General features: G+C 48.7%; 1 protein-coding gene across 1 annotated transcript; it reads left to right on the top strand.

Moving 5' to 3' along the window:
* Window positions 1–37,041: 37,041 nt before the first annotated feature.
* On the top strand, window positions 37,042–66,765 carry MXRA5 (matrix remodeling associated 5). Its single transcript, XM_042974871.1, has 7 exons — window positions 37,042–37,123; window positions 39,391–39,609; window positions 45,270–45,399; window positions 45,628–46,018; window positions 48,276–53,255; window positions 58,972–59,872; window positions 63,746–66,765. Exons 2-7 carry the CDS (start codon window positions 39,419–39,421, stop codon window positions 65,652–65,654), a joined length of 8,502 nt encoding a protein of 2,833 aa, XP_042830805.1. The 5' UTR covers window positions 37,042–37,123; window positions 39,391–39,418; the 3' UTR covers window positions 65,655–66,765.
* The last annotated feature ends 5,324 nt before the right edge of the window (window positions 66,766–72,089 follow it).

Raw genomic sequence — 72,089 nt, 5'->3', positions numbered from 1 at the left:
CGGGGAGTAAAATTGTAAGATATTTAATGTGAACAAAGAGGTGGTGTGATACACATACACACTGTGGGAACACAGAATAAATTTTTTTTTACTGACACGACTATAGTCACCAGAATTAAGTATGTGAAAAAGTTTTGGTTCTTTCAAAAACAATTCTTTTCATTGAAGGACTTCGTTTTTGGGTCAGCCTCACAAGGAATGAAATAAATAATGCTGAATTAATTTTTCTTTTCTTTCTAATTTTTTAAATGTCTATGTAATTTTGAGAGAGAGGGAGAGGGAGAGAGAGAGAGAGAGAGAGAGAGAGAGAGAGAGTAGGGGAGGGACAGAGAGAGGGACACAGAATCCAAAGCAGGGTCCAGGCTCTGAGCCATTAGCACAGAGCCTGATGCAGGGCTCAAAGCTGAAGTCAGACGCTTAACCAACTGAATTAATTTTCTTACAGCAAATGAGGTCATATGTCTATGGCTCGGTCCCATCTTTTAAAGTGATTTGAATTGGGGACCAGTGTCAAATTGCACTTTTTTAGTAAATGTTTATCCCTGAATCAGATCTGAAAAATCTGTTTATAAATGTACCCATTTCAAGATGAATACACAAACATCAACTCCTTTTCCATCTCTTGTCAAGTCATTTCCATTACAAGTATATTTTAAAAGTGTTGATCAGAATACAGTCTGGATTCTTTCGGGTACTGTTGTTTTTGGAATTATGAAATTTTTTTCAAGAGCAAGGCATTTATCACCTGTTAACAAAAAGCACTTCAGTTTTGATCAAAAGCATTCACTCAAAGGTTATTGGAAACTTATATATATATATATATATATATATATATATATATATAAAATTATATCTTATATATATAATTATATCTTATATATATAATTATATCTTATATATATAATTATATCATATATATATGTATGTATGTATATATATAATTATATCTTACTAGGGTCATCTTTTGTCCAGTTTTGTTTTTCTTCAAGTATTAACATTCACAGGTGGTTTTTCTTCTCCATGTCTCCAGAGAGCAGACATTCCTGGCACTGATTGGAGAAAGTCTACAAGATTCCCGGTGCAGTGGTTGGGACCTCCACAGCCAGTGACCCATGATGCCCTGTGCTCACCCTTCCCCACACCCTATAAGGTATCACCTGCCCAGAACCTCTGAGGCTTAACGTCACCTCTTTCAAATAGCTTACAAAAGTATGCCATTCACAATCCCTCTGTTTTTAGAATTCCTTCCAGGAATCCCAGGTAGGGCTGAGCTGACATAGCAAAGCAAGTCAAGTTGAAAATGGATCTACTTTGACATTGTTATCTGCCCTTATCCTACTTGGAACTCTTGTGGATGCAGCTAGAAACCTCAGGACATCATCCTTGCCGACTCCACATGGCGACCTCCAAACAACCTTTCCTTGGCAATGAGCTTTATCAACCATTTGCTATGGACAAAATGTAATCACTGTTGAAAAATCCCAAGCAGTACTCATAAAAGTCAAAGAGATTCTCACACACGGATTCTAGGTTCTTATGGTCACCCAACTTATCCAGAAGACCTGTAACAGGTCAGATAGATGAGACACAATACATGTATTATCTCAAGTAATCCTAAGAATGATGGATCGTGCTGGCTACCACTGACAGACTCCCACTAGATTCCCTAAAAGCAGAGCCTGAGGCAAGGGTTATGTACTAATCCTTTGGAGTTGCATGTTTCGTTACATGGCTGGACTCAGGTATTCCTATTTATGAGATCTCTCCCTCCCTCTGTTAAGCTCTGAACATACGGAACAGGGTCCTTCTAACTCCCTTCATCTCTGCATCCCCTTTTCCCTTCAGGACCCCATAGCACCTACTTCTCATCCCCTAAAGCCACCCACAGTTAAACTGGTCTTCACTTTGTCCGTGGCATACTATGAGGTGCCTGTTTCCCATCCTGTGAGTTTATCAATTGCCTGTGGTCTTTAAGGCAACCAGAAATATTCTTTTTGGATCCAAGGTGTCTTGAGTTGAGAACACTCTAAGCTTAGACTCTAATATTACTCTTTTTCCTGTGTTCTCAGTTTGACTTTACTCAATTTGGGCAGGTAAAGAAAACTCACTCATATGGAAAGAAAATGACCCAAGCACCTGCCTTTCTCCCCAAGGGGCTGCTGATGTGAGCAGCTGCTTTGTTCTACATTCACGTGAAAACACAAGAACCCCTTGGGTTGAATTCTTTTCCTTCCCCTCAAAATACATAACACTCTTTCATCTCCCACCCCGTCCTGGAGGGAGACTGTGGCGGCCTCTTTATGCGCACATGCGTCCCCTTTGCAGAATTTTGGAGAGACAATAGCCCTTCTGGTCAATACATTCCCTACAGGTGGTCACTATGCATGCTGGAAGCCCATCTCCCATCCTGGAGACCTCAGCCAATGCCCAGCCACCTCGATAATTCAGGAGAATGCATGGTGTCCAGAAACTACAGGGCCCCCTCCCATCGGCAGCACAGGGGGGTGGAAACAATTCCGTGGCCCGGCTTTCACCTTTGAAGCGCGGGAGCTCCTGAATGAACGTTTAGACCACGCGGTGCCTCAGAACAACATGAACCCTGTTTCAACCTGGACACTCTGGGTTTCATCCTTCCTCTCCCTGGACAGAGTCTGGAGTTACTTTGCGGTTTTCAGAACCACAGGATAGTGTGTTTATAATATAATATCCCATTACACAAATTGCATCACCGACGAGCACTGACATTCTGGTGGAAATCTACAACTGAAACGATGCTGCTGGTGGTTGTTGCCTCCAGACTAGGTCTAGTCATGAAATCCAATGTCGGTGCCAAGGTAGGAGAAAAAAGGCATTCGAATCATCGTGTTACATTGCTCCTGGCTTCTGCTAAAAGTAGATTTTCTTCAACGTTCTACTCACTTTACCCTTCACCTTTTAATGCCTTATTCAAAACCCGAATTTAGAATATAAGCATAAATTAAATATATAAGTATATCCATATATTAAACTACAGGTGACAATGTGCAAATAATACATATATGTAACTTACACATTCAATACGTGTATGTATAAATATAAATACAAGCATACCTTGGGGTGCCTGGCGGGCTCAGTAGGTAGAGCATGGAACTCTTGGTTTTGGGGTCCTGAGTTCGAGCCCCACTTTAGGGGTGGAGTTTACCTTTAAAAATCATGAAAAATATAAGCATACTTTAAGGTATAAATCTATTTGATGGGTCATTGATGTTACGGATTCAGATACATATATAGATACAGTACATTATCTATTGAACCCCTTTTGTGTATGAATATATTTCTCTCGTCATCCAGGGAAATTCCTGTTACATTTAAAGTTTTTCATGAGTGGGGCACCTGGGTAGCTCACTTGGTTGAGCTTCTGACTCTTGATTTGTGTTCAGGTCACGGTCTCACGATTTGTGAGATTCTCTCTTCCTCTCCTTAAGATTCTTTCTATCTCTCTCTCTCTGTCTCAAACTAAAAAAAAAAAATAAATAGATGATTTTTAAAAAATAAATAAAGTTTAGGGGCGCCTGGGTGGCTCAGTTGGTTGAGCATCTGACTTCAGCTCTGGTCATGATCTCACAGTTCATGGGTTCGAGCCCCACGTCAGGCTCTGTGCTGACAGCTCGGAGCCTGGATCCTGCTTCAGATTCTGTGTCTCCCTCTCTCTCTGTCTCTGTGTCTCTCTCTCTAAAATAAATAAACATCAAAAAAGTTAAAAAAAAACAAACAAATAAACAAATAAAGTTTATCATGAGCTATCTGTGAGTCTCTCCTTATGCAACAAGGTGTTACTCTCCAATAAGAGTCTGTGTAAGATCCCCACTGAGTATCTTTAAATGGGGGCATCCCAAGCTTGTGTTTGTGGTAAACACACCAAGAGAAAGGAGACTCTTAGACATTCTCTTTCTACTTTGGGAGGAGTTTAAACAATCATATGCTTAGATAGTATGTAAAACCGCCTTTCTTCTGTTTTCAGTACAAAGATGGAAAACACTATTGGTGGTTGGAAAAACAGGAATTATAGGTCATTAAGAGTCGGCCAGGTGTTGTGTCCTAAAAGAAAGAAAACTAACTGAAAATATGGTGGGGCAGGTACTTCATCCTTCGCTTGGTTCGTTGCTATGCTCGTGGCTTCCTAAACTCGTGGAGCTGAACTTGCCAGCCTGTCACCTTGCAATGCCATCCGGTATTTTTTTTTTTATACAGAATACAGTGTGTTGAGAAGCACAATACAAACACATACCAGGAAAGATGCAAACAGGAAAATATGGGTCACCACACTGTCACCTAATGATCACGTACGCAAAGGTGTGTTTTCATTGGTCACACAACAGAGCAAGTTTTGGCTCTCGATTCCAGCCACGTATTTCCACCATCTATAAAATCCATGACATTCCATGCATAGGTATTCTTTTCCCTCCAAGAAATGACTGATTTCATTACGATAATCCATATATACATTTGTTCTCATTTTTCTTTGTTCTCATTCTCATACTTTTGCATAGGCAATGGGTTCTTCTTCCTCTTCCTACCTGAAGACATTATTTAACATAACCATTTTTTTTCTTTGAATGAGGAGTGGATTGTCTAGAGAACATTTTATTCATTTACATTATCTGGAAAGTCTTTCCGTTGAAATTACAAAGTAGGATTTGGTTCTAAACCTGGTAGTTTTGCATGTGGTATGGCAACCTCTGCCTTTTAAAGATTGAGAGGAAAAACAAATGAAAACAGATACTATCTACTTTGGTACAGTTAAAAAATCCCCCAAAACCTCTCAACTTTATTAGCTATGATTTTTTTTAGTTTTTTTTTCTAAGTTTATTCCTTTTTTTGAGAGAGGAAGAGAGACAGTGCCTGAATGAGGGGAGGAGCAGAGAGACGGGGAGACACAGAATCCAAAGCAGGCTCCAGGCTCCGAGCTGTCAGCATGGAGCCCGACACAGGGCTCGAACTCACTGACCACGAGATCATGACCTGAGCCAAGCTTGGATGCTTAACTGACTGAGCCACCCAGGCGCCCCAATTACCTACTATTCTTGTGACGATTCTATGGCAGAAATAACACAAGGAGAGTTGAAGGTAGGGAAGCTTGCTTAAATGTATGTCTGTCACCATTGAGTCTGGCCTCGGGATTAGAACACAGATAGCCACTGTTGCAGGAAAACGAACTCCTCCCTGTATCACATCATTAAATTCTATTGTATTTAATTTCAGAAGCTCCTGATCCTTTTTCTTTCCAACCAGAAGGGAGGTGACGTACAGATGGTAGGAAAATAGAGACGTGGAGCCAGACGTCTCGGTAGAGAAATCCTTAATCCCTCCGAGATTAAGTGTGTGGGAGCTCATGCGTGCATTTACCATCCATCAAGATGTCAGTACTTTAAAATGACCCTGCAAGTTCCCAGATCATCTGTAAATGGTATCAGAGGTGGAGAGCAAGAGCGTGAGTGGCATAATGATGTTGAGCTTGGTTTCCAACGGACCTCCTCACGAAAATGATCCTGTGGTAATTTTCAAGGGCTCTTGGCTTAGTTGTTGAAGAGAAGAGCCATTTCAAATATACAAAGTAGCCAAAAAGAACATAGGACGTACTTGGATGGTACATGTTCGTCTATGTCAAAATTTCAGCCACAGGGATGTTTGTGGGCTGGCTTTTCATAAAGGGGGATTGAGAGCAGAACTCTCACTGGCAGACAGCAAACACAGGAGTGGACAAAAGTCTCTGGAAAGAGAAGAGGAAGACAGGAATCACGTGTAGAAGACCTGACATCGCCTCTGTGTTAAACTATATCCTTCCTCAAACACTTGCTTCTCCCACGTCTATATGGCTTCCTGTTTGCTACACCTGAGACCAGCCGTGCTAAAACCTGACTTTGACTTCTGGTCCACAGCTTTTGAGGAACGATAAATTTCCTATGAGGGCAAGAAACGATTAACATGTTCTTCTGCTCATCTGTGAATGAAGGACCACATTTCTGGGCTCCCCGATAATAGATATTCAGAATTGTGCAGCCCTAACCTCTGAGCTGTTAAAACATATTTTATAACAGGCATTTTGGTGCAAGTTTATTTAGAACACATTGTGCCATAGAACGGGCATACGATACAGCAATTGCACGACTGGGTATTTATTCAAAAGAATCTGGAAGCAGAGACATACAGATATTTGCAGAAGGCTGCTAACAGCATGATTCACGATGGCCAAGAAATGGAAACAACGCAAGTATCCATGGATCGATGGATGGATAAAGAAAACGTGGCCCAGGCACACGGAGGAAGATGATGCTGTCTTGAAAAGGAAGGACGTTCTGCACCTGCTACAACTCGGGCGGACCTTGAGAGCGTGATGCTCACTGACATAAGCCAGTCACTAAAGGACACATCCTATGTGATTCCACGTCCCTAGAAGAGTCACCCCGGGGGACAGAAGGTACAAAAGTGGTTCCGGGGCTGGGACAGGGATGGGAGTTAGTGTTTAGTGGGGACAGAGTTTCAGTTTGGAAAGATAAAAAGTTCTGGACAGAGATGGCGGGGATAGTTGCCCAGGTAGTGTGGTTAATGCCACTGAGCTGTGTACCTCAAGTGGTTACAATGGTAAGTTTTGGGCTGTGTATTTGTCCCACAACAACAACAAAGCTGTTGCTTCATCCGGGTCCCTGTGGCTCTTTTTAAAAAAATTTTTAAAAAATGTTTATTTAGTTTTGAGAGAAAGAGAGTATGTGGGAGAACGAGCAGGGGAGGGACAGAGAAAGAGTAGGACACAGAATCATAAGCAGGCTCCAGGCTCTGAGCTGTCACCACAGAGCCCGACGTGGGGCTCGAACTCACAGACCGTGAGATCATGACCTGAGCTGAAGTCGGACGGTGAACCGACTGAGCCACCCAGGCGCCCCTTTGTTTTATGTTTATTTATTTATGTTTTTCATACATCAGTTATTTTATTTTATTTAAAAAAAATTTTTTTTAATGTTTTTATTTATTTTTGAGACAGAGAGAGACAGAGCATGAACAGGGGAGGGGCAGAGAGAGAGGGAGACACAGAATCGGAAGCAGGCTCCAGGCTCTGAGCCATCAGCCCAGAGCCCGACGCGGGGCTCGAACTCACGGACCGTGAGATCGTGACCTGAGCTGAAGTCGGACGCTTAACCGACTGAGCCACCCAGGCGCCCCTATTTTATTTTATTTTATTTTATTTTATTTTATTTTATTTTACTGTACTGTATTGTATTGTACTGTATTGTATTCTATTTATTTTTTAAATATAATTTATTGTCCAATTGGCTTCCTTAGGGCACACTGAGCCCTGGGTGTTGTCTGCGGTGCTCTTAAAGACATTTGTCGAAACTGAAGGAGAAATCCCGCCTCCATTCAGATGCGCCTCAAGCCAGGTCTCGGCAAGTCCCCGACAAGCAGCGTGTAACACGTGACCTTTGCCAGGACCTCTCCTCACTAGCACACACCCCTGCTGCCATGTCGCACAACTGCTTGGAAGCCCCATAGCTTGCAGCCTAGCCACGGGGGACTCGCTGTCCCTTTGCAATCTGTGTCTCTTGTCACCTCTCTAGTCCCCCACTGAAAAACATCCTTAAAGTTCCACAAAGCCAAAGGCACTTTTTGCTTCTTACCCAACACTCCTGAGCCGGCTCCGGGTCCCGTCCGCCCACAGGCAATGACAAAGTTGGCCATTTAAGAACACCTGAGACTAAACTATTTCTTTTTAAAAATCCCTTATCCCGGTTCTAACTGGGCAATCGGACTCGGAAATTTCGGGGTGGGGTGGTTACAGACAGAAAATAATATCCCCATTCTACCTAGGGGCACGAAGGCTTCACCGAACCCGTACCATGTTCTAAAAGCTGTATCAGACACTTTCCATTCATAGCAACCTCCCCCCACCCCCCAGGAAATAATTTTATTATCATCATCCCCATTTGGGGGGGGGGTGTATCTTTGTTACTTCAACACTAGCAGACTAATACACCATCCATCATCTGTGGTCCAGCTCAGAGGGCTTTGCTTTGCATTGAACAAGACAGAGGATGGTCTAAGAGAGTTTCAAACTCAGAGTGGACTCACATTGCTGTCGCCAGGGTGATGGCCGATCTCCAGAGACAGTGTGTGATTCGGGCGATGGCCCAGGCTGGTTGTGAGTGTGGCATCCATCCATGCGTGGGTGGCTGGAAGGTGGCTAGGAAAAAAAAGAACATGCGTCTTGTGGGGTCTACCTGGGGCAACTTGGGTGGACAGGGCTCCCTACTAAGTGCTCCGGAGTACTCCTGATGTTCTGCAAGGGCAGACTTTGTGTGCCCAGTGAGATTTAACTACCATAGACAAGAGGAAATAGTTACCACACTTACATTTTCAATAACACTTCATTCGGGCTATGTCACCTGAAGCCATTGGACTCCTCAAGACTTAGGTGATCCCATGATCGTATGGTCTCTGTACGAGTGACCCTGGGACTTGTACATTCCTGCCTTTTTCTCCTCCAGCCTTACAAACACCCTGAAAGAGAAAGTATTTCTCTGAGAATTGGATTTGCCAAAACGCATGTGCGTTCATTTATTCCAAACAGAGTCCAAATGCTGAATTTTCATCATTCCCTTCTACTTTTTTTTTTTTTTAGCTTTTGGCTTGAGTTTACCTCCACCCTCCCCCCGCACCTTTTAGTTCCGAAGGCACATCCAAAGAGTACATACAGAAAATAATTTAACGAGTTTTCTCTTCCTAAAGTATTTTCATAATCTCAGATGTCAGTGCCGTCGTCCTAAATTTATGTATTTTCACAAAGAAAAATATATCATCTTACAGGCACAAGAAGCTGGACTTACAGTCAAATGAAAAAAAAAAAAGAAAGTAGACTTGCTCCAAACACCAGAGGAATGAAGAAAACAGACTCTCTTCTCTCCGGTCAGTTAGAAATGCATTCAGTTATTTTTATGGCTTCTCTGAGCCAACTTAACAAATGACGGAATGCAGGTGATACTGAAGTCGGGTAATTGAGGTTCTAATACTTGGGCAGTCTCTGAGATTCACGTGTGTCTTTGATCCAGCGGGTCCCAAGTAATGATCCCGACGGAGCGCCTCTGCGGTCACGCCGAGACTGGTCACCCCCAGCTCCGTGTTGTCTGAGATAGTGTCGTCCAGAGGCAGATCTTCAAGCACCGGTCTCGGTCAGAAGTCTTCTGGGCTGGCAATGGGTCCCCACGGTGACCCTGCCCAAACCCAGTCTGGAAATTCTCCCGAGCTGGGTGTGGCTGGAGACAAACCGCACCCCGGTGACCATGTGTTGGCATTATGTGCCCCAGGACGCTTCTCATGCCACTTTCTACAATCATTATTTTCCATCTCCCCCCACCGTCCCCCACCCCGTTTCGCTAAAACGATGCTGCCTCCGTCTAAGCCAATGAGCTCACCTCAAACCTTATAGAAAGCGTATATTTTATCAGCTGCCCTCAACCGTACCTTCCCTCCATCAAATGTACCGTTCTACCTTCAAAACCCCCCACCTTGTCCCTATTGCCTCCAATTCAAGTGGAAGGGGTGTCTGAGATCATTAACATTTCCACCTCCATCGCCTGCCCCTGGAAACTTCCCCCCGCAGGACTGGCAAGCCCTGTCCGTGGCACATCTCCTCGGCTCCAGGGGCAGGCGATGTCCGTTGTCCTGTGCCTGTAGGCAACGTTCCACGTGCAGTGCCTACGGATACCTGGTCCGTCTCAGGGTTTGTTCAAAGCTCAGATTTGGGGTCAGGGAGGTGACGGGGACTGCCTTCTGGCTTCTCCACAACCCACAGGAGTGGGTTTGGGGCATGGGATGTCCAACGCTCCAGTCCAACGTCAGGACTGGTCCCTGACACTCTTCTACAAGCATGCTGATAGAGTCCCCAGTGGGACTCAAGCCCAGCTGTCCCTCTGTCACCTTGCGTGTCTTCCTGTCTCTCTCATCCATCTTCTTCGGACAGCCTCCAAAATAAACCACCTCCTCCAGGTCTCTGGCCGGGGCTCTGTTTTTCATGGCAGCAAGAGTTAACGGAAAGCACTTCTGTTTCCATCATCCAGAACAAAGACCTCATCATTTCTCTGACAGTGACAAGAGGCTCACCTCAAACAGAAAGCCCGGGGAAATTCTTCCTTGGGGCTTAGAACTAGGAGCTGGACACCATCCAATCTTCCTTCCCCCACCCCCCCAACCCGGTCAACCCCCGATTCCTGGTAACCACTTTTCTACCCACAGTTTCTAGGACTCTCATTTGTATTCAGATTCTATATGGAAGGGAGATCATACAGTACATGTCTGACTTCACAGACTCTGTCTGACTTAACACATTTTCCCCGATGATGAGGGATGTGGAGCGTCTTTTCGTGTGTCTGCTAGTCATCTGGATGGCTTCTTTGGAGACATGTCTGTTCTTGTCTTCTGCTCATTTTTAAACCGGATTGGTTGCTTTCTTTCTACTGAGCTGTGTGAGTTCATCGCATCTTTCTTGATGGTGTTAGTTCCGGAAACCAAAGGTGCAATCATTTGCAAACGGCCGCTTATTTGTGTCACAGATGGGACACAGCATGGATGAGATAAAGAGCATCCCAGACAGCAGCCCCCGTGGCTAACGGCTCCGGCCTGGGCTATGTTAGAGTTCCAACGGGGAATCACAACAGCTTTGGGGAAAGGGCCCTGATCTGAGTAGCTCACCTTGAATGAAAGGCTTAGCTGCTTCTTGAGAAACTGTTTAAAACTGGGAAGCCGCATAGCTGTTGTATCTTCATTAACATACTGAAAAAGAAAATTAGTTAGCGATGGCCTGTGCTCAAAACACACTTGGAGTTTTTGACTCGGATATTGACTCAATGGCGAATACTTGGCTTCCATTTCTGTTCGGAAGTGGATTGTCTTCTGAAATGTGGGTACGGCGAGAGGCCCACGTGCATAGTTCTGCCACAATAATTAGTTGAACAGCCAGAGAATTGGTTTCCCAGATTTCTTAACCTGCTAGACAGGAACTCCAGGAAGCAGGGAAAGTGCGTATGTGTTTTTCTTCTTATGGAATGTTTCTCCTTTAGCAAAGTATTAGCCAAGAGTGAAGGAAGCAAGAACTACAGTCTTCCCGGAAACAGGTGTATCTAATATTATAATGTTTTTTTCATCAACTGCCTCTCTCTCATGATTGTTCTTACTTTCCCTGGAATTTATGGAGGGCTGAAATGACTTTTACCTCCAGATCATAAAATATACGGTAAAAAGAGGAGCGGCTTAAGGATTTCCACACAAGCAGAGTTGGTGAAGAAAGCCTCTTTTGGCGAGTGGTAGTGGTTTGTTGAAGAAGTTAACCCAAGATATTCTTGGGGGCTGAGTGTCCCTTGATGGTGAGTCCAGGTGCAATACCCAAACCTAAAAAGAAAATCACTACCTTGAGAGGTTCTGTGTATCCCAACGGATATTCCCATCTCTGTGTGTACGTTATGGGCTAAATTGTGTCATTTCCCAAATTCTTATATTGAAACCCTCATCCCCAGGACCTAAAAATGAGGCTGTATTTGGAGCTGGGATCTTTAAAGAGGCGTTTAAGGTAAAATGAGGTCACCAGGGTGCAATCTAACCCAATATGACTGGTGTCTGTGTAAGAAGAGGGGTTGGGGACATAGACACGCACAGAGGGACGGCCACGTGAGGACACGGAGAACACGGGATCGACACGCTGATGAGAGAGGCCTCAGGAGAAAGCAGCGTCAGTCCCTGCCTGGATCTCAGACCCCCAGCCTCAACCCCTCCTTGATCTCAGCCTCCCAGCCTCCCACCCTGCCTGGATCTCAGCCTCCCAGCCTCAGCCCTGTCTGGACCTCAGACTCCCAGCCTCAGGCCTGCCTGGGGTCGCCGACTCCCAGCCTCCAGAACCCTGAGAGACAAATCTCTATTATTTAACCACCCAGTCGATGGACTTTTGTTATGGCCGCCTTAGCAAAATACTAGAGGGCTCCAAATGGCTGCTTGATATGAAACAATGATGTCAACAAGAATCAGGATATTGTTCTCTGTTTAGGCTTCCTGATAACACAGGCATATTCAGATTTAGGCCAAGCAAGTTGTCTTTAGCATTTCCACTCTACCCTCCCTGGGGAAACATGGTTTCAACCCAAACAATGAGGAGGGGGGAGGGGGAACATGAGTAAATGGAAAAGAGAAAACAGCTAATGCCATTACATTGCACTGGTAACATTGGCCTGCTTCCTTGTTTTCCCATCGCTACATCATGCACACAGAAGGCAGAAAAACGAAAAAATATTGCAAAATGAAATGCCGCTTACTTGCTGGACCTTTAACGAAATGACTCAGAGGTCACTTTTCAAGGAAAGACTTTGTACTACCCTCATTCACACTGTGGGACATTCCCTTTATGGGCGTTGGCAGCTCGAAAACCATTTTAACTCTCAGAATCTAGTCTGTCCTACCTGGGATAACTTTTCACTGAAAGAGAGAGACAGAGAGAGAGAGAGAGAAATGAATTGCATAGGTATTACATACTTCCATGAGGTTATTTAAAAACTCATGGAACTGGAGGGGCCCCTGAGGGGTTCAGTCAGTTAAGCATCCAACTTCGGCTCAGGTCATGGTCACCCAGTTCGTGGGTTCGAGCCCCGTGTCGGGCTCTGTGCTGACAGCTCGGAGCCTGGAGCCTGCTTCCAATTCTGTGTCTCCCTCTCCCTCTGTCCCTCCCTCGCTCACACACACTCTCTCTCTCTCTGCCTCTCTGAAAAATAAAATAAATATTCCAAAAAAAAGAGTATGCATTAGAAGTAGATCACCAGAGCACAGAATTACAGGCAGACTGGAAGACTGGTGATTTACGGACTCACAGCAGCTCAGAAGTAGAAATATACAAAGGCCACTGCACACACATGCACACAAACTGAAATTGACTTCACATCATGTTTGTCTTGGGCAAGAGCGGATTTATTAAATCTTAAATCTGAGAGCGGATTTATTGAGTCCATGGCCCAGGCAGCTAACCACTGGGAGATACTGTCTTAGACACCCGGGTTTCGGAGGCGTATGGCCGTGTCCACTGGCTATGGGAATGCGCCCGCTTTCCCTGTGCAATTCCTTGTAAAGCGAGAAAGGACTCATCATCAGTTTAGAAAAAATCCATGCTGTCCATCATATATAATAAAAACACTTGATACAGGGGCAAAAACACTTCTTCATTGACTTCAGGTTGATTCAGTGCAAACATCCTTGAAAACACTTAGATGTTTCAAAACGCCTTGATTTTACAGCCCAAATACCAACCTCTGTCATGGAGCTGAAGCGGTACTGGGGAGACGTTCCCATAAAGCGCCAACACACTGAGCTCAACAGGATACTTTGTCTTCAACTCCAAATCTTTTCAGCGCCCGGAGTTGACGGGAGGGTCCAATTTCGGATCTCCAGAAAAGCCAATTGACCGAGTGTCCCTCAAGCAATCGTTGAATGGCGACGTTTAGCAGGAGTTCTGCGCAGGGCAGAGATACAGATTTGGAAGCTGCCTCTCCGGCAAGAACCCAGAGTCCCGATGTTGACAACAAACCGGCCAGTGAAAGCCAGCGTTGTGTCTCTTCATGAGCACATGGACCTGAAGCAGGGTCGTGCATCTAACCAACATCGCCACCACGTCACGTGGAAGAAGGTTGCCTGGCACGAAAATCTCCCCAGGGAATATTTCTGCTTTGACACCAATGTTCACAGTGTGCCCAACACCATAAGAAGCAGAAAGTTGGCCACCGCTCATTACCCTGCACGAATTCGCACATTGTTTACCCTTATCAAAGCCACAGGTTCACTCACGTCCTTCATCAATTGATGTCGTGTACCAATGTCCCAGTTGGCCCAGGGGGGCTGTCGAGAAAAGTTCTCTGCTTTTCAACACTGAACATCGAAAACGAACCATCAGAACTCGTCTTGCCTTAAAAGCAAGCTCAGCGTTCCAACATGGTTGATTTTACCGGGTCAGCGTCAGCGGAAAAAAAAAAAAAAAAATCCGTCTTTGACAAAGATATAGTGGCTTGGCCCTGCTCCCTTCTCCCCGCAGGATGGGAAGGGGCGCTTCTGCAAGGATAGTCCTGCTGTCGGTGGACCTCTTTGTTTAAAAACAGTGCTCTCATGTGAAACAGGCTGCTTGTTTTTTATATATACTCCTTTTAACATGTTCTTGTGACATGAAACACACATCAAGCAAACACACGGACATATGCACACACACAGTGCAGACAACGGACGGACGTTGTACGCGCACACGCACACATAGGTGTGGTAAGTCTCTTGCCGGCTCTGTTTCTTTGTCTGGGACCAATTAGAGCCCTGATGTGGGTATAGCGGGAAACCTAGGTCACTCAGGTTTTGGGGGTAAAAATCTACAAAAGGGTGCAGCGTCCCGGAAAAGCCCTGCACCTTCTAATAAAATGAATTTTAGCCCGTTTGGATAAGCAGTGATTGGAAGGTCACAGATGAGATCCTGGGCAAGTGGGGCGTTTTTATCAGCTTCAGCCCCTTGGCGTCTGATCTGTAGGCTGCGAAGCCAGCCTTGGGCTCTCCACTGTCCCCCAGGGTCACCCCTTCACCTTCTTTGCTGCGTCTGCTTACTGGGATCAAGTGACGCTGTGCTCCTGATTGTCTGAGGAACGTAGCCCTGGAAGGACAGCCCAACTCAACACGTGCGGCATTTGCCAATTTCCCTGGCATTCGTGCTCTCAGCAAAGCCGATCGGAAGCCATCAGTGACTTAAACGCCTGCCTCGTGCACACACGACCTCCGCAGAACAGAGGGTCCCAAACTTGGGTGCACATCGGCATCACCCGGGGAGCCTGCAAAAGCTCTAATGTCCACTATGCATCCCTGGACAGTTAAACAGAACACCTAGCATATGTCCCGGGTGTCAGTATCTTTAAAGACATCTGGATGATTCCAATGCACGATCAAGTTGGCTCCAGGGGTGAAGCCATTAATCAATCATCCAGTTACCTCATTACAATATTTTTCTTTTTCTTTTTTTAAATTTTTTTAATGTTTATTTATCTTTGAGACAGAGAGAGACAGAGCATGAATGGGGGAGGGTCAGAGACAGAGGGAGACACAGAATCTGAACCAGGCTCCAGGCTCTGAGCCGTCAGCACAGAGCCCGACTCGGGGCTCGAATTCACGGACCGTGAGATCATGACCTGAGCCGAAGTCGCTTAACGCTTAACCGACTGAGCCACCCAGGCACCCAGGCACCCAGGCAATATTTTTCAAAAGATCTGCTCGTGGCCAACTCTGACATGTCTGAGTGTTCAGGGCTATGCTAGAGGTCTTCACCTTGAGGTCTTTGTAACATGTATTTGCCCGTGTCCCCGTGAGTGATCAAAATTAAATCTGGCATTTCACATCAATTCATATACTAGCTTCATGGAGATGTTTTTTTAAAAACCATTTTTTTAAACACAAAATTAATGTTTACCTTTGAGAGAGAGACGGGAGAGAGATGTGATGATGATTGTTCACGTGAGGTCATCGGTTGTACCTAACATTCCATCTGGCTGAGATGGTGATAGTGGGGAATCTGTGCCTGTGTGGGGGCTGGGGGTATACAAGCAATCTCTGTACTTTCCTCTCAATTTTGCTGTGAACCTAAAATTGCTCTTAAAACAAAAACACTTGAAAAAATCCAATTTGCCTCACGCAAGTTAAATATTTTTTTTCCCATTTGTAATTATCTTAAAAATAGTAATTGTAGGGGCACCTGGGTGACTCAGTCAGTTAAACATCCAACTTCAGCTCAGGTCATGATCTCATGGTCCGTGAGTTCGAGCCCCGCGTCGGGTTCCGGGCTGAGAGCTCGGTGCCAGGAGCTTGCTTCGGATTCTGTGTCTCCCTTTCTCTCTCTGCCCCTCCCCAGCATATTCTCTCTCTCTCTCTCTCTCAAAAACATAAATAAACGTTAAAAAATAAATAAATGTTTAAAAATTTTTAAATAGTAATTGTAGAAAGAATTGACCTTTTCCATTTCTTTCTTTCTTTTTTGTTTTTTTGAAGCTTGAAAGGTTTACATAAGCTGATAGACCCCAGGCACTGGGTTCTCGACTTGCCCTCTGCTCACTGGGTGAATTTTCTTCCCAGCCCTGCTCTGCAAAAGGCAGAAGAGCTGAAGGCGTCAGGGTGTGTCGTTAATGCGCACGAGGTAAAGCAAGGACTTGCAGGCTGGTTGACTTCAGTCCTGGAGATATTCTCTCTCATGAACCATCTTTGGACCTTGTTGGGCTTTGGGCACGATCCAGTGAGATGCCACTGGCAGAAGCCACTCCCTTTGTCATGTACTATGTCCTACAGGCAGTCTCAAAGACTGCCAGGCCAGCAGCTGGAAACATACGATGGATCTCACCCTTGAACAACCCGGGTTGGAACTTCGCAAGGCTCCTTATACAGGTTTTTTTTTTCCCCCAGTAAAAACAACACAGTCCTGTAAAGGGAGTTTCACTTCCTTATGACTGTCCTGGTCACATGTTTCCCCCTCTAGTTTACTTTATTGCGAGGATATGGTGTAGAGAACACGGAACACAAAATAAGTGTGAATCGACCGTTTATGTGTGGGTAAGGCTCCCAGTCGACAGCAAGCTATCGGTCGTGAAGGTTTGGGGAGAGTCGAAAGTTAAATACGGGTTTTCCACAATTCAGCAGTGGGCTCCCAACCGCCATGTTGTTCAACGATCACCTGTACCAGGAACACGTCAATCAGGGATATCGCCCGAAGTCAATGGTTGATGCAAGTCTTTGCCTTTTCAAATGAATGAGCGCATCTGATGTGGAGAAGGACATTTCACTCGTGTGTTTGGGAACCGCCTGGCTCCCTACCAGGCATCTTGGACCCGAGTCCCCGCAGCTTCACAAAACGGATCTCCACATGCTTCCCAGCCTGGGGTCATCACCCGAATCAAGCAGTTCTTAGGATTCACGTGATGTGAGGCAAGCAATGCCCCCTGGAGAGTCCTCACCCTCAGGAGTCTGAAGTTCAGAAGGGAGAGAAAGCCACGTAGTGGAACGACGTTAAACTCAACGTGTTGCCTTGAGCTAAATAAGGAACCTCTTTCAACATTTTCGTGAACTCTGCTGTGGGAGCTACCCAAGCACATTCTTTGCTTTCCATCAGGAAGAGCCAGAACAACCACTCCTGGGGGACAGAGTTTCCTGTTTAACGTTCCCGTCCAAGACAGGCTTTCTGGTAGCTTAATCTTTCACTAGCCCGGCAGTGCAGTCCCTGTATCCATCTGTTCATGGGCCGTTGCGTGCTCCCGGCCAGGCACAGGGCTAGGCGATGGGGATTAGGGAGAGAACACAACCAGACGAGTGTGGGTGTGGAGCTCACAGTCTAGCGGAGGCAGGTGGTCACAAAACAGTCAGGCCAGCAGATGAGTGATGGCAGGCTGTGGGAGGTGCCATGATGCAAGTGAGGATCCTTCTGGAGAAGGAGGGAGTGTGTTGGTCCCGGAGGTCGGAGATGGCTCTTCTGTGCTTCAGGCTCTTCTGGGAAGACTTGGGTAGAGCCACGCATCTCCAGCACGGCAAGTGTGGGAAAGCCACGGTGCCTGGAGGGCAATGCAAACGGGACATAAGTGAGAAATGGAACCAGGGACGCGAGGAGGGCCGGAGCTGAGAGTCTTGTGCACCAGGTCAAGGATATCGTGTGTTGTGAGAGCAACGGCCAGCAGCTACATGGCATAAAGAAGCAAGGCTGTCTCCAGGGCAAGGGGATTTCAGAAATGTCACTGTGGCGGCAGGATAAGCAATATGGATCGGACCTGGTCCACAAGGTGGCCGCTTATGGAGCAGAGAAAGCGTCCAGGTAAGAGTCAATGGTAGTTTCCACTATATTGACCGTGCTGGCCGTGCAGAGATAGGCACAAATGACAGTGACCCATGAAGGCTGAAGCTGAGTCAGAGAAGGTGGCATGGAAACCTCCAGGTGCCATCCACCCTGGACCCGCCTGGCTGGAGCACAAGTTTGCTTTTTGGTCTCGATGAGCTTACTAAAGTATGAGACAAGACACGCTGAGGACGTGCCAGGCAGTTTTGGAAACTGGAACTGAAATCATTCATAAGCAGAAGCAGCTCTCTCCCATTTAGCATCGCGGCCACTTGCCAAAACGCAGCCTTTGTTTTGTTTTGTTTTCTTTTGTTTTGTTTTGTTTTGTTTTCTTTGAACGTTCCAAAAGTCACCAAGTCTAGGAAAAGCAGAAGACCGCTCCTGAAAATACGTGTTCACGATTTCAGGAAAGAAGCAGGATCCGTTCCTGGAGAAGTCAGGAGGCGGGTCGCAGCCAGCCCCCTCCCACCCCACCCCACCCCCCCACCCCCGTCCTCAACATCTCATCAGTGGGAAGTGGCTGAGTTTTCCTGGATGGAAATGCATGTTCAGCAAATGTGATTTCCACGCCTAGCCTGCTGACCAGGCTGGAGGGCTTTGAAGGCCCTCTTGTCCAGATGCACGGGGCCCCCCTCCCGCGCTGTCAGTGTGTGGCCAGCAGCCAGTCCTGCTGGGCGGTGGGGGCAGGGGGACAGGAGACAGCCGGAATCGTCTGGGAAGGGGGGAGGCAAGAAACCACCAACCAGGAGATGACACACTTTTCTTCCCTCCCAGAAAGAAACCCAGGATGGGAGTTTACACCGTGGTCTCCTGGTCTCTCGGAGGCCACGGGAAAGGTTGCTGGGGAGAGCCAGGCTGCCCCCTGACCCCAGTTTCCTCCTCCCAGGCTCCCTCCCTGCCACCGTATTTCCCCAAAGACCCGCCTCTCCTCTCCTTCCATCCCCTACTCCCAGAGAATGACTTTCCCTTCAGCCGGCTGACAGTTCATTCTCTTTTCTCCCACCGTCTCTTCCAAGCACATGGCCACTACACCCAAGATGGCTCAATGCTGCAACCTTCGAGAAGGGACAGCTGAGCAGAGTGTTGATCCGAAGAAACCTTCTGGGTGACTTGATCGAGCCACAAAGGCACCCCCAACCTCCCCCGGGGCTTGAGGATACGGCTCAGAACACCAACGTCCATGTGAGTGTTTGTGTCTTATGGCTGCCGTAATGAAGCAACAAGCTTTTCATCTTCTACCAACCACAGAATCGGGGGCTGACACAAGAGACATTGATTTCCCACCGTCCTGGAGGCTGGCCATCCAAGATTCAGGCGGGGCCGAGGCTCAGCTCCTCCCGAGCCCTCTCTTCTTGGCGTGCAGAGGCCATCTGTCTAGCGCACCAGTCATACCTGCCCACCTTGTCCACATACTTGAACTGGATAGTGTCCATCTTTCCAGGCCTTTCCATGTCAGTGAGAACCAAGGCAGTTTATTTCAACGTATTTGTCTCATGCTCTATGCCTTACCTCAACTTTCAGCTTACGTTCATGATCTATTTTATTTTATTTTATTTTATTTTATTTTATTTTAATTCCACTGTATGTAACAAAAATAAACTCAGAACAGATGAAAGGCCTAAATGTGAGACCTGAAACCATAAAAATCCTACAAGAAAACACAGGCCATAATTTCTCTGACATGGACTGTAGCAACATTTTTCTAGATGTGTCTCCTGAGGCAAGGGAAACAAAAGCAAAAACAAAACAGAACAAAAAAACTATTGGGACTACGTCAAGATAAACAGCTTTTGCACAGCAAAGGAAAAGACAACCTACCCAATGGGACAAGATATTTGCAAATGACATATCTGATAAAGGATTAGTATCCAAAATATATAAAGAATGTATACAACTGAACACCAAAAAAAAAAACCCCCCAAATAATCCAATCAAAAATGGGCAGAAGACATGATCTTTAACTCATGTAAAGCTTTATTTTAAAACAATGGTTTATAGAGTTTTGAAACTCTGACATAGACAGTCCATGACAATGGGTTTCAATTTTGAGAGATTAATAGATTTTGTGTATCTCTTTTCCCATGAGCAATAAAAGCTGCCATTCATTACTAACTTGTAACAAATATTCATTGAATCAAATCTCAGTAACAGCAAATGTCCAGTCACTTAAAGGATTCCCAAGTAAATCACAAAGGTGATCAGGAAGTATCACACCCTCGAATAGGTTCATAGAAACTCATAAGTCACGAGCCCTTTTGATACACAAGAAACATAAACACAAGCAAGGTAGCATTTTTACAGCCTCCTGACAATGTGCAAAATCAATTGAGTTCAAGCCCTGCATGTGTTCACGTTTTTGTCACATTTGCACAACCACCAATACAGGGTGAAGTGTTTGTTAGGGCCAGAGTAATAAGCCAGGCAAATAAGGCAACACGCGCCCACACGCGCGCACACCCACACACACAGGACTCATTGTTGCAAGAGGCATGCCATTTTAGATTGCGAAGAAAACATCACGGTCAGCGGCTAATGTTGCCTGCTTCAAAAGAAGCCATTGTAAGTCGGATCGCGGTGACTACTGGAGGTGAGATATGGCGGGCGTAATCTGGCACCTTACATTTGCAGCTGGCATTCTTACAAAGCTTCCATGCTTGGGTCTAATCAGCAGATTATCTCCGTGTCTAGACAGTGAGTTAGGCCTGGCAAGAGGTTGGCTTTGCTCATGCAGATAGAGGGGGCTGGCAAAGTCTATCAAAGGTCTTTGAGTACAGAGCCCTTCCCACACATGAACTGGCTTTTTGAATTCCAATGGATGTGTTGGCTCTATCCAATGAAAAACCTCCCACACATTATTTACCTAAAAACGTTGCTTGTTGAGATCATTTTTGGCAAGAGCCATGGAGTATGATTAATCATTATTCCCCGGTCTTCATATTGGTGGTCATTTTTGTTTGCATGTGGTATTCTATCATTCCTTGGGGGACGTTTTCACATGCTAATGGTTTACCCTTTTCTGCACACAAATCTATCTAAAACTATCTCATGGCTTCAGCATCTTGTTCCTAGGTAGCATGTCTGGAATAGTAAGGCATAAAAGAAAGCTACTTGTCTGGTTGATGAAACAAAAAAAAAAAAAAATGAAGAGAAACATGGCCATGAACTGACTCCTCCATTGTAAAGAAGGAAAGTGCTATAAAACTATCACGATAATATTGGTTGAATGTTATCTGTGTGCTAAGTCCTGTGCTAATTGCTTCACAGACTTATCTTCCTGAAACTAGTGAGTCAGGGCTATTGGGATTATTCAAGTGAGAGCTGGAGTCTGAACTCAGGGTTTGGCTTTGGCCTCTGAGTTCTTAACCACTAGTCTATACAACAGAACATTTCTGGGCTGAGCATAATCATTATATGTGGGTTTTTTTTTTTTCTTTTCACATCAGGATCTTGGAGTTCTTTCAAAGTATAAATAAATGGGGAATTTTTTTTGTGAAACAGAAACTTTTTGCTAGAAAAAAAAAATTTTTTTTGCTTTTTCTATTTAATCTTTCTCCAAGCAGAAGATTATAACTGAGGGGAAAATGGTGAACCCGTTCAAGCAGGAATAGCTGATTATGCGTAAGAAGATACGAAACACCCTTGTGACTTTGTTCCAACACAAACTGGGAGCGGGGCCGTCGGAGAAACCAGTTCTCAGCCACCAGTTGGGCCCCTCGACTTGGAATCGATGACTTCTGTCGAGGTATTTTTCATTGGTGGTTTCTACAAGGTGCCAACGGCTTTTTCTCAATGTGAAGTTTCTCAACCAGAGACTCTGTGCATATCTGTTTCCCACGTGCTCCTGAAGGCCTCAGAGCTGTGAAAAAGAAAATCATTTGTTTCTGGAAGTGCAGAATTGGGGGCAGCCCTGTGACTTCCTCATTTTGTTCAGTTGCAAAGGGACAGTGCGGGTTGAAGCTCCCAGACTTCTGTTTTTCCCTCTTTACCCCTGGCCATTTTATGTTCCCATCACACCGCGTGGTGACAAATTTGTCGTCTCTTGCTGATGGCCTCGAGAGGAAGGAGTGATCGCAGTGTGTGGTGGTTACTGGTTGGGCTTCAGGTCGGGTTGGTTCTAGTGGTTCTTCAAGAAATTACTTTTATAAAAAGAAAAAGACACATATTTAGAACCAATAAGAGCGTCTTTCAGATAAAGTGGAGTGGGTGTGTCAGGAAAGGCAGACGGCTGGTAGGACATCTACCCAGCGAACAACGAGACTTTCTAAGGGTATTTCTTGAATAGGCTGGAGCCCAGTGGAGTCCTGGCTGAATGCCTCTATTTCAACCATCTGTCTGGGTCTCTTCTCTTCTTCCTCATGTTCCCTATTACCTCCTGCCTCGCCATGACATCGCCTCCTCCTGCGGGCTCAAAAAATGGTGTCTTCCCTTTGGACAGGCAAGGTCACCACCAACGGACCGATGGAAAGAATATATTTGTGACTGAATTTCTTGCATTTGGAACTCTTCAGCCATGAGCAGTTGATTTTTTTCTCCATCACGCAAAGTTCCTCAGATCACCGATACTGGCCAGAATCTGCACTGAAACGAGATCCCTGGGTGATGCATATGCACATTACAGCTTTATTTAAAAAGCCTGCTCTAGAAGGATTTCTCCCATCCTTTTTAAAAATTTTTTTTTAACATTTTTATTTATTTTTGAGACAGGGAGAGACAGAGCATGAACAGGGGAGGGTCAGAGAGAGGGAGACACAGAATCTGAAACAGGCTCCAGGCTCTGAGCCGTCAGCACAGAGCCCGACGCGGGGCTCGAACTCACGGACCGTGAGATCATGACCTGAGCCAAAGTCAGCCGCTTAACCGACTGAGCCACCCAGGCGCCCCTCTCACATCCTTATATTATGGTTCTTATCGTTGCAAAGCAACACACATGATACCCTATATACTGAAATTAGAAAGCACCCATTTTGTATTCAAAAGCTCTTACCAGGATTCCATGAAACACATTCACCCCAGATTACTCCATATACCCCGATACTACTTCTACACTTAAAATTTCTTTTTGGGTTTCTAGGGGCGCCCGGGTGGCTCGGTTGGCTGAGTGTCTGACCTTGACTCAGGTTGCGATCTCACAGTTCGTGAGTTCGAGCCCCGCGTCGGGCTCTGTGCTGACAGCTTCACATTCTGTGTCTCCCTCTCTCTCTGTCCCTCCTCAGCTTGTGCTCTCTCTTTCTCTTTCTCAAAAATAAGTAAACACTAAAAAAAAATTTTTTTAATTCTTTTTTTTTTTTTTTAAACAGATTTGCTCTCATAATCCATTAACTCAATGCGGGTTAAGTTATGAGCCAAAGAGGAACCCTAGCCCTCTTTCAAAGTAAACAGTATTCAGAAAGACTCCTACAGTGGCTCATCGTTCCCCCCCCTCAAAACCAAAGCTAAACCCCCAAAGGGCATGTGCTCCAACGCCAGGGCACCATGTGAAATCTTAGAAACAAATTATACGTTAACAATTTGCAACCACAAATTCCCAGATGACCAGTAACTGTAAGAGTTACTTACAAAGAAAAGAAAAAAGAAGAAACAAGAAACGAAAAAGAAAGGAGACATTCTTCCGGCGAAGGCTTTCTTTTCTCATGTGGAAACTGGCTTCTTTATTACGTTTCTCTTCCAAGAGGTGGATCAACTTCACGGCTGGCTACTCGCCACGTGCTTCATTCGCTTTGAAATGCCTCTGATCAACGTGTTTGTTTTTTTTTTAACGTTTATTTATTTTTGAGACAGAGAGAGACAGAGCATGAACGGGGGAGGGTCAGAGAGAGAGGGAGACATAGAATCTGAAACAGGCTCCAGGCTCTGAGCTGTCAGCGCAGAGCCCGATGCGGGGCTCGAACTCACGGACCGCGACATCATGACCTGAGCCGAAGTCGGAGGCTTAACCAACTGAGCCACCCAGGCGCCTCTAATCAACGTGTTCTTTGACCACTGCGTTCTCCTCCTTCTAATCTACCTGCTTAGCCACAGTTACCAGGTGCATGTGGGGGAAGCGGCTGCACTTTTCAAGGTCTTTGCCAAAATTATATAAGTAGATGCACTTGTCTTTCTTTATTAAGCTATTTTTTTTTTTTTTTTTTTTTTGCTTTCAGCTCTGATATGCCATTGACCGTGGTTTATCCTCATTTCTACTAACCTCATTTCCAGCTGTAAAGGGTATTCGCCACGTGCATGATTCACCTAAAACGTGTTATATTCCCCATTTATAATGTATCCTCTTATAGCAAAATCACAGCAGATTTTTTTTTTCTGGGTTGTGGTCTCTGTAAGAACAGTCCAAATGAAAATTTCTAAAAATGCCAACTTTCCTTCCCCAGGCCCCTCCCCCCGTTTTGGATGTAGCTGGATTGAAGATCCAAAGGGTTTTGATATCATCAAAGGTTACTTCTGACTCCAGCACCAGGATGAAGAAGTTCAAGTCTTTTGAACTCACGTCAGTTGTATTTTCAAATGCTGGTCATATAATTGTTTGCAAATGTGTGGAACATACTTTAGAAACACCCAGAAGGCACGAGGCGGAGATGATCAAAGGACACTAGGATTAATACTTGAGTATCACATATGGAGACGAATTTTCAAAAATACATTCAGTCTGCATTTCTACTTTCAAAGAATAGCCTCCACTTCCTGTGGGGACGGGAGTTTATCTTTGTCCCTGAGCTTCTGGACCTTGAGAAATGACCCAAGTGCTGAGGCACAGAACTCAGCAACCAGCTTTGACTTTGGACGGGTATCCCTATAGTCCGTAACAGAGTGTGATTTGAGGCAGACGGGGACATTCTCGCACCCAAAGCCACCAAAATAATCACAACAAGAAAATAAATAAGAATAAGAATAAGAATAATAAGAATGAATAATAATAATTCTGATGTTCAAGAGCCAGGTATTTGGTCTAAAACCAACCTCCTTACCTTTTACTTCTGAAAATGCAAATGGCCAGTGGTGGGCTTGCCAGATTCAGCAAATAAGAATACAGAATGTCCAGTGAAAGGGTGGTTTTGGATTAACAATGGGTACAGGGGATTCTGTATCTTCAGTGCCCCTAAAAATAGGGGAGCACAAGGTTGGGTCTACCTGGGAGGAGAGCTGGGCAGCTGTCTGCAGACATAGAGCTCCAGGTAGGAGGTGGCACCTGAGGATGGGTCGCCATGAGGAAGGAGAAAGGCGTCCTGGGAAACTCTGCCCCGTCCATCACTCGGCCCCGAGCCAGCCTTGTTGCCAGGACCATCCCGACAGATCAATGCTACCTGCTCCCTTCACTGAAGATACGGGGGCCACAGAATGAACTCCTGAGATGTCTGCTGGGAGCTCCCAAGAACAAATGCATATTGACAAGTTTATCCTTGCATGCCTGAAGTCCTTCGGTCCCCTAACCACCCGTCCCCTAACTTGCACTTTAGGCCAGGTTATCCTTTCCTCTGTCATCCAGTCTTGCCCCATGAGCTTCATGCTCTTGGTGATTTAGCAAAATAAAGTTTAAGGGGAAAAGCAAAACGTCTTCCATTCCTGCCAAGTCCTCTCTCTCTCTGTCTCATTTCATTTGGCTTCTCTTTGACCTTCTGTGTCCTCTTCTGTTCTCTCACGAAGCTAATGCAATACTAATGACATGTGGGTCCTAGCTGGCTTTGAGTGGAGAGTTGGGCAATCAATGCAGGAGAATTTAATATGAAATTGCATCGCCTATGTAGAGAATCCCTGATTTACATGGATCCCAAAACTCCAGTGTACTTGGCTGGCACATAGTAATGCGTTTAATTTTGATATCTATCTATCTAGGTATGTATGTATGTATCTATGTATCTATCTATCTACCTATCTACCCATCTATTATCTAGCTATTACCTATCCATCCATGTATCCATGTATCCACCTATTATCTATCATCCATTCATCTATCTAATCTATTATCTATGTATCTAGGTATCTATCTATCTATCTATCATCTATCTGTGTATCATCCATCCATCCAATGTATGTATCTATCTATGTATCTACCTGTGTATCTATCTATCCATCTATCTCTCCATCTATTATCTATCACCTATCCATCCATCTATCAATCCATCTACTATCTATCTATCTATCTATCTATCTATCATCTGTCCAATCCATATACCTATCTATCGATCTATCTCTTCATCTATTATCTATCACCCATCCATCCAGCCATCCATCTATTACCTATCATCTATCTATCTATCTATCTATCTATCTATCTATCTATCTATCTCCTGTCTATCCATCCATCCATCCATCATCTACCTATTCATCCATATATTATCTATCTATCAATCTATCTATAGATATATGTATCTATTGCCCATCCATCCATCCATCCATCCATCCATCCATCTATCCATCTATTGTCAATCACCTATCCATCTATTATCTATCTATCTATCTATCTATCTATCATCTAGCCACCCAACCATCCATCCATCCATCCATCCATCCATCATCCCACCTACTTATCCATCTGTCTACCCACCTACCCCCATGGATTAACATGGTAAGGTTATCCCCTCACTTAGGTTCCAAGATCCTTATTACTTTCCCCTCACAAAACCACCACACCGTCCCAAACCACCCCCATAGTCTGACCTTAGATTATTACCCAATTTTATTTTTTCTTATAAGCCAGTCCAAGCCATCAGTTGGGTTAAAGCAAGTGGGACCAATATTCCCACACCATGTCACATCTATTCTTGGTGACAAGTTTTCCGTTTTTATCCAGTCTTCTTGACTGCAGAAGTCATTATGTTTATTTTGTTCTCTCTTTTTTGGGAGAGGTGGAGATTATGCTGCCCCAGAATGTGGGCGAGGTCATCGCATCCTGGAAAAACAAAAGTAGACAAGCAGTGATGACATACCTATGGGACTCTTGTACTAAGAACAATAATCATTACGGTTGGCATTATTGTAATTTTCAATGCTATGGAAGAAGATCCAATCTATCAGAAGCCAGTGGCTGTTGCTTCACTCGCTTCTCAAGAATCTATCGTGGCTAGAGTCATGCAGCTGTCGTATGAATCTTTCCAGCTCATTCCGAAGGGATGGACCAATGGGGAGACATAGGCAGATGTATCAAGATGTATAAGGATCTTTCTCTGTCCTCTCTCTAGCGCAGAGCCCTGAGATTATTTAAAATCCTCAGAAAGTCCGGTCCAGTTGCCAACACCGATGGCTAATTCACCACCGTGTCCTCAAATTGGCTTTCCCTCCTTCTCCGCGTCACCCTCCCCCCACTTCCTGAAGTTTGTTCCTGGCTCTCTGTCCTCAAGTAAATGACTTGCACAGAAGCCTTGGCCTCCGGCTCTGCTCTCAGTGGTCCTCTGACGATTTTGTGCCTACAGACTAAACTCTGGGGGTAACAAACATAATCAAATGAATGCACTGACTTCTCTGAAAGGAAATCAGTTGTGTTTTTCTCACACTGACAAAATGAACCTCATTTTATTTTAAGACTATGAACTTTTTGGCAATCTTGGTTTTTAAAAAATTTTTTTAACGTTTATTTTTAAAAGAGAGACAGAATGTGAGTGGGGAAGGGGCAGAGTGAGAGTGAGACACAGAATCCGAAGCAGGCTCCAGGCTCCGAGCTGTCAGCACAGAGCCCGACGTGGGGCTCAAACCCACAAACTGTGAGATCATGACCTGAGCCAAAGTCAGACGTTTAACTGACTGAGCCACCCAGGCGCCCGGCAATCTGGTTTTTAATGACTCCCACATGTATGTCATTGAAAGAAAAGTGTGCCTCAATGTATCCCCCTGAAGCATTTGAAATCAGAGAAAAAAAGGAACATATAAACTAGACAGAAAGGTACACCCCTCCACCCCCTATACACGGGGTTAATATCTAGAATATGCAAAGGATGTCTATTAAAACAAAGAAGAAATCTAACAGAAGATGGGGCAATGTATGGAGATAAATGGTTCTTATTTTTTGTTTATTTATTTGTTTTGGTGGGGGAGGGGCAGAGGGAGAGAATCCCAAGCTCCAACCCACAAACCGTGAGACCATGAGCTGAGCCAAAATCAACAGTTGGATGCGTAACCAACGGAACCACCCAGGCACCCCCAAAAAATGGTTCTTAGAAGAGAAACTCAGACAGTTTGAATGGAAGGAATATGTTCCCTTTCATGGCACTGGAGAATGAAGGCAGCAGATGAAATTCAGGTTGCCAGGCAGGTGAGGAGATTGGGGGGGGCGGGCACGTGGGTGGCTCAGTCAGTTAGGAGTTCCACTTCGGCTCAGGTCATGATCTCGTGGTGTATGGGTCTGAACCCTGCGTTAGGCTCTGTGCTGATGGCTCGGAGCCTGGAGCCTGCTTCAGGTTCTGTGTCTTTCTTTGCCCCTCCCCTGCTCGTGCTCTGTCTCTATGTCTCAAGAATAAACAAACATTAAAAAAAAATTTAAGAAAATAAGGAGGTGGTCCTGGCTTATCCAGGTGGGCCCAATGCAACCGAAAGAGGTCACAGGTTTGACCCAACATTGGTGGCTCCGAAGATGGGAGAAGGAGCCATGAGCCCAGATGGGCAGGCAGCCCATGGGGTCACTCTACACTTCCTCTCGCACCTTCCAGGCACTCTTGCTTCCTCCACATTCTCCTTATTTCTTGTATTTTCTTATTTCTTGGATGGTAACACAGCCGCGTGTCCCTGACACAGGAGACGGACAAAACCTGTCCTGGTCTATCCCGTGGGTGACAGGAGATATGGTGCAATCCTGGTTGGCTTAAAACAGCAGTCCTCAAACTGGGCACCGAACCCGTTTCAGTTAGAAAGGTGTCCCTTGATTCCCATCAAACGTTCGCAGACAAACCTACATGCTATTTATCTGTGACCTTGACACATTGAGAGATGGTGTGTAAATAGTTTGCAGACTTCTGCCCATACGGAGGCAACATAAACTTCGCCTGCTCTTCTCCCCGTGATATTTCTTTGTAGAATTATTCCAGGGCCTTGTGCCAGTTGCAAAATGCTCACTTGGCAAATGCACCCTCTCTCCCTCACGTGGTTCTACGGAAAAGGCACAGCGTGGTTCTTACATATTCCTCAGCTGCTCCCGAGTCTTGTAATGGTGTAGGACCCTGGGCAGAGACGCTGGAGACCTGCGTTTAGCCCCAGTCTTTCGTTTCGACTGCCTGACCGTCGTGGGGGGTCCCATGATTTTCTAGGTGGCTTCTGGAAAATGGAACAGCATGCATTCCTGAGGCCGGCATTGCACAGAAAACTAGTCCCTGTTCCCCTTCAGAGTGAACCGGCAAACACGACGTACCCACTAACTTTTCCTTCATTACGTTCCATTTCCATTACGAGTCTCTTGGACGACTTAGGCTCTGCCAGGGCCCTTCATGCCTGAGCACACAGCCAGAAAACTGGGTTGGCTTCGAATAAAAGAATATTACATTATTTTGTTGTTGTTCCCGTAAAGCACGGTGTATATGCTTTTATTTCAGACACGTGAATGGATGGTCTCTATCCGCCGATGGGGAGAACCAACCGTCTTCCCTACCTGGGTCCACCTGGATGGATACCCATGAGCCCCGAATGCTTCATTGTAAAAGGCTGTAGACGAGCAAAGCCTGTCATGAGGTGTCTCAACCACAACATGCACAGACACGTATTGATTCTAAAGAAAATAATACACAGGAAGCACAGGGATGCCCAGTGATATCTGTTAACTCAGTCGTTCCTGAGTTAAGCCCACGAGCTGGGATTTCTGTGACATGGGAGTTTTTAACAACCAGAGCTAGACAAAGGCTCAGGTCACTTGGCTTCTGGAGTCGCACACGCTTTCCCCGCATCAAGGTCACGCTGCCATTACACCAACAGCGTCCTTACCTGCGATTAATTTCGCCGCGTAGATGATATATACAGGCTATTGTTTCCATATGTGGGGAGCATGTGTATCGTATCTGTGTTCCTTCAAAAAAGAAAAAAAAAAAAAAGAAGCTCTCATTTTCCAGGTGTTGAATAGGTGGTTTCGCCCCAGCGTTGAGGTTTATGTGGGAACATGTTACTTGCTTTTTCCTCGCTTCACGGTCCTGAAATGTTTAGTCTCCTCTGGAAACTTACACAACCTCACGGCTTGGCGCGTGTCATGTAAGGATCCAGGATCAGTGCGGCTCAGTAAGCAAAAGCAGCCCCTCCTTCCTGCTCCCTCGGGCCGTGCGGGGAGGTGGGAGGTGGCTCATCAGAACACGGGTCTCATCCGTTAAGATCAGATTCTGTGTCTCCCTCTCTCTCTGTCCCTCCCCTGCTCATGCTCTGTCTCTCTCTCTCTCTCTCTCTCTCTCTGTCTCCAAAATAAATATTCAAAAAAAGAAAGCTTTTTTTTTTTAAATTTTATTTTAGAGACAGAGAGGCAGATGGAGAGAGAGAGAGAGAGAGAGAGAATCCCAAGGAGGCTGGAAAGACCCTGCCCCACGTGCCATATTTGCTCTCCCACGGTCACCAAAAGAGGTCACAGGTTTGACCCAACATCGGTGGCTCGGAAGACAGGAGAAGGAGCCATGAGCCAAGATGGGCAGGCAGCCCCAGGGGGTCACTCTGTATAGTCGGAAGGGACGGACCGTCTCTGTGCCGGCCAATCGCAGCCAGCCATCGAAGGATTGCAGGAGCCTGGCCGATCCCACGGGAAGGCCCTTGTTCCAAGGAGGAAAGAAAGAAGAAGGGCTCCAGGCCAACGAAGAAAAACGCATCCAGCCACATCAGTTTACAGTAAATCAGGAGCTGACATGTTCAACCAGAAAACACGACATGGTTCTATTCCCTAAATTGCAATATTTCTATTATTAGTTGAAAAACATGACATTCTAAGGTTGTTATAAGGTTGCTTATTACCTCTATTGTCATTGTAATGCAACATACTTAACCCTCGGATAGAGCAGACGGCTACTGTACAGGGGTGAATGGTGTCCCCTCAAAATGTAACACAGAATGTTCCTTATTTGTAAATAGGGTCACTGCAGATGAAATGAGTCAATATGAGTTCATCCGGGATCAGGGTGACCCTAAATCCAATGACAGGTGCCATTGTAACACACAGAAGAGGGACACACACGCAGAGGAGAAGCCACATGAAGGCGGAGGCACAGATGGGAGGGACACAGCCACGAGCCCAGGGGCGCCTGGAGCTCCAGAAGCTGGAAGAAACAGGAAGGACTGTCCCCTGGAGCCTCTGCAGGGAGCACAGCTCTATCCCACGTGGATCTCAGCAGCCCTGCCTGGATCTCAGTGGCCCTGCCCTGCCTGGATCTCAGTGGCCCTGCCCTGCCTGGATCTCAGTGGCCCTTTCTTGCCTGGATCTCAGTGGCCCTGCCCTGCCTGGATCTCAGCGGCCCTGCCCCTCCTGGGTCTCAGCGGCGCTGCCCTGCCTGGATCTCAGTGGTCCTGCCCCTCCTGGATCTCAGTCGCCCTGCCCTGCTTGGATGTCAGTGGCCCTGCACCCTCCTGGATGTCAGTGGTCCTTACCTGCCTGGATCTCAGTGGCCCTGCCCTGCCTGGATCTCAGTGGCCCTTTCTTGCCTGGATCTCAGTGGCCCTGCCCTGCCTGGATCTCAGCGGCCCTGCCCCTCCTGGGTCTCAGCGGCGCTGCCCTGCCTGGATCTCAGTGGTCCTGCCCCTCCTGGATCTCAGTGGCCCTCCCCTGCCTGGATCTCAGTGGCCCTCCCCTGCCTGGATCTCAGTGGCCCTGCCCTGCCTGGATCTCAGGGGTCCTGCCCTGCCTAGATCCCAGTGGTCCTGCTCCCCCTGGATCTCAGCGGCCCTGTCCTGCCTGGGTGTCAGCAGCCCTGCCCCGCCTGGATCTCAGTGGCCCTGCCCTGCTTGGATCTCAGCGGCCCTGCCCTGCCTGGATCTCAGGGACCCTGCTCTGCCTGGATCTCAGGGGCCCTGCCCTGCCTGGATCTCAGTGGCCCTTCCCCTCCTGGATCTGAGTGGCACTGCCCTGCCTGGATCTCAGTGGTCCTGCCCCTCCTGGATCTCAGTCGCCCTGCCCTGCTTGGATGTCAGTGGCCCTGCACCCTCCTGGATCTCAGTGGTCCTTCCCTGCCTGGATCTCAGCGGCCCTGCCTGGATCTCAGTGGCCCTGCCCCACCTGGGTCTCAGTGGTCCTGACCCTCCTGGATCTCAGTGGCCCTGCCCTGCCTGGATCTCAGCCGCCCTGTCCCTCCTGGATCTCAGTGGTCCTGCCCTGCCTGGATCTCAGTGGCCCTGCCCTGCCTGGATCTCAGTGGCCCTGCCCTGCCTGGGTCTCAGTGGCCCTGCCCTGCCTGGATCTCAGGGGCCCTGCCCTGCCTGGATCTCAGCGGCCCTGCCCTGCCTGGATCTCAGCAGCCCTGCCTGGATCTCAGACTTCTGATGTTCAGAGCTGGGAGAGGATCCATTCCTGTAGTTTTCAGACCCCTGGTTTTGGTACTAATTTGTTAAGGCAGCCCCAGGAAACTCTTGCAGGAGGTATCCGAGTTTGAAGCCTAATTAGAAATGGTTACCACACGGCACAGTTTCTGTTTCAGTTAAATCTTTTCTTAGCCTTTTTTTTTCCCTTTGTAAGAATTCAGTGTCTTGTGTGGGCGTGTCATTTTCTCCTCCAGAGATTTATATAATCATTTGAGTCATGTATTTCCCCCAGTTTATTCATAAATGACTTGTATTTACATCTTTTAACACCACATTCCAAGGCATGTGGATAATTTCTTTGGATTTCATTTGGGTGTTTTGTTTTGCTTGGGTTTTGCTTTGTTTTGTTTCATTTCGTTGTTTCCGGATGTTTAAGACAAACACACACCTGCCTTTATACCAACGGGGAAAATCAGCACATTTCTATTCCCTGACGTGCAGGGTAGGGCCACTGTGCACAAGGATTCCTTCCTACTTGTAGGATTCAGAATGGCCTAAACTGTGTCCAGAAGGCATCTTGTGTCCATCAATGAGGTTACGCAACCTACTTTGCAAAAGGAATCCCCAGAGAAATGTCCTTAGGGGACCCGCTGAAGGGCTGGGTCTCAGCAGCCTTCAGCCTCAGAAGGAGCTTTTTAATGACATTCCTTCATTCTGGCGTCTGGGCCAGCTTCCCCCGGAAATACCCTAGAAGCTACTGGGTTTGCATTCCTAGAGACAGCTCGCATGGCCAAAATGGGTCGTCCAAAAAAAAAAAAAAAATTCTTTTTTTAAAAGTCTTTACAACACTTTGTAGAACTTTGAATATTCATCGTCTGTAGGACCCCTTTCTCCAGTGAATATTTTCACGTTGAGGTCGAGACCTTGCGCGGTTTTCATTTTGCAAAGGGACAAAGGGCTTGGTGTTTACCAAAGTGCCATCCAGCGCGGAGGCCTTGGAGGCCATGCTCTGGAATGCGCAGACGCCCCCTCGCCTGCCCCCCCCCCCCCGTCTGCCTGTCACTGGCCTGCGTGGTGGGGACGGAGGACAGGCTGATAATTCCCTGACCTCATCCCCCTGCGGTGGTTTTCCACCCGGCAGCATTTGGGGACCCAGCGTGAAGGACCATGTGCCCATGACCTTCGTTGTTCAAGGGGCTTCTGCTCACCTAACGGGCGGCGAGGGGTCAACACCCTTCCTGTTGCCCAGAATCCCTTCTAGACAAGCGTCATGGGGAGCGGAGTCCCCACCACGGGCCCGACTGACTTCCCAGCTGCACACGGTGCATTTTCTGCACGTCGCTGCCCTACCGGCTGAGCAGAGTCTTCCCCAGCCTCGTGGGCAGAGACACTAACTCAACTGTGCTCGGGAGATCTGCCCTGAGCCTCTGATGTCTTTTCCCCTTTAAATTATGCTGCCGAGAAAATCTGGAAGCATTTTCGTCCAGGCAATGGAACAGGAGAGTTCCGAGCGCGGTGTGTGAACAAACAAAGGAAACAAGCCTCCTCACTCCCAGCTACGCGAGGAGACGTTTCCTGTGTAGGCTCTTTTCTCTGTCTCCTGGTCATGGGACAGGATTCAGGGTCAGTCCTTCCCGGGGTGATGGAGCCTGACAGCAGCCGGCCAGGGCAGTCATGTGACTCAGAAGTGAGGTTTAAAATCCCCGTCAAGCAAAGAGCCACGTCACTCCTTGCTCATGCACGGCCCCGCTTGGAATATTAAACTTTCCCATTCAAAAGCCACAGCCCGTCTGTCCCTGCAGCCAGAAACAGCCCATCCGTCCCTGCAGGGATCCTGCCTTGATTAGGGGGAAGGGCTGGGGGAAGGGACACAAAAGACACAAGAACGCAGTAAAAATAAATGACGGTCGGTTCACCGGATCATCCGCATTAAGGACAGATACCCTACTGCCTCGCACAGCACTGACAAGGGGGCATCACTGTCCTTACTTCACATTTGGAAAAGCTGATGTTAGGAAGGCCGAATAGCATATTCCAGGCCACCCAGCCAGGAAACCAGGAGGAGGGAGTGGCTTCAGCCCCGCTGTGTGACTCAGTTACCGACCGCTCGGACGTCTGTACCCTTCTAACAAGACGGGTCCTAAGGTTCTCGCAATAATTCAGATGACACACACTGATGGTGGGTCCCCCACAGGAGAGGACTGTAGGGAGCCTCTGAGCCATGAGCTTGTCTTATCCCCGTGTCCTTAAAAGAACAGTTAGGTCAAGGGCAGGAGTTGGAGGCTGGGGACTGAGCCGGCAAAGCCATTAGATCAAAGATCACGATGCCTGTGGCTCTGGCTTCCAGAACGAGCCCTCTCCGTGGCTCACAGATGGCTACCTTCTTGCCGAGACCTCCCATGGTCGACAGAGACATCGCGACGTCTGATCTCTACGGACAAGGGCACGAGTCCCTTCCTCATCACCTCCCAGAGGCCTTACCTCCTGATACAAACCCCATGGAGGGGACTGGCTTCTGCGTAGGGCTTTCGAGGGGACACCACCCAGTCCACAGCATAGCTATTGTCAAAATTCTGGTTGAAATGGGGACAAGGAAAACACTAGCTGGCGAAATCACTAGGTACACCATGCATCCATCCAGACACATGCCGTTTGGTCAGTAGCACGAATCCCATGGACCCCCGGCAATATGGACGTCAATATCACTCCTTTGCCCCAAGCGCATTCGAAGGAGCTAGTGTTCCCTTTCCTCCCCACCCTCCACGTGGTAGAACGGCGATCAAACACGTGACTTTAACTCAACCGACATGCGTTTCTACCTCTGGTGGATTCAAGGAACTTTGCTGGCACCAGGGGTCATTCCACAATGCCTAAAACACGGTTCCAACCCATGGACTCAACCCCCGGCGAAGCAAACCAAAGCTGCCAAAGTGAGTGTCCAAACAAAAGGACTGAACTCATCAAAGCATTGATTTCTTTTTTTCGTGGCACAGTCATTGAGAACCGTAATGCCATATGCAAGGATTTGTTGTGTGAGTTGCAGACTGACCTTTTCGATCTACACGTTCCTTGGCAGAATTGAACCTCGTTCGCTCATTCATTCAGTTCACCCATCCCTGGCAAGAGAAGAAGGCACGATCTCTACCATTTCTTCAGAACAGCAGCTGCAAGGGGGTGGGGACAGTCTGGGAAGAGCTTGGCACGTCGAATGTCACCTCCGGGCACCTTGGCAACCTTCCCAGCTTGGGTGACCCACTGGGCATTGAGAAAACAAGGGACTGGTGCAGGAAGAGGCTGGCAGGAGGCCCAGAAGGCTGGAAATGAGCGTCCCTCCCAAGGCAGCCGGAGAGGTGGGTATAAAGCCCCATCCACTGGGCCCAACCAATCTTAGGAGCCAGGATCCACCAGACTGGGCGACCGGGTGACTGTGAGGTCCCCCCAGACAGGCACACGGGCAGAATGATGTGAGTTTCCAGTTCGGCTCAGTAGACGATGGCAATGCCATTAACAAACATGAGAAGATGTTGTGGGGACAAGATTTTTACAAATTCATAGAACGAGTCCCACCAAATAGGTCTGCACTTACTACTGAAAAGTAAAGCTATAGAGGAAGTGAATCAAGCCACTTGTGAACCAGCGTCTACTGATGACCTACCTTGTGGATACCACCGTGGACAAGGGACGCGGAGGAACCCACGGACACTGTGTTTCTTGGGAGAAACCGAGGCAGCCCGGACTCCAGGCATCAGAAGCAACCGAGCGCCGGGCTCCTTTGCGGCCGCGTCCCAAGACTCCCCGTCTCAAGGCCGGCCTTGCAAAGGCTCTATCAGGACCTCTGGAATGTTCTTTTCCTGAATCTTGGCCTTTGGACACCTAGTTTTTTTTCTCTCTTCACAGAAGCTCTGTCCTTTCTTCCAGGGGCTGGGGGGGGGAGGGGGGGATGGTGTCTCTGCGCGGAATGTCCTCACCTGATCCCTTCCTAACTTTCTAGGGCCCTCATTCCTTCTGGAAGCTGGGTGCCCTTCTCCTGCGTCCCCATCTGGCTCCTGGACGCACGGCGCTCTCCAGCTGTGCTGTCGCGCCCCCTCCCCGGGTGGCCCCCAGCTTCCCGCAGCCGGCACCGAGGCTCCCCGCGGCTCCCCGCCCCCGCCCTGCCCCCGCAGGCCGCTCGTGGGGGCGGGAGGAGCGCGCTCCCACCTTCCGGGCAGGCCGAGTCTGGCGGCCGGGAGAGGCGGGCGTCCAGGAGCCACCGGAGAGGCGGGAGGGCGTGGCTGCGGGTCTCACGTTGCAGCCGGGCCTGCCGGAGGGGGCTCCCGCCCGCACACGGGTTCGGGGGAAGCCGCCAGAGCAAACTCAGGCCCGCGCGGAGGGGTGCAAAGCGCGCGCCTTGTCCCTTCCCCGGAAGGAAAGGCGGCCGTTTTGCAGCCCGGCTCGGCACCCCGGCGCGCCCCCGGCCCCTAGTCCCCGGCCTGGCTCCGGGATCGGCGGGACTCGGTCCCAAAGCCGCTGCGCGCTGGGCCCCGGCCGCTCCCGCAGCCGCAGCGGGCGAGGCGCGATGAAGAGGCGCGAGGAGGGCTGAGCGCAGCGCGCGCGGCCAGGGTCCCTGGGCTCGGGCCCGCGCCCCGTCTCCCCGGGGTGGGGCAGGGCAGGGTGGGGGTGGGCCGAGGCGTGGACTCGGGGAAGCCTCTCGGCGACGCGAATAAAAGGGCGCCGGCTCGCCGCGCCGAGCTGGGAAGCCTCGCCGCCTCGCCCCCGGCCCGGGAAGGGCATGGCCCCGGCGGACCCCCGGCGGTGAGTCAGGGCGCCCCGCTCCCGTGTGTCGCGGCCTCCGGAGGACAGGTGAGGACCGAGGGCGGCCTGGGCGCCCGCGGGGAAGGGGGCGCGGTGTCTGCTGCGCGGGGGCAGTTGGGGGTCGGCCAAGGGTGGGGGCGAGGACGAGGGCGCACAGGCCACTAGGCCGGGGGTTTGCGGGGCCTTTTTGGGAAGGACAGACAGGCTGAATCTGGCGGGAAGATCCCCGTCGCCTTAACCTCTCCGCTCCCTTCCCGGGCCACCTCGCGCCTACCCATCCCTGCTCTCCAGGGAGGCGCCCGTGGGACCCCCGAGGGAACCCGAGCCCTCCTGGCGTGGGAGGGGACAGCAGAGCCGCGGGGCCTCCCCGGAGGGCGCTAAAGTCCCCCCGCCTCCTGCTCGAACTCTGGAATGTGGGTGACCCTCGGCCCGCTGGCGGCTGAGCCGCACGGAAGCCGGACAAGTCTTCCCCCCGGGAGGGACGGCGCCTGTTGCGCGGGTCCCCGCAAGGCCACCCGAGCCGCGTTCCGGGAAACCCCGTATTTTCCTTGGAGCGGCGCTGGAAGCTGGCCAGCTGGTCCGGCGGGGGCCAGCCTCCCCCGCCCCCCCCCCCTCCCCGGGGCGGCCCCGGCGGTTCCGGCGGCTCGGGCGGCTCCGGCGGCTCCGGCGACTCCGGCTCAGGGCACCTCCCCGCGCGCGCGGCGCCAGGCCCGGGCTTCCCTGGGGCGCGCGCTCTCGGTCTCCGGGGACGACCCGGCCAGAGCCGAGGCTTTACAGAAGGCGTCGGCGCGCGGGGGCCCGGGTGGCCCGCGGGCACAGCGCGCGTTCCGGGCGCGGTCGGCGGGGGAGGCTGCAGGAGGCTGAGCCCCTCCTCTGGAAAGGCTGCAAGAGAGGACGCGCTCAGGCCGAAGAAGGTGTCTATCTCGAGGTTGTTTAAAGGACCAACAGCTCCGGATTCCTAGCCTGAGCGAGCGGATCAGAGCGTGTTGCCCGCGGTTATCACCTTCCCAGAGCACGCGCGTGTCTTTTGCGCACTTTACACGTGTATTATTATTTTTAAATAAAGTCGTTGCAAGAAGTGAGAAACACATAACATGATTAACGGATGCGCAAAGCATGGACCTAATAATAATAATAATAATAAATAACCACGCATATTCTAAACTGTTGCTTGAAATATCCGCGCATTTCCATGTTTGCGCGCATGGCCTCACTGATCGCGTTTCTTTGCACATGTTTTGTGGGTCAATTCCTTTCCTCTTTATCTGATGTCGGATTTCACCAACTTCTTCCCCTATAGCGCACGCACCCACATGTAGTGGAATACATTTTGCTTCAGTGAGCGCGCACCCCTTAAACACTGTAAGAGGACATATGCAACACCTCAAGGAATGTCATTCAAAGAAGGGTATACTCTTAATAACGACCTTGTTGAGAAGTTTATTTTCAGTCAAATATGTACAATATATAATGGCTCGGAATGAACATTGGAGGCGGAGACTTTAATCAGTTACTTTATTATTATAGAAACATTATAGTAATATATGTTATATTGTTATATATATAAAGTATATATTATAGTTACTTTAATCAGTTACTTTATTATTATGGAAACATAATATATATATTGCTGTATATGTAACTATATATTATAGTTACTTTAATCAGATACTTTATTATTATAGGAATATTATGGTATATATTATATTACTATATATATATAAGTATATATTATAGTTACTTTAATCAGTTACTTTATTATTATAGAAACATAATATATATATTACTATATATAACTATATATTATAGTTACTTTAATCAGATACTTTATTATTATAAGAATATTATAATATATATTATGTTACTATATACATAAAACTATATATTATAGTTACTTTAATAAGTTACTTTATTATTATAGAAACGCCAGTATCTCTCTCCTCTCTCTATATGGATGAGCAAATATATACACGAATATCTGTACATTTGTATATATGAACACACATGTACGTATATTTTTGTGTGTCTGGTCTCCATCCATTCCATACCGTCGCTCGTCACAGCGTCAGATTTCCAAATGGGAGCGTCAAAGTCAGGAATTGAGATGACCTCCGAAATAATGGTTCCAGATCGCGGGGAAAGATCAGGAAAATAAGTTTCGAGTCTCTTGGCCCGAATATCTTGTGTCAGTGAAGGACACCATGCGGTGATGTCTTGGGAAGCCCCAAACCATCTTGCACAATTGGAAGAACGTTCGCTGCACGTGCGCGCGCTACCCGACAATAAACGGCTCTCCTTCTGTGGTCCCACGACAGGTGTCCAGGGATAACGAATCAGGACAAGATGCCATCATCCCGGGCGCGGTGGCCAGCCCTGTCCGTGGTGCTGATTCTGCTCTGGGGTCATCCACCAGCCGCGCTCGCCTGCCCTCACCCGTGCGCCTGCTACGTCCCCAGCGAGGTCCACTGCACATTTCGGTCCCTGGCTTCTGTGCCCGCCGGCATCTCTAAACATGTGGAAAGAATCAATCTGGGGTTTGTACCACATTCTTACTGAACAATTTCAGCCTCTTTCGTTGCGTGTTTGTTTTTTTGTTTTTTCACACATGTACGTGCATTTACGAAACTGTCAATGCGTACGACTTTCTGTAAATGCAGTCCTTTGGGGGCGATTATCTGAATTGATCCGTCAACTGGAACCACAATCGTATGATTTAATAACCAGGCATCCTGGATAACTTCAATGTATCTACAGATTTCCCTTGAAAACAATTGCCTACCGTAGAGTAGATACAAATGTATCTGATACACACATAAATATATAAACATTACTTCAATAGACTTCAGAAACTACTAAAAATAACTTAAAAATCAGTTGGACTTCTCCGACATTCTGTAAGTTATCTGGATGATGCACTTGTGCTCTTGGGGGAATAAAAAGGCCTTGTAGTTTTTACCTATTTAAAATATGAATATTTTGGGGCTCCTGGGTGGCTCAGTCGGTTAAGCATCCGACTTCGGCTCAGCTCACGATCTCACGGTCTGTGAGTTCGAGCCCCGCGTCGGGCTCTGTGTTGACAGCTCAGAGCCTGGAGCACGTTTCGGATTCTGTGTCTCCCTCTCTCTCTGCCCCTCCCCTGCTCATGCTCTGTCTCTCTCTGTCTCTCTCTGTCTCAAAAATAAATAAAAACATTTAAAAAAATAAAATAAAATATGAATATTTTTTATGAGAGGTTTTATGCAGCATTTCAGGTAGATTTATATTCATATAGATTTATATTTATATAGATTTATGTAGAGACATATGTTTTTGTATTTTAAAATATCGTTTCATGTGCATAAATGCTTTGTATACATAAATATTAGTTGCCTTAAATTGCAGGTACTCATGTGAAAATTAAATAATAAACAATTATTTGGACTTACCCAACAAAATATGTAAGCTATTTTCTACCACCTACAAAACAACAAAAATAACTTAGGCTTTGGTGACTAGCCTCAGACGGGATGTTTTAAGTGAAACGCAATGGCCAATGAACAAAATAATTGTAAATGCGCTTGGCATCTTATAGCAGAAGCTTAAAAAAAATCTTGTATTTGTAAAGTCCTGTAGCAGAAAAAGAGAATGAAAAGTTAAGACAGTAAGATAGAAAGTTCCCTAATCGAAGGCAGTAGACCATTGAGTAATTTTCTCAGTAAGATCTTGAGAGACCTTATGATATGAGTATCTGAAAATCCAACCAGAATCATGATAACTCAGTAGGGGAAATAGTTTGACTTTGCCAGAAGAGGGGGTTAATTTTTTTTTTTTTAATTTTGTTTTAAAATTTATTCTTGAGAGACAGAGCACGAGTCGGGGAGAAGGGCAGGGAGAGAAGGAGACACAGATTCCAAAGTAGGTTCCAGGCTCTGAGCTGTCAGCACAGAGCCCCCACGCGGGGCTCGATCCCACGAACCATGAGATCGTGACCTGAGCCCAAGTCAGGTGCTTAACCGACTGAGCCACCCAGGCACCTCCCCGCCCCCGCATTTAGAAGAGGGGATTTCAATAGCTAAACCAGTTTCCCGCCCTCCCCCCCCTTACAGCCTTACCATTTGGCAAGTGGGAGACAGAAAGGGAACAGCAGGTACCATTGATTTGAATCCGGGTAGGATGAGCCGTGCTTTGTAGAAAGGAAAACAGACTTTATCTGTGATTTCTCTCCTCTCTCGCGTGTCCTGATGTGCAGGAGGTCCTGTCTCCACACCGTTGCTGTCTTTCTCAGCCTATGGTCCCACCAGCTGTGATTAGCCCCCTGGTCCCTCCAGCCCGACCCCTGGCAGTGCACACAGTAGGACGTGGCATCCCACAGGGCGTCGTGCAGCCCCCTAGAAAGCGTGACAGTGACGAGCAGGACGACAGGTTTCTGCTGTGCTCCTGCCTACAAGGCATGCGTGTGCCGCCTGCTGTATACTGGGGCTCTGGACTGTGGGGTGGGAAAACAGGGCAGGGGAGATGTACACGGTGGCTTTGTACAGACAACAGCACTGGGCTATGACCTGTCGGGCTGCGTTTATCGCAGTTACGATTTCCGCGGCTTTTGTCCCCTACTCCTCTTTACAGATGCTTGATGGACTGAGCCCCCCAGGTGCCCCATCTTAAGCTGACTTTACATGGTAAAGACTATAAATGACTGGGTCCCAAAAGCTTTGCCACTGGAGCAGTACATAGATACTGAGGTCCTTCCTTTCCCTGTTGATGGCAATAATATTTTCGGGTGTTTTCTGTAATATTAAAGAAAAAAACAAAACAGCTAAGGTATGGCTTCACTGCACACAAGTGTATAAGATCCAGCCGGCTAACTTGGTCATAGGAATCTACATGGCACTTTTCAAATCACTCTTTTTCAAAAATGTTTATGTATTTCTTTTGAGAGAGTGCACACATGATCAGGGAGGGGCAGAGAGAGAGAGAGAATTCCAAGCAGGCTCCATGGTGTCAGCGTGGAGCTCAGTGCCAGGGCTCGAACCCATGAAATAGGAGATCATGAACCTGAGCCAAAATCGAGAATGAGACACTTAACCGCCTGAGCCAGCCCGGTGCCCACTAGATCAGTCTTATATCCCAGCACTGTCTCGGGAAATCAGTCTGCAAGGAGATGATGTTAGTGTCATTGTGCGTTTTGTTGAGGGGGGGGAGGAAGAACTAAGGGCGATGTCTAATACAGACAGGACTCAGGGTCTGATTTGTGTTTTCGCCATCTGGAAGGAGCAGCGTGCTCTCAAGGAATGAGGGATTGTTGGCAAAGCGCTACTGAACTCTCCCATTCCCGCACAGATGTTTTTGCAGGGTGTTTAGTCGGCATTGAAACAGAGATCTGCTGTTTCCTGTTTGGACACAGCCCCAGAGCTTTTTCAAAAATTACTTTCCAAGTATATTTTAAATGTTTGTATTGATTTATTTATTTTAGAGAGACAGAGAGACAGAGAGACAGAGAGACAGAGAGACAGAGCATGAGCAGGGGAAGGGCAGAGAGAGAGAGGGAGACCCAGAATCCAAAGCAGGCTCCAGGCTCTTGAGCGGTCAGCACAGAGCCCAACGCAGGGCTTGAACAACTACCATAGATACATAGATTATATATATATAGATGGATAGATAGATAGATAGATAGATAGATATGATACATGGATGGATGAATGGATAGATGGATAGGTATATAGATATATATGATAATAGATAGATAATAGACACATAATCCATGGATCAATAGATAGATGGATTGCTGGATCAGTACATAGGTATATAGATAAATGATGCATGGATAGATGGATAGATAGATGATAGATGGATGGATCTGTGGATTGATGGATTGGTAGATAGAAGATGAATGGATGGATGGATGGATAGATGGATCAATAATCAATGGATAGCTGGATGATGGATGGACGGATGGATGGATGGATGGACGGATGGATAAATAGATGATGGGTGGATGGATCAATGGATAGGTAGATGATGGATGGATGGATGCATAGATAGATGATGGATGGATGGATCAATGGATAGGTATATGATGGATGAACAGATGAATTGGCTAATGGATGGATGAATAGATAGATAGATAGATGATAGATAGATGATGGATGGATAGGTAGAAGATGGATGGATTGATGGAATGATGGATAGGTAGATAGATGATGGATGGATGGGTGGATGCATGGGTGAATAGATAGGTAGGTAGATACATACATACATACATACATACATACATACATAGATAATGGGTGGATGGATAGATAGACCAACAGGCAGCGTCTCTTCCGCTTGGGCAGTTTCCAAATCTCAACACTCTTGATATTAAGGGCTGAGCCATTCTTTGTGGGTGGCCATCCTGTGCATTGTGGGATGTTCATCAGCACCCGTGGTCTCTACCCACCGGATGCCACTAACACATCCCCACTCAGCTGTGATGCCCAAACGGTTCTCTGGGCACTGTCCAATATCCATGCTGTCTATTCCAGAAGGGGGAGCCTTTCTATGTAATTGTCCGTTGACTCTGTGAGTTAAATGCAAACAGCAGCCATGATTACTTTTTACTGTATTTTACCCGTGCATCACTTCAAAGCCCTATTGCGTTTTCCTAACGAGACAGGATACATTTCATTGCATCGAGTGTTTCCTTTGCCTAAGTTGGTCTTATAAAACAATGCAGTGTTTAAAGTCGTTCTTTGTAGACGTCCAAGCGATCAAGCTGAGTGGTTTTGCTGTTGGAGGTTATTTTTCCTGGAATTTATAGCTGAAAAGTGATGCTTCCTCAGGCTGGCTCTTAGAGGAGTCATTAGCCAGATCTTGACTTCGAAATCAGGGTTTGGGCACATATGTGTTTATAAGAATGGGGCACCTGGGTGGCTCAGTCAGTTAAACGTCTGACTCTTGATTTTGACTCCCGTCATAATCTCACAGTTCGTGAGTTCAAGCCCCAAGTCGGGCCCTGTGTTGGCTGTGCGGAGACTGCTTGGGGATTCTTTCTCTCTCTCTCGCTCTCTCTGCCCCCTGCCCCGGTCGCATGCTCTCTCTCTCTCCCAAATTAAATAATCATTAAAAACTTATTTTTAAAAAGGAAAGAAATTGGCATTGTCTGTTGTATTTAGCTATGAGCATTTCACCTTCACTGTCTTACAACATCTATTTCCTTTTATTTAGGTGCTATGGGGAAGTCATAAATAATGTCAGGCTACATGTGTTGTATTTCAGCAGAAGCAGTGGCACAAAGCAACTGCCCTCCAATACAGAATTCTTCACTCATTTTAGAATGCCTTCTCTAGGCATTGACTCTGGGGATTGCCTTGTGCCATCAGTAAGGTAGCAATGAGGAATTTTCTTTTTTAAAAAAATTTTTCATGTTTATTTGCTGTTGAGAGAGAGACAGGCAAAGCGTGAGCAGGGGAGGGGCAGAGAGAGAGGAAGACACAGAATCCAAAGCCGGCTCCAGGCTCTGAGCTCGAACCCACATGTTGCGAGATCATGACCCGAGCCGAAATCGGACGCTCAACCGACTGAGTCACCCAGGCGTCCCGGAGATGAAGCATTTTCAAACTGGCCAAGAAAACATCTTTACCAATGTTGACGCGACATGAAAACCAAAAGACACCAAAATGTTTACAACTAATTTGGAGAATCCATCAGAAATGGCCACTGGTCCTGGTGAAACAGAGTGCTGGTGTTAGTGTTCGTTCTTTAATTTGGTCCTTCCTAGCCTGGAGTACCTCCTCCCGTCATTACATGATGCAAAGCTCCTTCCCCAGCTGCCTGTTCCTTGGCATCGATGCTCATTCTTTGCATTCAATGACCCATGTGTCGTCCATCATTATGCACACTTTCCATTGGACGTTTCCAACAAGGGGCCATTGGACCAGCTTCCTTTCGACTCCAAATCCTACTTGTGTCCCTGAAATCACCTCTAGCTGCATTAGCACATTCTTAGTGAAAATATCCAGCGAATATTCCTGAACCGAGTGAAGGCCAGTAAGAGTAGGTCATTTTCCTTTCGACCCTAGAAACGGACAAGGATACAAAGCAAGAAATGGCACCAGTACACCTCAGACTCAACATTGGGTAAATGGTTCCTGGGCAGACTGCTGAATCTTTCCCAGATGGGGCTTCAGTAGTCACTGTTTCTTATTCCAACTCTTCTTCTTTTTTTTTTTTTTTTTAGATTTAATAGTATACAGGCTTTGTCAGAAACCTCATTTGCGGGACTGAGCAAGTTGGAGCTGCTTATGATTCATGGCAACGACATCCCCAGCATCCCCGACGGGGCTTTAAGAGACCTCAGCTCTCTCCAGGTAAACCCAGGCTTTTACGACCATCGGGAATTGCAGCTTCTACGACCGTTAATGAGCAAGGGGAAACGACATCCTGCTCCCCAACGATTAATAACATTGCCAATTTTTTCTTCCCGTTAAAAACCAGCTTCATGTCATTCCCTCTCTGCCCTTTGTTCTGGTTTCTGTCCCTGCTTGTGGCTTTGTCTGTTATAAACAGGCTTTTCTGCTCCGCCCCTGCCTTTGTAGGTTTTCAAATTCAGCTACAATAAGCTGCGTGTGATCACGGCTCAGACCCTGCAGGGGCTGTGGAGATTGACGAGGGTGCACATTGACCACAACAAGATCGAGTTCATCCACCCACAAGCTTTCAATGGCCTAACCTCCCTAAGGCTGCTCCACTTAGAAGGAAACAAGCTGCAGCAGCTACATCCTGGCACGTTCTCCACGTTCACGTTTCTGGATTATTTCAGAGTCTCCACCATCAGACACCTCTACCTAGCGGACAACATGATTACGACTCTCCCCACGGGGATGCTTCAGAACATGCCTCTTCTGGAGAATCTTTACCTGCATGGGAACCCGTGGTCGTGTGACTGCAACATGAAGGGGTTTCTGGAATGGGACGCCAGATCCAAAGGTAAGAGGAGAGCACGGCGAACGTGGCTCCCACCTGCACGGTGCCCACCCTTCTGGAGAGCTGATGTCGTCCAGCGTTGTGCCATGGCTTTGGCTTGTGAAGAGAACATCGCCAAATCAGCACGGCAGGAAGCTTCCCGTGGAAAGGGTTACAGCGTAGATGCTGAGGCACCTCGGTTCCATAATTCTCACGGCTGTCTCCGTCAGGCAATTGTGAGGCAATGATCATTCAGTTTTATATGGTTGACTATGGTTGTCCTAAACTGAATATCTGGAGTGTTCCATGCAGCCCTGGGTTACGGCGACACGTGGGACTTTCTCTGCATCCCTGTTATATGAGGAGGTGTTCAAAGATGCTTGGAAAAGGGAAGGCTGGCAGTGGCTGTGACACGTCTCTCTTGAGAATGGGTGACAGGGACGTTCTGCACTGGTCCAGAGAACAAAAAACAGGAGGGCTGTGCAGAAGTTGCAAGAAAGTAGATTTTTTTAAGTTTATTTATTTATTTTGATGGGAGGGAGGGGGAGGAAGAAAGAGAGGATGAGCGGAGGAGGGGCAGAGAGAGAGGGAGACACAGAACTGGAAGCAGGCTCCAGGCTCCGAGCCGTCAGCACAGAGCCCGACGCGAGGCTCGAACCCACGAACCGCGAGATCATGACCTGGGCCGAAGTCGGACGCTCCACAAACGGAGCCACCCAGGCACCCCTTGCTTCTTAATACTCTTAACTAGAAAAGACACACGTCACCTCCATTCATATTTCATTGCTGGGAGATAGTCCCTAAACCCCACCGGGTACGTGGCGGGGGGTTGAAAATCAGTTTGGGTAGACCTTTACCAGCAAAACATTGGATCAGGGAAGTGAAAATATGATGTTTTCCTGCACAGATGGCCGTCTTGGCCATTCTGGAGATACATGTGTGTGTGTGTTATGTGTGCACGCACATACACGTATGTCTGTGGATATTTGGTGTGTGCATGTGTTTACATGTGTGTCTGCGTATCTTTTGTGTGTGCATGTGTGTCTCTATGTGTCTGCATGCACTGTATCTATATATTTGTATCTGTGCGTGTTGGGTGAAGGAGTGACACAATTATATCTGCATGTTGAGGTGTTTACTCTGAAAGTCACGTGGAAAACTGCATTCAGAGAGGCAGAACCAGATCTCGTGAAACCAGTTAGGAGGTTTATCGTGCTCTGAGTCATATGATAGCCCTTTGGTTTATTCCCAGTGGGGATGGAAAGAAGTGAGCAGATATCAAGATAGTTCGGTCTCATAAATGTCACCTGGGGGAGACTCTGGGACTTGGAAATAGGCACGTCAAGTAGAAAACCGGTGTGGAGTTTGTACGATGTGTGTTGACTGGACAAGCACGTATGGCAGCCGTCATCGGAAAATGGATGGTGACGAAAACCATACATGTAGGTGAGGCCACCTAGGCCAAGTCCTGGAGCACTCATCATGAATGAGTCCATGGGCAGAGAAGGCTGAAGGCCGTGAAAGAGGCAGATACAGACAACATTCTGGAACACTTGGTGTCCAGGAAGACAAGAGTAGAATGGGAATCCAAAACATACACATGGCCTGAAATGCAAAATTACCGGGGCCCCTGGGTGGCTCAGTTGGTTAAGTGTCTGACTCTTGATTTCAGCTCAGGTCATGATCTCGTGGCTTGCGATCTTGAGCCCCGAGGCAGGCTCTGCACTGACAGCATGGAGCCTGCTTCGGATTCTCTCTCTCTCTCTCTCTCTCTCTCTCTGTGTCTCTCTGCCCTTCCCCCACTCACTCTCTCTCTCAAAATAAATTAACATTAAAAAAGAAGAAAAATTATGGCAACCAAAAAAATCATGAAAGACAGATACGATGTGATTCATGGCAAAAGTGGGACCTTTCACCTCGAACTCTTTTCATGGGTTGGTTGCATTTGTTTATGTAGATTCTCCTGGACCTTCAGAGAAGGTAAGTTGTATCGGGTGTGTGAACAGAGTCACTTTTTTAAAAAAATAACTTGGAAATACTTTTGGAAAAAAAGCATTCATTACTCCTTGTCAGGGAGTTCAAACACCGTGGTTCTGTACCACATTCTGTGCTAAATGGATTTCAAGTCATTGGTGAAGTCACAGAAGTGGGTGAGTGTTGAATCATTATGCACATGCACTGAGGAGATAAAGGTACACTGAAAGCCTTCATCCTCTGCCATGTGCAAGGCATGCTGCTCTTGGGTTCCCTGACTTACTGCACGCTTGTTGATTCCTTTTAGGGACTCTGAAGTGCAAAAAGGACAAAGCCTATGAAGGTGGTCAGCTATGCGCCACGTGCTCCAGTCCCCGAAGATTGTACAAGCAAGAGATTCACAAGTTGAAGGACATTACTTGTCTCAAGCCTTCCATAGAGTCCCCTCTGAGACAGAACATGACCAGGAACAGCGAGGAAGACCAGGAACAAGAAGAAGACGGTGACGGCCAGCTGTCCCTGGAGAGGTTCCAATTCCCCCCGTGGAACATCTCTTTGAATATGACCGACGAACACGGGAACACAGTGAACTTGGTCTGTGACATCAGGAAGCCAACAGACGTGTACAAAATCCACCTGAACCAGACAGATCCCCAAGAGATTGATATAAATGCAACGGTTGCTTTGGACTTTGAGTGTCCCATGACTCGGGAAAACTATGAGAAGCTGTGGAAACTGATCGCGTATTACAGTGAGGTCCCTGTGAGGCTAAACCGAGAGCTCATGCTCGGCAAAGACCCCAAGGTCAGCTACCAGTACAGGCAAGGCGCCGATGACGACGCCCTTTACTACACGGGTGTCAGAGCCCACATTCTTGCAGAACCAGAATGGGTCATGCAGCCGTCCATAGATATCCAGCTCAACCGACGTCAGAGTACGGCCAAAAAGGTGCTGCTCTCCTATCATTCCCACTATTCGTTAACAATGCCCGCCAAAGAGGCCAGGCAGTCTCGGAGCAGAAGCTGGGTCATGATCGAACCCAGCCGAGCAGTGCACACAGCCCAGATCGTCTTGGAAGGGGATCTGTGCCAGCTAAGCTGTAACGTGAAGGCTTCTGAGAGTCCATCCATCTCCTGGGTGCTCCCGAATGGCTCCGTGCTGAAAGCACCCATGGAGGACCAGCATGGCAAGTTCTCCATCGTCACCAGCGGCTGGCTGAGGATCAGATCAACAGAGCAGTCAGACTCGGGTTTGTACCAGTGCATCGCCCAGGTGAGGGATGAAATGGACCAGACGGTGTACAGGGTCTTTGTGCAACCACCTGCCACTCAGCCTCCCGACGGACATACACTGACAATTCCAAAGAACGTAGGGGAGCCTGTGATGCTGCCTTGCAGTGCGCTGGCCATACCCGAAGCCCAGCTCAGTTGGATCCTTCCAAATAAAAGGATAATAAATAATCTGGCTAACACGTCCCATGCATCCGTGTTGGCCAACGGAACTCTTTCCATCCCAAAGGTCCAAGTCAGTGATGGCGGTTACTACAGATGTGTGGCTGTCAACCGGCAGGGGGCCGATCATTTTACTGTGGGGGTCACCGTGAGTAGGAAAGGGTCTGGCCGGTCATCCAAAAAAGGCAGACATCCAGCTGCGAAGACTCTTTCCAGAGTGCCAGGAGATGTCGTAGAGGACGAAGGTGGCTCAGGCGTAGGAGACGGAGAGAGCACTTCAAGGAGATTTCTACATGCAAAGGACCAAGAGGAGCTCCTCAAAACAAAGGACGATGCCGTCGCTGGAGGTCAGAAAACCAAGAAAGGGCGAAGAAAACTCAAACCCTGGAAGAATTCTGAAAAAGAACCAGAGACGAACATAGCAGAAGGTCGCAGAGCGTTTGAGTCCAGACGAAGGATAAATATGGCAAACAAGCAGATTAATCCAGAGCACTGGGCAGACATTTTAGCCAGAGTACGTGGGAAAAATCCCCCTAAGGGAACCGAAATACCCCAGGTCATTAAAACCACCACTCCCCCATCCGTGGGTCCGGAGGTGACGCCCCTCCTGCCTGCCGTCCCTCCCCCCTCGGTAGGGGAGGAGGGTCCTGCACGGACCACAACCAGCGCTGAAGAAACCTCGGCAGATGCATTTCCATTTGGTGAGGACGATCAGGTTTCCGGCACTGTGTCCTCAACCAGGATGGGACCGGACAGTGGACACGATGGAGTGATTGTCGCTGAACCCAAAGTGACAAGCACACATCTGGAAGAGTTTATTGACCATGACTTTTCTAAGACTGAGGATACAACTCCCACTCAAGTTGACCCAAAGTGGGCTACCACCAGTGTACTGATATCCATCCCTTATGAATCTTCTCCTACTCTCCAGACCCTGCACACGGTCTACGAAGAGCCCACCAATGAAAACACAGGCACAGAGAGCTGGCCTGCAGGAGATGTTGGGTCCGTGCCAGAGCCTACGTCAGATGGGTATGAGTCTCCACTGGGTGCCATCGCCTTGGCTGAGTCTGAGACTGTGTCCTACGTTGACCCAGATGTGGAGGCTGACTCACAGCCAGATGAAGACAACAGGAAAGAATTGACTTTCGATCACTTTACGCCAACCCCCATCGTGTGGGTTGATGACTCCAGGACATCTGAGCCATTAGATAGTGTCCCATTAGGGGTGCCAGCTGTCCAACGACAAGGACATCCACGGAGACAAACAGACAACACCCAGCTTGTGAAAGGTGCTTCAAGCACTCAGGGAAACCCGCTGATTGAAAAGGGCACAGAGGAGAATTCTCAGACACCGCAGGAAGGAGATATGCCCGAGAGAGACCCCACAAACTCCGGAGATCCTAATAGTATGGGAAAGCGAGTCAAATCTACCCCTCCGCTGGACTCTGCCCCCGGAGTGATGAATGGCATCACTCCCTCGGAACATCCCAGCGACACCACACTGGGTGCTCTCTTTGACAAGGACCCCACCACGGTAACAGCAGCGATGCCAACCAAAAAGGCCACTTCGGCTTGGGGGCCGGCCACTCACCCTTCTCGAAAGAGACCCAACGGGAGGAAGAGATTACGCGCCCACAGATTCCGACACAGGCATAAACAAACCCCGCCCACGACTTTTGCCCCGACGGAGACTTTTTCTACTCCACCTACTCAAGTACCTGAGGCGAAGGTTCCAGAGCACGTGGAGAGTTCACCGGTGCCGACATCTTGGATTGGCCGCACAGTTGGGGTCCCCAAGCAGGCGCAAACGGAGAAGCAGGCAGAACCAGTACCCAAAGGAACCCCAAGAAGGAAACACGGGAAGAGGCCAAATAAACATTGGCATTCCACTTCTACAGCGAGCTTTCCCACGTCTGCCTCGACACCCAGCCCTTCCCCAGAAAGCAAGCATGAAAATGTCATTGTCCCCAGTCCAGAAACTCCACTCTTATCTACAACCATTTCTCTGACAACTGGGGACCCACGTGAGAGGACTACCGTGGAAGATTCTGTGACAACCACCACAAAAAGACACTTGTCACCCAATAAACTCCAGGAGACCATTCCAGTCACCTATAAACCTATATCGGACGGAAAGGAAATGACGAATTATGGTGTCACAAACATCAATGAGCATAAAACGGACAGCCCAGTCCCTGATGACCCCTCTAGTAATGCTGCATCACCTTCTGGCTCTGAGGTCTCCACTGTGGGAGACTTTCAGGAGGAATCTGCTCCGTCTAGCTTTCCCGGAACCTCACCCTGGAATCCCCCAGGGACAGCCCGGCCTGGGAAGCCACAGACAGACACACCTGTTACCTGCTCTGTGGAAACCCTTACAAACTCACCCTTTCTTAAACGGTCGGAGGATATGGGTTTTCCTTCCGAGTTCCCTCCGTCAGTCACAGCATCTACACTGTTTCAACCAGAAGAAGGGGGTGTCTCAACCCCTCTCTTGAGCATAAAAGTAGAGCCGTCTTCAACTGAGGCAGAAACCACCACCGGTGCTCATGATCATCGGGAAACGACTCCAGCTGCAATCACACCTTGGAATCCTGCCTCGACTCCTGCCCCCGCGGAGGGGACTGCATCCCCTTTCCTGGCCACCACTCTTGTGTCCTGGGCACAGACCTTCACGGAGCCCACCTCTCTTTCTTCAAAGACACCACCGTTAACAGATTCCAAGGAAAACGTTTTCTTGAATTACGTGGGGATCCCAGAAACCAAAGCAGCCCCGGTGAATAACGGGGGAACACAGCATGTATTGAGGCCACATGATTTACCCACCCCTTCTTCCAGCCAGAATAAATTTAACTTAACTCCAAAGCAAGAGTTGGGAAAGGAAGCATTTGATGGAAAGGCCCAAAACAGTCTTCCACGTGGCCCCGACGGTAAGGCTGGGAGAGTCCAACTTTTCCACCAGCCAGCCAGAGTTCCTGCCCAACCAATCCCACCGAGGGGAACGGTGAGGCCACCACATGTGGCCACAGAAGGCTCCTTTAGGTACTTTGTAACTCTCCAGCCCCCTCGTCACTTGACCAACAAACCGGAAATAACGGCGTACCCTTCAAGGGCTTTGCCAGAAAATAAGCACTTTACGACTCCGAGATTACCAAGTACGACCAGTCCCATGGTTTCAGCGCAGAAGCCCAAACCTCGCCTTCCTAGTAAGTTCACTGACCAAGGAATGGACCGGTTCAGTGTCAACCCCAAAGTGTTTGGGAATAACAACATCCCGGATCTAAGAGAACCTGGTGGCAAGCTTCCAAGCTCAAGCGTACCCCATTATCCCAATGGAAGATTCCCTTTCTTTTTCAACAGGACCCTCTCTTTCCCACAGTTGGGAGTTACTCTCAAGCCCCAGACGCCTACATCCCCTGCCCCCAGCGTAAGAGAGAAAAAAATCAACCCAGGTCCCTACAATAGGCTACATTCCCAGAGCATCATCCACATGGACTTTGGTCCCCCCGCACCTCCATTATTGCACCCTCCCCGGGCCACGGGGCCGCCCTCAACAAATGCACAGAACATCCCTGTGGTCTACTCCACCCGGAGCTCCGTCCCCAACGTGGTATCATCTGGCCAGCCTTCCAGAAGCTTCCATCAGACCAGCTCCAAGCTGTTCTCTGCTGGAGGACCGCCCGCATCCAAATTCTGGACGCATGGGGAAAAGCCCCAAATCATCACCAAATCCCCTCAGACTGTGTCTGTCACCGCGGAGACAGATGCTATGTTCCCATGTGAGGCAACGGGGAAACCCACACCTTTCATTACCTGGACAAAGGTTTCCACAGGTAAGGCTTTCAAGTGTCTGCGTTTTAACTGGGGCTTGTATAGGAAGGGGTTACTTGGGCGTGTGACCCTCGTCGAAACTGCAGACTCTGGGCAAAGGGCAGATGGTTGGGACAGGAGGGGACCTCTGAGAACCTAGATACAAGGATACTCTTTTAGAGGGAACGGAAGTAAGGAACCAGAACCCCTACTCGGGCTCTAACGTATGTGAGATTTTAGTGGGGCCATGGAAACATGTAGTAGGTTCTTTGGATAAGGAATGACTGAGGCTCAGGGACATTTCAGAAAGGAGCCACTTGCCGTTTCCCTGAGGGACTCAGCACACAAGTCCTCCACCACTTGTGGGGTGCCATGAGGGTGAGGACAGGAGTGAGCAGACTCCCCTGCCCTTCCATTGGCCGGCAGGTGTAAGCACAGCCCGTCTGGGGTGCATGAGGCATTCCTTTGACTGGTACCTACACATAGGGTTCTATTCATTTGTTTGGGTTGCCATTAACAGCGGACCACATGCAGGGTGCCTTAGAGACAGGCGTTTATTCTCTCCACGTCTGGGAGACTGAGATCCAGGCAGGGCTGAGGCTGGGGGTCTGAGATGCAGGCAGGGCTGAGGCAGGGGCTCTGAGATCCACGCAGGGGCAAGCATGGGGGTCTGGGATCCAGGCAGGGCTGAGGCTGGGAGTCTGAAGTCCAGGCAGGGCTGAGGCTGGGGGTCTGAAGTCCAGGCAGGACCGAGGCTGAGGGTCTGAGATCCAGGCAGGGCTGAGGCTGGGAGTCTGAGATCCAGGCAGGACTTGAGTTTAGGAGTCTGAGGCCCACGCGGGGCTGAGGCTGGGAGTGTGAGATCCAGGCAGGGCCGAGGCTTGGAGGCTTAGGTCCACGTGAGGTTGAGGCTGGGAGTCCGAGATCCACGCAGGGCTGAGGCTGAGAGTCAAAGATCCAGGCAGGGCGGAGGCTGGGAGTCTGAGGTCCAGGCAGGGCTGAGGCTGGGGGTCTGAGATCCAGGCAGGGCGGAGGCTGAGAGTCTAAGATCCAGGCAGGGTGGAGGCTGGGACTCTGTGGTCCAGGCAGGGCTGAATATGGGAGTCTGAGGTCCAGGCAGGGCTGAGGCTGGGAGTCTGAGATCCAGGCAGGGCCGAGGCTGGGGCTCTGTGGTCCAGGCAGGGCCGAGGCTGGGCGTCTGTGGTCCAGGCAAGGCTGAGGATGGGAGTCTGAGGTCCAGGCAGGGCTGAGGCTAGGAGTCTGAGATCTAGGCAGGGCTGAGGCTCGGGGTCTGATATCCAGGCAGGGCTGAGGCTGGGGGTCTGATATCCAGGCAGGGCTGAGGCTGAGGGTCTGAGGTCCAGGCAGTGCTGAGGCTGGGCGTCTGAGATCCAGGCAGGGCTGAGGTTGGAGGTCTGAGATCCAGGCAGGGCTGAGGTTGGAGGTCTGAGATCCAGGCAGGGCCCAGGCAGGGAGTCTGACATCCAAGCAGGGCTGAGGCTGGGGGTCTGAGTTCCAGGCAGGGCTGAGGCTGAGAGTCTAAGATCCAAGCAGGGTGGAGGCTGGGAGTTTGAGGTCCAGTCAGGGCTGAGGCTGGGGGTCTGAGGCCCAAGCAGGGCTGAGGCTGGGAGTCTGAGATCCAGGCAGGGCCGAGGCTGGGAGTCTGAGATCTAGGCAGGGCTGAGGCTGGGAGGCTGAGTTCCAGGCAGGGCTAGAGGCTGGGACTCTGACGTCCAGGCAGGCCTGAGGCCGGGGGTCTGAGATCCAGGCAGGGCTGAGGCTGGGAGTCTGAGATCCAGGCAGGGCTGAGGCTGGGTGTCTGAGGTCCAGGCAGGGCTCAGGCTGGGAGTCTCAGATCTAGGCAGGGCTGAGGCTGGGAGGCAGAGTTCCAGGCAGTGCTAGAGGCTGGGACTCTGACGTCCAGGTGGGGGCGAGGCTGGGGGTCTGAGATCCAGGCAGGGCTGTGGTTAGGGGTCTCAGGTCCAGGCAGGGCTGAGGCTGGGAGTCTGAGATCCAGGCAAGGCTGAGGCTGGGAGTCTGAGAGATCCAGGCAGGCTGAGGCTGGGAGCGTGAGTTCCAGGCTGGGCTAGAGGCTGGGACTCTGACGTTCAGGCAGGGCTGTGGCTGGGAGTCTGAGATCCAGGTGGGGCGAGGCTGGGTGTCTGAGGTCCAGGCAGGGCTGAGGCTGGGAGTCTGAGATCCAGGCAAGGCTGAGGCTGGGAGCCTGAGTTCCAGGCTGGGCTAGAGGCTGGGACTCTGACGTTCAGGCAGGGCTGTGGCTGGGGGTCTGAGATCCAGGCAGGGCTGTGGCTGGGAGTCTGAGATCCAGGTGGGGCGAGGCTGGGGGTCTGAGATCCAGGCAGGGCTGAGGCCAAGAGTCTGAGATCCAGGCAGGGTGGAGTCGAGGAGGCTGACATCCAGGCAGAGCTGAGGCTGGGGTCTGAGATCAGGCAGGGCTGAGGCTGGGGGGCTGAGATCCAGGCGGGGCTGAGGCTAGTTCCTCCTCTGTCCTGTCTGCTTGGCTTGTAGACCCTGTCTTCTCCCTGTGTCCTCACATCGTCATCCCTCTGTGTGGGTCTGTGTCCTCATCATCCCCTCTCCCTGTTCGGACACACGCCCTCCCCGAATACAATGCACCCCAACGACCTCATGTTGCCATAATTATCTCCTGAAAGACCCCATCGCCAGACAGTCCTGTCCTGAGATCCTAGGGATGCTTCTTCAACGTACAAGTTGGGAAGGGGACGCAATTCAGCCCAGCACAAGGGTGCATGCTGGGAATGCTGGGATGCCCAAAGAGCTCTCGGCTTTGCAAGGGTGAGCATCCACTTCATCTGGACGGCAAAACAGTTTCCAGGTGACGGAGGAAAGGAACATCTGACGAGACACCACGAACGGCCCACTGCTTCCCTTCCCTGTCTTTCTCTCTCAACGCGGCTGTGTCCTTCAGGCCTGGATTCTGATCAGAGGGGTTTTTTCCTTCCTCTGTCCATTTTGATGATACAGGAATGATTTATGCTGATGGCAATCGCACTGGAGGGAGCTATTCATTCCTCGCTTAGGTTTATCTCACCAGCGTTTTGGAAACCTTCTGAAGTTCAGCAGAGGCTCCGCGCACAGGGGAATTAAGGACCTCTTTGATCCGCTCAACACTGATGTCATATGTTTGCGTCATGATCTAAGGAGGGATGTTGCTCGAAGTAGAGGGCTTTTCATCCCGAAAGCATCGTGCCTGCGTTTCTCTCCCGGCAAAACGTATTTGTATTAACCCGTAGAATCTTCGTGCCTCACGTGAGAGCAGATCACCCCCCGGACCGGGCCCCCCTCACTAGACACACATGCGCACAGGGAGCCGTGGGTGCAGGCGGGATCCAGGAGCCCAGCTGTGTGGGAAGCGAGGAGAATGCCAGAACTCAGGGCTGGCCAGGACTTTTCGTTTTGTATACATGGGATTTGGTATTCTTCAGAAATCGTGAGGCCACGACCTCAGGGAAGGACGACCGTTGAAGACAGTGTGTTTTGCAATAAGAGGGGACCACGCAGGGAGGGGCCAGGGTCCGTCAGCAGGCAGAAGGGGTCAGGGAAACATGGACGGGAGCCTTGACTGGAGTTTGTGCAAGGAGGCTTAGGGCTGGCTGGCTTGAATCTCACCATTGGGCTCTGGGGCCTAGGGGCTTCCCGAATGTGTGGTCCCGCCCTGGGAAGCTTCCAGCAGGTGAGTGGTGGCCTGGGAACGGGAGAGCCCCATACACAAGGGGGTCGGGGTATGGGCTCTGGATTGGGTGGTTTATTTTTATTTATTTGTAATTTTTTAATGTTCATTTATTTTTGAGAGAGACAGGGAGAGAGAGAGAGGTGAGTGGGAGGGGGTAGAGAGGGAGACAGACACAGAATCTGAAACAGGCTCCAGGCTCTGAGCTGTCAGCACAGAGCCAGACGCGGGGCTCGAACCCACGAACCGTGAGATCATGACCTGAGCCAAAGTCAGACGTTTAACCGACTGAGCCACCCAGGCATCCCTGCATTTATTTATTTACTGTTTATTTATTTATTTTTGAGAGTGGTGATCTACTTCTAATGCATACTTCTTTTTTAAAAATATTTATTTTATTTTTCAGACAGGCAGAGAGAGAGAGAGAGAGAGAGAGAGAGAGCGTGTGAGCAGGGGAGGGGCAAAGAGAGAGGGAGACACGGAATCCGAAGCGGGCTCCAGGCACAGAGCCTGAGGCTGGGCTCAAACTGATGAACCCTGAGGTCGTGATCTGAGCTGAAATCGACATTTCCGTCACTTGAGGGACTCAGTCACCCAGGCGCCCCTATTAGTTTGCATTTAAAAGGTGAATTGCTTGCTAACTCTGGGACTGGCTAGTTCTGGGAGGGGCCTGGGGTCCCTCCAGGGTCAGCAAAACCCAGATGTGAAAGCATCAGAAAAGCCTAGTTGCTAACACATCCTGAGCGTGGTGACAGCTCAGAGCCTGGAGCCTGCTTCACGTTCTGTGTCTCCCTCTCTCTGCCCCTCCCCTGCTTGTGCTCTGTCACTCTGTGTCAAAAATAAATAAATGTTAAAAAAAGAGAAGACAGAAAGAAAGAGAGGAAGGAAGGAAAAGAAAGAAAGAAAGAAAGAAAGAAAGAAAGAAAGAGAAAGAGGGAGGGAGGAAGGGAGGAAGGAAGGAAGGAAGGAAAGGAAAGAAGAAAGAAAGAAAGAAAGAAAGAAAGAAAGAGGAAGGAAGGAAGGAAGGAAGGAAGGAAGGAAGGAAAAGAAAGAAAGAGAAAGAAAGAAAGAAAGAAAGAAAGAAAAAGAAAGAAAGAGGAAGGAAGGAAGGAAAGAAAAGAAAGAAAGAAGAAAGAAAGAAAGAAAGAAAGAAAGAAAGAAAGAAAGAAAGGGAAAGAAAGCAAAATTTAAAGTTTACAAACTTCCTCGTAGAGATTTTACCATTTGGTTGGGGCACCTGGGTAGGTAGTTGGGGCCGTTAAGCGTCTGTCCGACTCCTGATTTCAGCTCAGGTCGTGATCTCACGGTCCGTGAGTTCCAGCCCCGCGTCAGGCTCTGTGCTGACACCTCGGAGTCTGGACCCCGCTTCCGATTCTGTGTCTCCCTCTCTCTCTGCGCCTCCCCCGCTCGCACTCTGTCTCTCTCTCAAAAAATAAATCAACATTAAAAAATATTTTAAAAAACCATGGGGAGGAGAGGGTGAGGAGAGAGAGAAGCACGCCCCCAGACTGCCGTGCGGGGAGGGCTCTCGACTCCGTGTGGAAGCAGGAGTGAGCACCCAAGTCGGTCAGACATGGCAGAGAGGGACCAGCTCAATGTCGCTCACGTTGGACTCGGGAGCCTGGCCACACACAGGCCGGCGGGGGGCAGGGGGGGGCGGTCAGCCTCCGCACCTGTGTCTCTAGTAGCAGAAGTGACAAGGAAATCCCCCGGTGCCAGGGGTGGGGTGTGGGGGGGGGGGGGGTGGATCTCATAGAAGCTTCCAGAAAGCCCTCCAAACCCATGCTGGCTGCTCTTCGCCGGAAGGTGGCATATCCCTCGATTCTGGGGTCGGCATACGAGCCAGAAATGGTGACCCTGAACGTTCTGTCGTCTCCGTGGTGGAGCTGGGGGCTGGTCTTCGCTTCTGCGGGTCCGGACATGAAGAGAAGGATTGATTCAGCTCCTTAACGAGGAATCGTCCTCCCTGGCTTGTGCGGAGAGGGTGCGTTTGCCTGGAACCTGATTGTACCTGTTTTGACTCCCAGGTGCCCTGATGACCCCCAACACCAGGCTCCAGCGGTTCGAGGTCTTGCAGAACGGCACCTTTGTCATCCGGAAGGTACAGGTGCAGGACCGTGGCCAGTACATGTGCACGGCCAAGAACCTACACGGGGCGGACAGGATGGTGGTCCTGCTGTCTGTCACCGTGCAGCAGCCCCAAATCCTAGCCTCCCACTACCAAGACGTCACCGTGTACCTGGGAGACACCATTGCCATGGAGTGTCTGGCCAAGGGAACCCCGGCGCCCCAGATCTCCTGGATTTTCCCGGACAGGAGGGTGTGGCAGACCGTGTCCCCCGTGGAGGGCAGGGTCACGCTGCACGAAAACAGGACCCTGTCCATCAAAGAGGCCTCTTTCTCGGACAGAGGCGTCTACAAGTGCGTGGCCAGCAACGCGGCGGGCGCGGACAGCCTGGCCATCCGGCTGCACGTGGCGGCCCTGCCACCCGTCATCCACCAGGAGAAGCTGGAGAACATCTCGCTGCCCCCGGGGCTCAGCATCCACATCCACTGCACGGCCAAGGCCGCGCCCCTGCCCAGCGTGCGCTGGGTGCTGTGGGACGGGACCCAGATCCGGCCGTCGCAGTTCATCAACGGGAACCTGTTCGTCTTCCCCAACGGCACGCTCTACATCCGCAACCTGGCGCCCAAGGACAGCGGCCGCTACGAGTGCGTGGCCGCCAACGTGGTGGGATCTGCGCGCAGGGTCGTGCAGCTGACGGTGCAGCGCGCGGCGGCCAACGCGCGCATCACCGGGACTTCCCCGCAGAGCACCGACGTGCGCTACGGCGCGACCCTCCGCCTGGACTGCAGCGCGTCCGGGGACCCCTGGCCTCGCATCCTCTGGCGCCTGCCGTCCAAGCGCATGATGGACTCGCTGTTCAGGTACGTGCTCCCTCCTGCCTCCCGCTGCGCTCCGGGGGCCTGCCTCCCCTCCGGGCGCTGGGGTCCCCTCCTGCATCCGCCCTGGAGCCATCGCGGGAGCCCTCTCCTTGGGGTCAGATGGGGAGGGAAGTGACTCCGTGTCGGGACAAAGATGCTCGCACCTGGATCCCTGCGTGTGCTCCGCGCAGGGAGCGGGCATTTCTTTCTTTGCACAGTGAGTTTTTGTCTTTGGAAAGTGGGATGTGGAAGAAACATCTGCCTTTCTCCTTCTCCTTTCCTGTTCCCCCCTCCCAAGGGAAAAAAAAATGAACCAATAACTTCTGTTTTAATGATTATATATGGACTGTATTTACAGGGATAATATTGCCTGTAGTCCCCTAGGTTGTACGATTTTGACCCAACACACACAAGAAGCTTCAGGTCTTACGAGAAAGTGGCCTTAGCGGAAGAGAAAGGCGGTGAACACAGAAGAAGTTAAAGACATGAATAGGGCACCATGTTGGAATATTCCAAACATTTCTTTTGGCTGCAAAGAGAGTCACGGTCTCATCCAGTGCCTTAAGTTCCCAGATGTACCTAGATCACTGGTTCTCCCCTGTAGGCGGCTTTGGCCCCAGGGAACATTTGGCAATATTGACAGACTTTTTGATTGACAGGAATCAGGAAGTGACGATCCCACTGGTAATCACGCTACACTGCCCAGGACACCCCATTCCAGGCAGTCATCCAGCCACAGGTCTCAGTAGTGCCCAGGCTGAGACACTAACCTAGCATGAAAGACCATTCTTCTATCATCTATGTGTCCGTCTATCTATCTATCTATCTATCTATCCATCTATCATCTATCAATGATGTATCCATCCATCACCTATCTATCTATCCATCATCTATTTATCGATCTCTCTATCTATCATCAGTGTATCCATCCATCCATCAGCTATCTATCGATTAGGTATGTATGCATGTATGTCTCTATCATCTATATCTATCATCTGTATCTATCCATCCATCTGTCCATCTATCAGCTATCTATCTATCCATCAACTATCTATCTGTCGTCTATATATCTATCCATCCATCCATCTCTCCATCCATCCATCAGCTATCTGTCTATCCATCAGCTATGTAAGCATGTATGTACATATCTATCTGTCATCTATATCTATCATATCTGTCTATCTATCTTTGATCCATCCATCCATCTGTCAGCTATCTATCTATCCATCACTTATATATGTATCTATCATCTATATCCATGTATCTATCTGTCTATCCATCCATCCATCTGTCCACTCATCTATCTATCTATCTATCTATCTATCTATTATTGGTCTATCTATCCATCTATCCATCCATCTATCCATCAGCTATCTATCTATCCATCAGCTATGTATGTATGTATCTATCATCTATATCCATGTATCTATCTATCTATCCATCCATCCATCTATCCATCAGCTATGTATGTATGTATCTATCTATCATCTATATCCATGTATCTATCTGTCTATCCATCCATCCATCTGTCCACTCATCTATCTATCTATCTATCTATCTATTATTGGTCTATCTATCCATCTATCCATCCATCTATCCATCAGCTATCTATCTATCCATCAGCTATGTATGTATGTATCTATCATCTATATCCATGTATCTATCTATCCATCCATCCATCTATCCATCAGCTATGTATGTATGTATCTATCTATCATCTATATCCATGTATCTATCCATCCATCCATCCATCTATCCATCAGCTATGTATGTATGTATGTATGTATCTATTTATCTATCTATCATCTATATCTATCTATCTGTCTATCATCTATGTACTTATCTATCTATCCATCCATCCATCCATCCATCCATCCACGAGCTATCTGTTGTGGTTTTCAGCTAGACAGATTATTCCCCCAGGGAACACCCATAAATGCCTGGGGACATATTTGGTTGTCACACTAGAGGGGAGGCTGCTAGTGGCATTGGGTGGGTGGAGACCAGGGACACAGCTCAACACCCTACAGTGGTCAGGACACCCCACCCCAGAAAGCCACCCCTCCCAGATGTCAGCCGTGCTGAGTCTGAGAAACCGTGGGCTACATCCAGAAGAGCCAATGTCTCTTCAGGAAGCATCTCAAGATACAGAGCAAAGAGACAATGGTTGCCAAAACGAAACCAAGGAAACATCAGTGGTGCCGTGGTTTAGAAACCCTGGCTCACGGCGCGTCCTCAGCATCCACAGCCCAGCAGCTCAGGCAGGAATGCATGTGGACGTGGGTCCCACCGCAGCACGTGAGGAGGGAAGCCAGCACCCGGGGCCTCGGGGCAGCTGTGCCTGGCCTCTCCAGTTTCTTTCCAATGCAGGGAAAGGGCGAACACGCTTTCTCGAAGCCTGAATGTGAACTTTAGATGGCGGGGTGGTGCCTGGTGAACCTTGCACTCTCCTTCCAGAATACCATGCACCCAGTTTTCCCTGGACTATCTCCCAGCTGGGCAGATGTACTGAATGAACGTGCAGTTAAAGAATGTGGTCCCAGGACGAATATGAGCCACTCTGCTAGTATGTCCCTATAAATCATAAATCACTGTCTTGGCATCTTCATTAGTACGAAACTCTGACTAATTGCATTCTTAGTAGAGTGTAATTAAACAACCCATGTGAGTTTTATCAAAGAGCAGGCTCTTTGGCTCGCTTACACATTGGGACTATTTAAAAATACAGATATCACAGCTTTTCTTGACTCCCGATCCCCTGTGATGCGTAGGCATGTATATGTTTCTGGGTTGCCCAGATGATTGTGGTTATGACCAAGGCTAGGAATCACCACTCCGAAGTTTCGAAAAGCTGGCAGACATAAGGTACTGCACAGAGTTTTGGACTCTAAACTCTTAAGGCACATTGAGATATGTTTGTCTCCTCCTCTCTACTGACTCACATTGGCCTGATTCACACTTGCGGCCAACCAAACGGTGTATTTGCTCATTGTTAGTTGTTGTTTGTATTTTATTAACAATAGTCAGGTTGACTCAACCGTAGGCAGACTCTGTTTGGTTTTGTGTTTTCTCTTCTTTTCTTTTCTCTTCTTTTCTTTTCTCTTCTCTTCTTTTCTTCTCTTTTCTTTTTTCTTCTTTCCCATTCTTCTCTTTTCTTGGTAACTGTACAACACAGTTCCAGACACGCTGTCCGAATAATGCAAAATTTAGGATATATTTATGGGTTCAAACTCAACCCCTCCTCTCCTGATACCACCATGGTAAATTATGTGTAATTGCAAATTTTCAATCTGGACACTTTTTGAGGGAGAATCTCCCAGATCTTTCCACTTGTTACTGTGGGAATACCTCCAATTACTCAATGCATAGACTGGCCAATTTGCAGCTCCTTGCCTCATAATGGGATATAGTATAATATAGAATAGTCAAGAGTAGAAATTACGTCCGAAGCATTTTATTCGGGAAGAACTCTGCCTCTTTATTTGGGTTAACACAGATTCATTCTCTCCATGGCTGTAGCTTCTTTTATCACTACCATAAGCTCTGCCCTGAGCTCCCTGCAAATACGCAGTGAATACCCACCCAGCCTAACTGGGCACAAGTCCTTGACTGCATTGCACATCCTGGGATCAGTGGCCAGGCCAGCCAAAGGTCAGGCTCTACCGAGTCAGAGTTCTTATTTGTGGCAAATCAATCATCTCCGCCTGTGAACGCAGTCCCCTGCCGGCTGCAAAAACCACGTGACATTTTGCAGCCGCGGCCGTGTGCCCAGAAAGTTCCCCAGACCACATGTTTTCCTTTCATTCTGGTGACCTAAAGCCAGGATAGAGCATATGGGAGACTGACATCCCTGTCCTTTTTGTCCCCCTCGGCCAGCTTTGACACCAGAATCAAGGTGTTTGCCAACGGGACCCTGGTGGTGAAGTCTGTCACGGACAAGGATGCGGGGGATTACCTGTGTGTTGCCCGGAATAAGGTTGGCGACGACTTTGTCGTGCTCAAGGTGAATGTGGTCATGAGACCGGCCAAGATCGAGCACAAGGAGGAGAATGACCACAAGGTCTTCTACGGGGGTGACCTGAAAGTGGACTGTGTGGCTACCGGGCTTCCCAACCCCGAGATCTCCTGGAGCCTCCCGGATGGCAGCCTGGTCAACTCCTTCATGCAGTCTGACGACGGCGGTGGCCGCACCAAGCGCTACGTGGTTTTCAACAACGGGACCCTCTACTTCAACGAAGTCGGCATGCGGGAGGAAGGGGATTACACCTGCTTTGCCGAAAACCAGGTTGGGAAGGATGAGATGACGGTGCGAGTGAAGGTGGTGACCGAGCCCGCCGCCATCCGGAACAAGACGTACGCCGTGGTTCAGGTGCCCTATGGCGACGTGGTCACCGTGGCGTGCGAGGCCAAAGGGGAGCCCACGCCCAGGGTGACGTGGCTCTCTCCAGCCAACAGGCTGATCCCCGCCTCCTCCGATAAGTACCACATATACCAGGATGGCACTCTTCTCATCCAGAAAGCCCAGCGCTCAGACAGCGGCAATTACACCTGCGTGGTCAGGAACAGCGCCGGGGAGGACCGGAAGACGGTCTGGATCCACGTCAACGTCCGGTCGCCCACCATCAACGGGAACCCCAACGCCATCACCACGGTGCGGGAGATCGCGGCCGGGGGGAGTCGCAAACTCATTGACTGCCAGGCGGAAGGCATCCCCACTCCGAGGGTCTTGTGGGCCTTTCCCGAGGGCGTGGTTCTGCCGGCCCCTTACTATGGGAACCGGATCACCATCCATCGCAACGGCACGCTGGACATCAGGAGTCTCAGGAAAAGCGACTCCGTGCAGCTGGCGTGCATCGGCCGCAACGAGGGAGGGGAAGCCAGGTTGATTGTCCAGCTCACGGTCTTGGACCCCGTGGAGAAGCCCATCTTCCACGACCCGGTCAGCGAGAAGATCACGGCCATGGCTGGCCACACCATCAGTCTCAACTGCTCGGCCGCAGGGACCCCGACGCCCACCCTGCTGTGGGTCCTTCCCAATGGGACAGAGCTCCAGAGCGGCCAACAGCTGCAGAGATTCTACCATAAGGGTGACGGCATGTTGCACATCAGTGGCCTCTCCTCCGTGGACGCGGGGGCCTACCGCTGCGTGGCCCGCAACTCGGCCGGCTACACGGAGAGGCTGGTCTCTCTGAAGGTGGGACTGAAACCCGAGATCAGCAACCAGTATCACAAGCTGGTGAGCATCGTCAACGGGGAGACCCTGCAGCTGCACTGCACCCCTCCGGGGGGCCGGTCAGCTCGCCTCTCTTGGACGCTCCCCAACACCATGCTGTTGGAGGGCCCCCAAACACGGGGGCGCTTTTCCCTCTGGGAAAACGGCACCCTCACGGTGCGCGACGCCTCCGTCTTCGACAGGGGAACCTACGTGTGCAAGGTGGATACGGAGTATGGCCCTTCCGTCATGAACTTTCCAGTTATCGTGATCGCTTACCCGCCCCGCATCACCAGTGAGCCAACCCCCGTCATCTACACGCGGCCCGGGAACACCATCAAGATAAACTGTATGGCCATGGGGATTCCCAAGGCCGAGATCACCTGGGACCTGCCGGACAAGTCGCACCTGACCGCCGGGGCGCAGGCCCGTCTGTATGGGAACAGATTCCTTCACCCCCAGGGCTCACTGACCATCCAGCAGGCCACACACAGAGACGCGGGTTTCTACAAGTGCACTGCAAAAAACATCCTAGGCACTGACTCGAAAACTACTTATATCCACATCTACTGAAATGCCTCCCCCAGAATGTGGACTCCACACAGCCACTGCTTGGCAAGTTAGAACAAAGCCTCATTTGTAAGGAAAGCCGCCTCAGTCAGATGGTCAGGACTCTTAGCGGATCTGTCACGGTGCATGGGAGCCCCCGTCTGGGTTTCAGGTTCATGTTGACTTTGACCTACGCTTGTCGGCAAAAGGAAGCAGGGCAAACACGAGAAGCATGGTTTGGCTTCTCCAGGGACTTTCGTTCATGTTTATGGGATGTCGTGTGCTCGCAGGAGCTGACTTGCACACACCACGCCAATGCCTTACTGGGCGTCTGTAGCAGACGTAAGGAGAACTCCCTGAAAATAAACCATAGAGATTGCCGGTGCCTTGCTACCCCGTTGAAGATGCATCCCCTAGTTAACCTGCTGCAGTCTTAACATGATAGAATGTTCTACGATGACTACCCATCTTTCACTTATGTCCTGTCACTTTAGAACTCCAGCTTGCCCAAGAAGGGCTTAGAAGCACAGTGACTGATGTCTTTGTAATGTACAAGTTTCATGCAATATGGCTACCATTTTATATGGGACTCACTTTTTATATATTGGACTCACTTTCTCCCTGGAACTCACTTTTTATATAAGGTCTTACCTAAAGACTTTTTTTATATTTTCTTTCCAATCAGACGATGAGGCTAGAAAGAAAGGAACACTTTCTGTCTCATTAAAAATAATAAATTATTGGTCTTTACAAGACTTGGATACATGAGAGCAGGCATGGAAATACAATTGAAAAAAAATAGCCTCCAAACCTCCTTGAGCAAATTCAGTAACCGTGATTATATTACCTTCCCCAGCAACCCTACAGTGTGGGAGGCTGGGAGATTGGATTTCCTCGTTTGTGGATTTATCTTGAGAGCTGAAGTCGGGGAGGGGGAAGGAGAGGGTAGGAGAGAGCTAAGCCGTGTCCCTGAACAATGAATCCAGAGCCTCCTGGAAAAGCCCGGAAAGGTGTCTCCCTCATGCAACGCCCCGTCGGTGTGTGCTCATGGAAAATAGGAGACATGTTATCCCCATGACTGCTTTACTGTATTTTTAAGGTCAATATAATGTACATTTGATAATAAAATAATATTTTCCAAATAACTAGGCAATGATAATAGTCCTATTTTCCAGGGCAAGAGCATTTCACATGAATTTGGGTATAAAGCAGTGTTTAAAGAGCTGCCTTTATCCAGCACATTGGAATTATTTTATTATCTGCAAGGGTTTAACAGGCAAGGAAACTGAGTGGCTCTAAGCATGTATTTTACAGGAAGGTATGGTGGGACCCTTCCATTCCAGGGGGTGCTGGTTCAGTAAAAAGCAAGACAATCAGGGGCACCTGGTTGGTTCAGTCGGTTGACCATCTATCTGACTTTGGCTGAGGTCATGATCTCTTGGTTCATGAGTTTGAGCTCCACATCTGGCTCTGTGCTGACAGCTCAGGGCCTGGAGCCTGCTTCAGATTCTGTGTCTCCCTCTGTCTCTCTGCCCCTCCCCTGCTCACACTCCCTCTCTCTCTGTCTCTCAGAAATGAATAAAGGTTAAAGAAATAAAAAAAAAAAAAGAAGCAAGACAATGGCGGGGGGGTGGGGACGTGGTGCCTTTGCAATCGCTCAGGAAATTCTCTTTGGGAAAGACACATCTGGGGCACATGTCCCAGCCTTCCTCGAATATGCCAAACTGTCATTCTTCTGTTTCCCCTAAGAGGAAAAACAAAACTCGAGATAAGTATTTGGGAAGAACATGACTCTCAGCGTTGACACCAAGTGAAATGCTGCCAATCTTTAATGAATGGCAGTCACTGATGCAAAACAGTGCTTGGCTCTCCATGACCTGTGGGATGCACAGAGGGTCTCTCGTCTGTCCCTCATTAATCCATTTATTTGCTTACACATATTCGCAGTGCCCTTACCATGTGCGGGATACGAGGGCAGGCCCTGAGAGAACCACGTGTGCAGGAAACACGTCTTGCCTCAAGAGTTCATGCTCCGTAGACAAGTCTTCAGCCAAAGGAGGGCTTCTCGACCTCTGCACCCATTTGGGTTAATGAGGGACAGACGAGAGACCCTCTGTGCACCACTCTCTGGCGTGGGGTGTCCTGTGCACTGTAGAGTGTTGAGCAGGGTCCCTGTTCTCCACCCACTAGATGCTGGTAGCACGTGCCAATCCAGGCGTGACAACCAAAAGATGGCTCCAGACATTGGCAAACGTGCCCGCTAAGATTGCCCCTGCTTGAGAACCACTGCCATGGATGCCAGATATATGGTGGAGGACAAAGATGAAAATGATACATAGGTAAATAGATGGACAGATGATGAAGAGGAAGATGATGATGATGATGATGATGATAAATAAATAGATTGGTGACACACGGGTGGGCTCCACACGCATCCTCAAGGACTTGCCCTGTCCTGCCGGAGGCAAGATAGCACGGCACAAAGACGCCTTTGGTGGTCTCCACGCACAGTCTTCTCAAAGGATGGAAAACAGTTGCCCAGGTCAGCTTGACACAAGCCTGAGACATTCAGAACCATTACACGTGGTTCAAAGAGCTTTCAGAACCCAGGAGACTCAAAGGCCACATCAGACGGAAGGGTGAGTGACATTTTTATGATGGGAAGTCATAACAGGGATGGCTGGACTTATTCCCCAGGAGTAAACACATTTAAGTCCGTTTGCCCACAATACGGATGTGTGTGATTTCAGATTGTTAATTGACACCACATATCGTTCTCTCATGACTCGTAAATACTATATTAACGACATAATACATTAACTAAAAGAAGGTCTCCCCCACCCGCCCTCCACAAACTTCTAACATTGGGTACATGTGCTTGTAAATCTGGGTGCATGAGCAAAACTCTTAGCTAGCAGACAGGTGTCCCTCTTTGCTCCCAGGGTTCCACTGGAAAAGAGAACCCAAACCGGGCAATTTGGTTTCCAATTGCAAATAGAGCTCTCGTTCCAATGAAGCTGGACAGGACTCTAGATCTGGTGAGGCCAGCCTCTCTCTTGCTACTAAATGGAAAGTGTAGGATGCTACATCCTGCAGAGGACTTTTCTGCACTTTTTATCCCGTGAGACCAAACTACAGATGGGCAGTGTGGTGAGTTTCTGGGTTCCGGGAGGACCTGATATTTTGGGAAAGGAAACTGCATCCCACGGGTCGGCTATTCGGCCTTCCTAACAGACTTAAACTTGTTACATCATGAGAAGTCACTGGCTTTCCTTCTTGGCTTTGTGGTGTGATCACCTGGGGAGATTAAAAATTCCTCATGTCCTGGTGTGTTCATTTCCTGGGGCTGCCATAGCAAATTACCACAAATTGGGAGGGGGATGGGTAGGGCTTAAAGGAATTGAAATTTATGCTCTCCCAGTTCTGGGGAACTATTTCTGAGGTCCACGTGGGGCAGGACCACTGAGATCCAGGAGGGGCAGGGCCACGGAGACCCAGGAGGGGCAGGACCACTGAGACCCAGGAGGGGCAGGACCACAGAGATCCAGGCAGGGCAGGGCTGTGCTCCCTCCAGAGGCTCCAGGAGAAGATCCTTCCCAGCTTTTCCAGCTTCTGGGGCTCCAGGCATCCCTGGACTTTTGGCTACGTCCCTCCCATCTCTGCCTCCGTTCTCTGTGTCTGTGTCTCCCCTTTTTTGTCCCTTATAAGGACACCTCCCATTAGATTTAGGGTCTACTTGGGTAATCTAGGATGAACTCATCCAGAGATGTTTTACCTAATTATGTCTTCAAAACTTGTTTTCCTAAATAAGGTCCATTCATAGGTTTCAGGGTTTAGGACGTGGACATATCTTTTGGGGGCCATCATTCAACCTAATACACCAACCCATATGTCTAGCTAATTCAGAATCTTAGAAGAAGGCCCTGTAATTATAATCTGTGTCAAGGTAGAGGTGAACAAGTGGCTGGTGTAGTGCTGAGATCCATCAGGTGGTTTGGCAAATCTATACCATGGTCCTTTCTGCATTTCCTTATGGGTTAACGCTCTGTGGGGCAATCTAATGTGCTCTTTTCTGCCATATTGCAGGGCCCCTGCCCGTATAGACATCAGAGCCTTGGTACGTGCTATTTAACCTCCTGTGCTCTGTTTGCAGACTTGGGAGAGAGAGGAAGCTCCCTGCACACCCACCTTAGAGGGTCATTGTTCAGATAGAAAATAATGTGCTTAGAACAGAGACTTACCCATTGCATGTGTTTCCTATGCTTTGCGATTTCCATACTTAGTCCTTTTATTTCCCAAACTTTTAAAATAGCTCTGGCTTCCAATGCACGTTCACACACTGTGTTCCATTCAGTCTTCACAAAGGCACATGGAAGGCTTGAATTCTGAGGACGAGTCTTCGTGATGATATAGTCTGCTCCTACGCCATGAGTCTTTGGCTGTGACCCGCCCATCCGAAGCCACGTAACAGGACCAGAACCAGAAGCAGAAGCAACCTGTGTACTGGGCTGGGCTCTGCTCAACTATGAGGCTTATTAGAATATGGCAGAAAAAAAAAAACAACAAAGCTTTGAAATCAATGAGACGCGGTCTTGAATTTAGGTTCTGCCCCTTATCAGCTATGAGAACCTAAGTATGATCTAGCTTCCATTTCCTTGTATGTCAGAGGACATTAACACTCCTCACTTTATAGGGTTACTAGGAAATCCACTGAGATAACATACAGATAGTGAGACAATGGTTAAAAGTCCAATTTTTAAAAAAAATCCTACAGCTGTACCTATCACATATTAGAGTAACATAAATCATCTGAAAGAGAAATATACATATTTTTGTTGTTTTAGAAACTCTACAACACCTTTTGATTATGTGAAAAGAAAGTCCAGCCCCAGTTTGGACTCTCAGAAACATGTTGAGGTGTGAGAGCAAAGAAGTGAGGGGCCGCAAACAAAAAAATAGAGGAAAGAGAGAGGGGTAGATAGATAGATAAGTGATAGATAGATAGATAGATAGATGATAGATAGATATGGGTGGACAGATAGATATGTATAGATAGATGATAGATAGATAGATAGATAGAGGTAGATAGATAGATAGATAGGTAGATACATAGATACATAGATAGATGGATAGATAGATGATAGATAGATGGATGATAGATAGATAGATAGATGATAGATAAATGATAGATAGGTAGATAGATGGATGATAGATGGATAGATAATAGATGATAGATAGATAGATATGGTACACAATATATAAAATATTTACAAATCAATATAAAATTACATATGTATGAATATTGGGATTCAAGATTCAAGAAACCATAGTTGAGCCGACTATTAAATCAACGTTTACATTTCCTGCTGAATCTTTCAGTATCCAAAATGTCTACGTAAACGTCACATTGTGCATACTATGTCCTGGCTGCCTGTTTCACACACCGTAAAACGAACATCCCTAGCACCTTGCAGGATCCGTTTGCCCCAGTGACTGTACGTCATGTGAGCAGATAACTCTCATCGGTCTATGAAACGTTTTCCATTCATAAAGCAAAATGCCACAATCCTGAATAGTATCCAGACCTTCCCACACATCTTAACACAAGTCTTCTTAATAATTATTTATTTTAAAAGTTAGGTAAGAAGAGACAGAAAAATGAACAGGTGGGATTCCAAGGGTAAAGCTGGATAATTGCAGAAGTCACACATAGCAGGGAAAATATAACTTGGGAAGCACTTTCAACGCTAAAAAATGAAATTTAAAAAATCTTGGTACTATTTTCTTTGGTACCTATTCCCATTTTACTACATAGAAAACACTTTTATTTTTATTTTTATTGAAGTTTATTTATTTTGAGAGAGAAAGAGAGTGGGGGAGGGGCAGAGAGAGGGAGAGACAGAATCTCCGGTAGGCTCCATGACATCAGGGGTGCCATCGACGCATGGCAGGGCTCGAACTCATCAACTGTGAGACCATGACCTGAGCCAAAATCAAGAGTCAGAGGGTTAACCGACTGAGCCACCCAGGTGCCCCTAGAAAACATTTTTAAAAGGCTACCCTACCACATACTGTAGCCTGGATGTAGATCTGGTGTCCAGTTACTAAGTCTCGGAGTTTTTTCCCCTGCTAGAATGTCGACAGCAATGCCATTTCCCTAACACCAAGGTGATTAGCTATCCTTGAAGCCTGAAGCATCTCCTGACACATTGCGGAATATTGGTGAGGTCCATCTTCCCAGGCAGGCTGAGACTACATTTCCCAGGCTCCCTTGCTTCTAGATGGCGTCATGTGATCAATTCTCACCAAACAGGTGACTTCCTTCCAGGCTAAAATGATGGATATAGAAATTATAAGGTGCTAGAGGACGGAGGGGCTGCAGATAGGAAGAGCCTGAGTTTCTGAATAGCCCCGGGGCTTTTCAGAAAGCAGGGCCTGCCATGTGGACTCTCTGTTATG

This window comes from Panthera tigris, chromosome X (assembly GCF_018350195.1).
Source record: "Panthera tigris isolate Pti1 chromosome X, P.tigris_Pti1_mat1.1, whole genome shotgun sequence".
Taxonomy (NCBI): domain Eukaryota; kingdom Metazoa; phylum Chordata; class Mammalia; order Carnivora; family Felidae; genus Panthera; species Panthera tigris.
The sequence above is the reverse complement of the archived record's forward strand: the minus strand, read 5'-3'. Positions and strand labels throughout refer to the sequence as shown.

Excerpts from the sequence above, each read along its gene's own strand:
- MXRA5 (XM_042974871.1), top strand. The coding sequence starts at position 39,419 with ATGCCATCATCCCGGGCGCGGTGGCCAGCCCTGTCCGTGGTGCTGATT. Across the intron at positions 53,256-58,971 it reads CTGGACAAAGGTTTCCACAG|GTGCCCTGATGACCCCCAAC; the intron begins GTAAGGCTTTCA and ends TTTGACTCCCAG. Across the intron at positions 59,873-63,745 it reads ATGATGGACTCGCTGTTCAG|CTTTGACACCAGAATCAAGG; the intron begins GTACGTGCTCCC and ends CCCCTCGGCCAG.